Raw genomic sequence first — 66,963 nt, forward strand, 5'->3', positions numbered from 1 at the left:
TCTGCCAGAATTGATCACACGAGAAACCTCACCCAATTCAAATATTGACTATTTTTTAGACAATCTTAAATATTAAACAGTAGGCCTATCTATTATTAAACAACAATACTGGTGGAAGTGTGGCAATTCAACTACTTCTCACGCCATTCGCCCCAACTGCTTTATTAAACCTACATAGTTCCAGACAAAAGTCTTGTTTGATGTAAAACATCACTTTAGCGGAGGCTGTCACTTCATTAAATGGTTCGCCATTTCCTCACATAGCAGTTTATTTAGCCCATCGAAGGCTGTCCTTCATTGACACCCATGCAAAACCCTCCCCTGTGTACTGCAACGTTACGCTTTTCTAGCTACGATTGGAGGCTTGCCTTAAAGCGGCTTTGGCTTGAACGACTTTTTCTAAGTGGAGGCTGGCCTGGCCACAGTAAATGGACGCACATAAAGTTGCGCAGACCTTTTGTTTCTCGACACACTTTGAAACGCATCTTTTCCAAAACTTTGCACTTAACAATAGAGGGATCACTAGGATATTTAACGCTTTTTTTAGCAATGCACCAGTTACATCTTACAGTGTTTGGAGCGCCAACTAAACCCAGTTCTCCGCAGGAGCTGGAGAAGCTGTGTCTGGTTGTATAACTTCTGCACGACCTCTTCTCTCTTCTTCCTCTGACTGTTTTTCAGTCTTTGGTGTCCGAAAGGCAGAGGATAAACGGGACGTTACGATTTAAGCGAATACGCAAATTCCACACTTCCCGTTGACGTCTGCAGCCGGAGGATTTCGGGCTTTGGAGATACAAAGTATCAGTGTGAATTTGGAAAGGAATGCTGAGCAGAAGAACCGCATGGAGAGATGATGATGCTTCTATCATGGCACTGAAAGGCACTTTAGCAGTTTGTGTGGTTCTGTTTTTTTGCTTTTGTTCCGCTTTTACTCACGAACTCAATCCAAAGGGCAGGAATGTGTGCAAATCTCCAGGGTAAGTTGGATAAAAAAAGTGTTTTTTTTCGCAAGGTTGTGGGTTCGATCCCAGGGGATCGCACATACCTATGTATAAATGTATAGGATAATGCAATGTAAGTCGATCCGAGACTGAGCGCACTGACAATTTATCTTTATTGTTTAGAATCAAATGAAATCATACCAAAGGTGTTTAGGCATAAAATACAACATGGCATTGTATTGCCAAATAAATAAAATGCACGTTTTTAAGCTTTAACGTTACAGGGAAGGTAACATAGATAACTCGCACACATTTCAAGTTCTTTAATTTATTGTTAATGATGTCAATGCAATGAATGAATGAATTAAACTCTATATGAAATAGCAAAGATTTGTTTTATTGTATGCTGTAACCTGTTGCTGTAACACATACGCACACGCACACACACATTGAGTGATAGGGGGCGACACCAGTTACTCTGGGACTGAAGTCGTGGCACAGTTTAAATGATTTAGTGGAACAACAACAATTAACAAAGTTTGGAAAATCAAATCTTATATATTTACATTAGCAAATGCATTAGCCATCAATGAACAATATTTTTATTGCATTTATTTATGTTTGTTAATGTCAGTTGTTTTGTGCATTGTTTGCTCATTGCACTTTAACTAAAGTTAACATAATTTGCTTTTGACTATGTATTAGTAAATATTAAAATGAACATAAATGCAGAAGTACTAACATGTTGTAGAGTATTGTTTGTGTGAACTAGTGAACTAATGTTAACAAACTAAAGTTAACTAATGTTAACAAATGGAACCTTGTTTTAAAGTGTTAAATATATGAAGAATCCTCTTAAAAGCACCTTCTTTGACCATTCAACTTTGTATATGTAAGAGCAGAAGGATCAAACATAAAGCATTATCTTTGTAATTCCACATTTGTTGCAGATTGTTAACTATTCCCTGACGTAAACACAGAAGTAATTTATCAGGGGTGCGACATCTAACCATAACACAATAGTCTTCTCCGTCCATTCCACATGGAATAAAATGCAGGTCACATTTTATTCCTAGAATGAATTCAGAAAGCAAGTCGAGGTTGATGTAGATGACTGATATCACGGGCATGTGCAAACCAGTATTGTACAGCTTTCACATGGGTCTCAGGCTATAGATTTTGGATCTGATTATTTTTTGCAGATCATCCCAAAAATTATTAAATATAAAGTTTCAGCCTGGCTGATATATTGGACTTTTACTAGTCATATAGATTATATATGGTATAGCTTATATGTCATTAAAAAGTGACTTAATGATGTGTGTTATTCACTTCAAAGCTGGTTTTTATGTTCTGTTATACAACATAGTTGTATTTCAGCTTGGAGGACATTTTAGGGGAATTCTAGCCGTGTTAAGTGCTGAATAGTTTACCCGGTTGTTTTAAAATATGTTTACTTTGAGATTAGTGGCTCCAGATGGATATCGCTGAATTCAGGATCAAAATGGAAACCACCAGATAAAATCTAGAGCGTTTTCTCCCAAGCGGTGCTTCTCACAAGCTACAGACGTTGACAGGAAGTTCACGTTCATTTCACAAAGTTGCACAGATTTCCCTCACTGGATTTTATTGTTGTTGAACCACGTTACCCCCTCCAGCTGTTGAGCGATGCTCAATTTCCAATTTTCCATTTGTTTAAGCTCTATTCCCTGTATGTGAACGTGGGTCTACCTTCTTATTTTGGATGTGGTGTTTGTGTGTTGAGTTTGACATTGAGCAGGGAAGTCAGGGCTGCGGTGTAGATCATGTCTGTGGAAGACACAGGCCAAACAAACCCTGAGTGAAGGCAGAGAGCGACCCCCACGCTCAAGAGGAAGCGAAAGTGTGGACGAGGCCTCATGGAGGTCACATGTGGTGGAATATGAGGGGCGGCATATGTCTTACATCCGAGCAGCACTTACAAGGGTATTCGCTTTAAGGAGAAACCACTTGAACTGGAGATAGGAGTCCTCATTTGATAGATTTAAAGGATAACCATAAAAGCTTGTTTTTTGCGTTATATCCGTGTGTGTGTGAGCGCGAACGCAATGTTGGAGATAACTGAAGTGAAGCTAGAGCTAGGCATTCAATTCAAAATATATCTTCATGCATGCATAAGCTGTTTTGATGCGCGTCTAGAAGTATTATAGGGTGTATCTTATAGAAAGTCCAGATCACATTTCATCCAAATAATAAAAAGTACGGTACGATATTTTGAAAGAACATTGGTAACCAGACAACATTAGACCCCATTGACTTCCATTGTATGGACACAAAACCTTTCTCAAAATATATTTTGTATTCTACAGAAGAGTCACTGACACGCTTTGAACGACATAAGAGTGAATTTTATATTTTTGGGTGATCTTTCCCTTTAAATCCAATATTATGATTCCAAGACCAGTGACAAGACAGACTTGAACTCTGGCCTGATTTAGGACCTTTGCATTACTATTCACATCAGGCTGTGGCCTTACATTGCATCCAGTCATTGTTTCTCCATGTCTGGTGACCCAACAAAGTTATCACTTCAAACGCATGTCTGGTTTCCATGTCGCCTTCTGACAGCAAGCGGGTGGAGATGGAAATGAATGCTTACGCTTGTGTTTGTGCGAGTCTATGTATGTTCGCTATCTGAAACATCTGCTCTTGTGAAACTCAGGCAGATGGCACCCAGACATCCGCAGTGTTCCCTGTGAACCACATGAATGAGTTGTGCTTGGATCTCTCCTGGACAGTTGAAATTTGGGTCAGAGCATTTGCAAAACAGGCTGATGCAAATTTTCAGATGTTTTCAAAAAACTGAGAGAATACTGGGGAATGTCATTGGAATATATATACTGTATATTCTCTAAATAAGAGTTTTTGAATAACAGATTGAACACATTTGACTCGTATGTTGTGTGTTCCAATGTACTAACTGGTAACATGATTTGTCATCTTTTTAACAGGTCATCAGGGTATGTGTGCTGCAGCGGATGGTCAGAACAAGGCGAAGAGTGTTTAACACGTAAGTTCATTTCCTGTATGTTGAATCTCTTACTGAGTACTTCATATGATTTGCATGTTTATTGTGTTTGTTTGTCTTCAGCTCTCTGTGAGGGTAACTTCACTTGTAATGAAAATGAGGTGTGTGTACGACCAAACGAGTGCCGCTGTCGTCATGGGTATTTTGGGGCAAGCTGTGACACAAGTAAGTTGTCAATTTATCATGAGTTTTTCTCCAACTTTAACACCGTATAAACTTTGGAACAAAATACACCCAAAATGGTTAAACGAGTATCTTTAAGATTGAATGAAAACGGAAGAACATCTGGACCACTGTTTACATCTGGCGAGGTGGTCTTCAGCCTACATATTTAAAATCTTTCTCTTTCTGGTAAATGTTCATAAAACCTTGACTCATCTTGTTGTATAATAATAATTTTAAACTTTATTTTTCTATTGCCCCTTTAAAGTTCATCTCAAAGCGCTTTACAAGTTAAATTCAGTACAAAACAATCCACAATTGTAAAATTTAACAATAAACCATACAAATTTAAAATATAAAAATCAAGTAAAAGCTTCCATAAAAAAAATGTGTTAAAAGACAAGATTTAAAAGTGCTAAGAGATTTATACTGACTTATCTCATACGGTAAAGCATTCCATAACTTTGGAGCTAAAGAAAAGAAAGCCCTATAACCCACCGATCTCATGTATAACAAAACTGTCAAACTAGGCGCTTTCTAAAAGTGGAATGTCACCTTTCCATAAAAACACTTGAAGGCGAAAAATCATTTGGACATAAGGCTATTGGTTATTTAAAAGTTTGTCTGCTAAAAATAGGACTGCAAGATATATTAAAATAAAATACAATTAAATATCATATTCATATAGCAATATTTCGCAATAACTAAATTATTTTGGCTGCATGTAAATGTATTTTGATGTGATTATTGGTCAATGCAGATCGCAAAAGGGACAGTGATGGAGTGACGCTTTCGTTTTCCCAAAAAATGAAATATGATTATATAATTGCAGTTTTTAAACATTATAATAGATGTAATAGCGTATATCACATTTTCTTTTAATATTGCCCTAGCTAAAAGTGAATTTTAATCATGTTTAGCATGGTAGGATGTTGGACAAAAATGTAAAAAAGGGTAAAAATGACCTTAATAAGTAGAAATCATCGGCAAATTAAGCTGTAAAATATGACACATTACACGACTCGACCACCTCCAGTGCAACACTGTCAATATATCCAGCTATTGTCTTATGACTCTCTTTAAACCTCCTCCAGAGTGCCCGGCTCAGTTCTGGGGTCCCGACTGCAAGGGCCTGTGCACATGTCACCCCAACGGTAAATGCGACGACGTGACCGGGAAATGCACCTGTTACCCCAACCGCTGGGGCGAAAACTGTGAGAAACCCTGCCATTGTCAGAAAGGGAAGTGTGACCAGGAGACTGGGAAATGCACCTGCCATGCGGGTTACTGGGGAGCACAGTGCAACAACAACTGTTACTGCAGCATCAACTCTGTGTGCGAGCAGACCTCGGGACGATGCATCTGCAACCCGGGCTGGTTCGGCCGTAACTGCGGGGCGCAGTGCAATTGCAACAACTCACCCTGCGAGCAGTTCACAGGTCGGTGTCAGTGCAGGGAGAGACTCTGGGGTCAGCGCTGTGAGCGCTACTGCCAGTGCGTCCATGGGAAGTGTAACCCGGCCGATGGTTCGTGTACCTGTAAACCCGGATACAGAGGAAAGCTGTGCCGCGAACCGTGTCCAGCTGGGTTCTATGGACAGAACTGCAGAAACAGGTTTGGAAATGTTAACATTACTTGGTTGTAGTTGTCGTAAATTTTTATGAAAGTGAATCAATATCTGTGTCTTGTCTTTTGTATCCAAGCATTCTTCAAACAAATTGAAATTATTTGAAACGCAACCCTTTCAAAAACAATCTTTCCACGTGTTTGTTCTTTGAAGGTGCGGTCACTGTAAAGGCCAGCAGCCCTGTAAGGTAACGGAGGGTCGATGTGTGACCTGCGAGAGCGGATGGAATGGAACTAAATGCGATCAGATGTGCGCGCCGGGTTTCTTCGGAGAGAACTGTATGAATGAATGTCCACCGTGCAAAGACGGTCACTACTGCAACCGCATCGATGGAAAGTGCTCGCACTGCAATCCCGGCTGGATCGGAGATCGGTATGATCTTTATATTATGGAAAACGCCATTGTAACAAACAAAGCAAAATGCTTACTGTATAAGTTAAAATTGAATATTATTGATTATTATACTGTGTACAGGTTCTTATCAGTACACTTGTGCGATCTAGTATATTTTACAATGACCGTACAGCATCACTATTGCAAAACTCTGTTCTCCATAGTTATCACTTGATGAAATACGGTTGAGTGTGTGTTGTCAACACATTGCAATCTATAAGTTTATTTACATTAACAAAGGATTTTATTTGTACTTCAGCTGTGAAGTGCGCTGTCCCAACGGCACCTACGGAGAAAACTGTGAGAAAGATTGCAGCCATTGTTTCAATGGAGACTGTCACTTTGCCACAGGAGAGTGTCTGTGTGACCCTGGATTTTACGGGACATAGTAAGTCACATCTCTGACTCACGCACATATTTTCAATGTTAACCACAGCTTAGGTCATGTTGATATGTAGCCCTGTTTCCGTACGAGTATGAATCACAATAAAACTATTGAACGTGTCATACATAATGGTTTAAAGATGAATAACCCTTTAAACCAGGATGCTAAATAGGATACTCTAAAACATAATGTCTGATTGATTATTTTTGCTAAATATTCCTACATGGAACAGTGCATCGTAGACGTCAGGGGAAGCAAATTCAAAACAGTTTACATTCGTGCACAAATATTTTAAAAGCAATTTATGGTGTATTTAAGCTCTAAATGTTTGTAGGAATTGAACCATTAAAGTCCCAGTGAAATAAAAAAATTACAATTCTCATTTTATCATGAAACATGGCAGCATTTATTGTAATAAATAGCTTACCAATGTGTGTCATTCTCTTTTTAAAATTCATGTGCCCTCATAATCTTCATTTAAAATCTGTAAATGCACTTCCGCCTTCTAGTGACTATCCATCACAAATGTCGTGACTTAGGCGGCTTGGGTGGAGCATCTGTTAACTCCTTCACTTCAACTGTCAGTCTGCTCACAGTTCCAACGTCTGTTTTTATTATAGATCAAATCAATTCGTAGTAAAAATAAGCCGCTCCCACAATTTTTTTTTCATTCTAAATTCTAATTCACTAAGAAATGCGTCAGAAAACGGAAGATAAAGTAATCGCAACTTCCGGTTCACGGTTACTACCCTGACAACATTTCAGCTACAGGATGATGTTGATATTGTATGATATTCCTCAAACATTTTTTTATATAAACATAGCCAGAAAGTCTAATAAAGTGCCCATTGACTTTTAATGTTGGAATGTTCTCCGTTTCCATTGAAATGACTGTGATGACATCATGGTAATAATTGTGTAATTGCCCAAATTGCCTGATGCCGTTTGTACAGGAAGCTCCTGTTGCTATGTACACAATTCTTTTACACAGTCTCCCCTCAACAGTCTGTTGTGCTCTTTTTGGTTCTCTTTCCTGCTTTTAGCTGCAACCTGACATGCGAATTTGGTCAGTTTGGAGTGAACTGCGCCGAGACCTGTCCTTGCCACGACAAGAACTGCAACGCGGTCTCAGGGGCCTGCAATCTATGTAAGAGAAACTCAATTTTGTGAATATCTAGAGCTTTGTGTCATTTGCCAGAGACACAGATCTCCCGAAACATTGAGACATATTTGTGGGGTCCAACATCCGTCATATTTTCCATTACGTAAAAGGAGGGCCAGATGACACAGGGGTCCGATCAAGATTTGACCCTTTGTACAAATTCGCCAGTGTGTCACTTACTAAAGGTGGAACATTATGGATGGGTTTCACAGACGAGACTTAAAGAGACAGTGTACCCAAAAATAAAAAATTCTATCACATACTCACCTTCGAGACAAAGAAATTTAAAAAGTAAGTTTCCCTACTATGGTAGTCAATTGTGGCGAAGAACTGTTTGGTTACTGACATTCTTCCAAATATCTTTCTCTGTGTTCATCAGAGCAAAGAAATGATGACAGATTAAGAACAACCATTGTGCCAGAATTAATATGAATGTTATTTATTTGATGTTTATTAACGTGCTTTTTAGCAAGTCACATCAATATAAAACTTTAAAAAGTCACTTTTGTAAAATCCATTACTTTTTGGATATTTCCAGCATATTACACTGATCGTGACAATGTTGTTCACTATAACCGTGATGTGAAATTTGGATACCGTTAGATTTCTAATGGTGAGTGGTATTTGCGACACAGAATAAAACCCCTGTCTTAGTACAATGTACAATTAACTTTCATCCGGCTTTTTCTTTAATATCATGGCATTAAATAAGCATTTCAATATAAAGTTTTGTCATTTCCCTTTAAAAACAAACACAGCAACAGTTGCTGTCTGTACGCATGCACGTAGTCCTCACTATGTAGGTCACTGCAGCAGTTTAACATGGCCATCCTGATGGGCTTTCCAGAGCAGTGTCTCAGTTTTACGGCTGGGTTTTTGGCCCTTTCCTGCCTGTGAGCGAGCCTGTGTTGTTTCACACAGCTGAGAGAAATACTCCAGGAAGAGAGTGAGAGAAACGGCCAGGAGGAAAGGTGTGGGTTAGCACAGGGACTTGAGTGAAAGCAGTCATGATGTCATGGCGGCAGACCTCAATGAGGCTTTCCTCTAGACAGCTGAGCATTCAGGACATGTGGATGTCCCACACCCCAACGCTTTACCCAGAGCGAGAGCGTCTCTTTTCTCTCATAAATCACACAGAAAAATGAAGGTCGTCTGCTGTAATGCTTTATCTCTTGTTTGTTCATTGTTTATATTTTTCTCTTGAATTACATTTTGACAGAAGCACAAAACAATCTGAGTTTAAATGTTTCGCACAAACTTCGGGATGGATCATTTTAAAATATATCGTACAGCCGTGAAAAACGTTAAGAGTCTTTGCAGCATCTTTTCCGTTATTTTCACCTGTTTCTGCAAATAAACGTAAATAAAATCTATATTTTTATTTAAGATTTAGGGAAAATATTGTCAGTAGTTCTCCGAATGAAACAAAATGAATACTTTTACCCAAACACATAGATATAAATGATACACTTGAAATGGTCTCTTTATTATTAAAATGTTTGTGTCTCCAGTGTTCCTTTGGCTGCTTTATACACCAAAATTGCATTTTGGTTCCCCGTTCGGCAGTATTACAACCTCCATCCATCCTGGAAAGCGTTTGAATTGTGGGATTTGTTCATGTTTGTGATCTTTCTCTTTTTCTCAGATCCTAACCAGCGGATGGGAGTTATAGCTGCAGGAACATTAGTGACGTTCCTGTTAATTGTCCTTCTCTCCCTGCTGTGCTGCTGTTTTCTCTGTAGCAACAAGAACAATCGCAAGTGAGTTCGAAACCACACCAGCCTTTAAATTCTTGTTTTAAATGATATTAAGGGTTAAAGATTTGTCTAAGAAAAAACTTAAAACGCGTGAAAGGTCATCTTTTGACTAAGCCAGTCTGTATTCATCTGGATTCATCTCTCGACGCAGACACAAAGCCAAAGTTGTCAAAACGGTCTAACGTCATCATTTCTCTTTCAGCGCTGACCAGGAAAACTCCACCAACAGCAAGAAGGCCAAAATAATCCTCTGTGGTGGGTTCAGTCGAATCAGCACCAAACTTCCCAGAATCCCTCTCAAGAGACAAAAACTACCTAAAGTTGTTGGTATGTCTGTTTTTCCATTATCTTGTAACAAGTATGATTTGGGTCACACTCTTAAAAATAAAGGTGCTTAAAATTGTATTCACAGCGATGCTATAGAAGAACCATTTTTGGTTCCATAAAGAAACCTTCAGTCCAAGGTTCTCCACAGAAGCATCTCTTTCTTACCTTTTTACAATCCGTAGAACCTTTTTTCGCCACCATGAACCTTTTGTGAAACAGAAAGGTGGTTCGGATGTTAAAGGCTCTTTATTGAACCATCTAGACAAAAAAGTTTCTTCTATGGCATCGTGAAGCACCTTTATTTTTAAATAGAGCAGGCTGTTGAATTAAACCAAATAAGCGACACATGAACTTGTATGTGTACTTTTGCATCAGCTTTCAGGATGTTTAGTCTTAGTGTCTTGATTCTTATTGGCTGTGCTTCGTGAGCGACATTTCTTGTTTGTGGTGTTTTTTTATATATTTACATCTAGCCTACAGGCTTTTATGTTGCGAACTGGCACTTTTCACATTCATGGTTTAAGGGTAAACTGTAATTTGTTGAGGTTTTGATTATTTATTATTATTTTAATGTTATTATATTTAATGGATTGCAATGAAGTCCGTCTCAAGATTAGTTTTAAGTCTTTTAGGGACTGTGTCTTAACAACTAGTCTCACTGATTTGCAATTATTTAGGACCATGCGTCTTACATTTATTAGATAAGACCAATCTACCTTTTTATGTAACTGACTTTATGACCAGTCTTGAAACAGGAACACTAACTTGTCAACATAAACTAAATAGTTTATGCAACTGGTCCCTGGACAGGGCATAAACCTAGTCCCAAACTAATTTAAATGTTAGTGTCTTTGTCGAAAACAACTTGCACTGGCATTTCTTAAAATATATACGTGTGACTGTTTGGCCTCAAGATGTAATGTTTTGTCGTAAAGTATGTTTTAGAAAACAATTTGTATATCCAGATTTAACTAAGGCCTAGTCCTGGTTTGAAATAATCTCTGTCTGGGAAACCGCCCCTGAAAGATTTCAATTAAATCTTGAGACTGACTTCATTGCGCTCTTTTTCTAACCAAAATGACGCTCTTTACTTTTAAATTATGGATAAAAGTCAAGGGACAAAAGTGCCTAATGGGATGTTGATGGTTTGAAAAGAATCCACAGGGACTTTATTTATTTTGGCTCTTAGCAAGTGTTTGAGTCTTTAGCTTTTCTTTTAATTTCCACATTTCCTTTAGCATCTATAAATCTATATCTATAAATGTGCATTGGGTAAAGTTAAATACAATTTAAATAAAATTGCATCTAAACAGATAACTAAGATCCCTTATAATAAACCTCTATAAGAAATTAGGTCTTGTAGTTGAGGAACTGGATTGGCAGAAGTTTACTTGAATGACTTAATTTATATGCCCATGCAAATATAGTATACTTTTTTATTAGGGATTTGTTTACAATATTCATATTAAAAGAGAAATAAAGGTACATAAATAAGATGAGCAAGTTGGGTTCAGCTGTCGAGTACAATTTATGGGAATATCAGTTTGCCATCATTTGACTTCAACCCATGCACATAAAAGGAAATAATGTAACCTACAATGTTTCAAACATCGAGGACAATAGAGAAGTGAAAGTTATGGACTGACGCTTTAAAGAAAATAAACTTAAAAAAAAATCATGTATGTGGTACAATAATGCACATTTCCCAAATTTGGTTTATTCAATTTCATATGCTTTTCTTAAAGACTGTAAAAAACAGCTGGTTGGTCAAAATTAATATGGACGTCACAACTATTTAACACAATATATAACACAATGCTCTAGTGTGTGGACAGTTGGCCACGGATGAGAGAGAACAACAAAGCCAATGAGAGAAAGCTCCAAGCCATGCTGCCATCTTAAAGACATGTGCTTCCTCACCTAATTTAACACATTACAGAAGTCATTGCCGTCGGGCTTGGGTAACAATATCCTCTTTAAACAATAATGGCCCTGTTGGTTAGGGTCAAGCATGGCCTGCAGCTTGTTTCAATAAACCTTCAGGCCGTGAAACCCAGGAGAGACCAATCACGTGGTGAAATGCAATAAAAAGATGGCACTTTGTTACCCTGAAGATATTTGAGAACCTATGACAGAATTTGAGAGGGAAAATAAAAAAGCAAATGCAGATCTACCAGGTCCTTTTCTGGTCTTCCCCACCCCCTCATACTTCTCACTTTATGGGTGGAGCTGGATGAAAATATCACTCGTGCTTCCTTCTCTTCCTTTTGCGAACCGGCGGTTCTGCTGTCCTCATTGACCACAGGCGAAAGGGATGTCTGCTTTTTTTCTTTTCTTCCCTACTTTTTTGTAACTCTACCCTATATGGAGAGCAGTGGGCTGTGGGGGTTCTTCAGACAGGAAGTGACCAAATATACCTCTGGGTATTTCAGAGCTGTTTTTAACCATGTTACAGCTGGTAATGATGGATTTAGATTAGGAATAGGGCGAAAAAGCAAATGTTTACAACCTTTTTCTCCTGAGAGTTTAACATTGTGTTTCTGTACATTGTTTAAATAAAGATGTTTAGGAAAAAGCATCACTATAACAGGCATTTTGCTTTAAAATCGCCACTGTAGACATTTGAAAAAATGTGACCTGGGGTCTCATTTTTAAACCTGTGCGTAGGATCCTTACTAAATGTGTTAGGTGCCCGAAAGCTCAATATAGACGTGCCATTGTCAGCTGGATCCAACGTCATTGCTGCCGCCATATTGGTAAGGGCAAAAGCTGACTATAAACACATACAATTGAATGGTGGAGCTGCGGTTTTCTGCATATAAACACATTAACGTGTCAATTTCTAATCTAATTCCAATAGTTTATTATTTATACTTGGAGTACATAAACGTTATGGCTACAGCTGCTTTTGAACAATGCAAATTGTGAAAAGCGCTATACAAATTAAATTGAATAAAATTGAATTGAACAGTTAAAGATGGCTAGACTTAATAAAATATTAATTGTCATATAGAACTGTTAAAACCCAAGCTTGTCAAGCATTCATTTAGGCGTAATAATTGTTATCACTAATGTGATGTAATTTAAGGTAGATAAAATGCACATTAGAACACAGCTCGTTCACTATAAAATCTTGGGAAAAAACGGGTTATATTCAACCATATTTGATGGTACTTAATATAATGCACTACAGTGTTACTTGTTTTACTATATCACATAAATTTTTTATCGGATTTATAAAAGAACATCTTTTATTTTTTTAAATTGTATAAAATGATGACAGAAAAAGCCATTTCACCTGTTTTCTTAAGATATGTAAATGAAATAATTTAACCTTGTGTTTTGTTCGTTGTTTCTGAGTTTTAATTGAATCAATCTCAACATGATGTCTATTTTGCATTCAGTGCAACCAATACAAAACAATGCAAACAAACATGTTTTAGTGATTAAAATGTTAAATTCTTTTGATGTTACGCCTTAAATTGTATTAAAGTTAGTTTTATTGAAGTTATATTGTAACAATTTTTTATTCAGTTCAACTGAAATGAATTTCTATAGGACAAAATTTAGCATTGTTGCAAAGCATCATATCGTCCTTGTCCTTCTAAAACCTTGTAAGTCCGAAGAGGGAGGGCGCGTGTCGGGCCTCTCCCTGGTCCCGTCGTGTAAAGCTCTCCGCCGGGACAATTTTGCTATTGCGATAACACGATATAGATAATATTTTTACATACAGAGTTGGGAAAGTTACTCTCAAAAAGTAATGATTTACTAGTTACTTATTACATATTCAATAGTGTAATTAGATGACTATGTAAATGTCTCCAAAGAGTATTTACTTACTTATTACTAATTTAATATCTTACTTTCTATATTCTATAGTAACCATGATTTGTTAAGTGGTTTAAGGATAGACATGAAATGGCTCTTTCCTTCAAATAAATAAAATAGACTTCATAAAGTACTATTATTAACTGCCCAAAGTATTACAAATGTGAGAATTAAAGCACGGATTTTAAAGTTAGACTTTGTAAAGTAAATTCAATCCAAATTCAAAGTATTTAGTTGAATTACATTTGAAGTAACTGTAATTAAATTACAGAACATTTTAGTAATCCCTTACTTTACTTTAGCCTACATTACTTTAGTGAAAAGTAATTCAATGTAACTAGTTACACCCAACACTGATCTCTTTACTGTCATAAACCTACTTTATTGTCATAAACGTAACAGTAATATGAATTTTTTGGTGGTCATTGTTTTACACTTAACACAACAAGAATGTTGCGTAAAATGATAGAGTGCATGCATAAATACATACAAAAACGGATGGTCCTAAAACTGTTAATTTTTTTAACATTTCTTTCACTTTACTAAAAACCTTTAACTTTTTTGAGGTCATTTGACTTGGCTTGATTTATTTTATTTTTGTCCATTTATAAACATGTTTCTAGACAGGCGTCAGAGAGACAGGCCACCTGCTCCCTACAGCAACAGCAGAGCAATTTTCGCAGCTGTGGATGAGCCACTAATGCACATTTGTTCAATGTCTGTATAGCAATGGGGTGGGCTGCCGGACCGAGTCTCTCTGTCTCAGTCGAAGACAGCAGTTGTCCGATGTCAGTAACTCTTATAACACCATTGCATCTGTTTGTATGAATCCCCGACACGCATGTTGTGCGTTTCATGGTGTGGTGGTCCCACAATGACCCTGTGAATCCCTATGATCAGCAGAAAACACAAAGATAAGATTTTCCTTTGACATGAAGTTCTCGCCAGCTGTTCGGAAAACGAATAAAGAGTGGAATGTAAATTGTTACGTTATAGGCGATTCACCAAACATGCATTTTATTTCTCTGTGGTTTACAGAAATGTTAAGAAGTTTTGCAAATGTTACAGTTTTACCGTCCTTGGAGAAATGAGCTCTGAGAAATGAGTAAGATGAGCCCTTAGCAAAAAGCAAAGAAAAGCAAGAAGCATCTACTGTACGTTTGCTCAAATTGCGTATGGTTAAACTAAACAGTAAAGTTCAATTCTTGGAGTGTTTTTCGCTGTGAGCGTGTAGAAACCAAAGTAAACAGCCCGTGGTTCCTCAAGCGTCTGATATGAATCTTTCACTGTGTACGTCTCAGCCGCTAGGCCAAAGTAACATTTGTTTCTGTAGTTTAAACCAAAATTACCAAAACCCTTTTACTTTTTTGGAATGATGCACAATTAATGAATGTTGCGCAATATCTTGTATGCAGAATGTAAATATGGTTTCTTTTGATTCATGTTGACTGGGTCTTCAAGTTAGACCTTTTAAGTATGATGAAGGTGGTTTCAAGGGTTGCACGGCTAAATAATAAATATTAAAAAGACCAAATCGGGACAGGCTAGCTTGTGTGGTTGGCGTATACTTCGTTGCCTCATGGCGGAAAGGAGACCACAGGAATCTCTAGCTAACCATGTTTTCTAGGTCAGCATGAAGGCATCATCACATTTAAACTGTCCAGACGGAAATGCTCTTTGTACACTTTTTTGTTATTTATGGCAGTTTTCTGAAAAGCTTGTTGAAATAAAGCAACACAACTACAAAAGGAACGAAAATGATGTAAACAATAATTTTTATGTTTATGGGGCAACTTTAAGATAAAATAAAAAGCACAAATGATGTCCATATCGTATATTAAGTATAATAAACTTGATTCTCCACAGTAAATTCTTTCCTCTTTTGAGAACGTGTGTGCTTGAAAGTCCAGAATCAGCCATCAACGCTGGCTTTCAAACCAATTCTGCCCTCATTCTGTAGACTTGGCATTGTCTTTCACCAGTGCACGGCGGAGAGCCTCCACACACATATGCTTTCAAAGAGCTTTTGTTCAGTGTGGAACCTAGAGAGCGGTCTGCTGACCTAACCTTTCTGTTTGTTTTCCTCTTGTCCAAACTCTTAGTCACCCACCATGATCCAGAAAACACCTTCAACAGTATTATCGAGCCGCCCTCCGTGGTGGACCAACCTTCTCCATCGTGGTCGTCCCAGGAGTCCTTTTCTTCCTGCGAGACGAGCGAAGACGACCATCATTACTCCCTCCCACCCGAAGGTGAGACAGCCATCTGTTTGTCCAAATAGAGATTTTTCTGTGGTAAAGGTCCTTTGGTATGTCATGTGTAGAGAGATAATACAACAGCAAACGCTATAAATAGTCTTTCAGGATGTGACTAAGGCCTCTTCTTGCATAAATTATGGTATTGGAGGGGAAATGTTTCGGGTTTGCTGGCAAAATTTATTTTGATAAAGAAAACACAAATGTGTGTTCTAATTGTTAATGCATATGCATTGATGATATATATATATATATATAAAAGCTTTTTTCTTCAGATCATAACGTTGCTGTTCGGTTTTTTACTTTCTTCAAAATACCTCCTTTTGTGATCTACAGAAGAAAGAAAGTCAAACAGGTTTAAAATGACAAGAGGGTGAATAAAACACCACGGAATTTTCATTTTTGGGTGAACTATCTCTTTAAGTGAAATTGTATGAAATAAATAATTTGTTTTAAATAAATAAGTACATTTACAAAAGGTTAATAAATATATATTACATTTTATAATGAGATGTCTTTAACAATTGATTTCTAATGTAGGGCTGTAACAATATTGGTTATTATATCCCAACGAGTTCATGATAACAAGATTATTGTGATATCTACTGTATAAAAAATAACCAATATTAGTCAAATTCATCTTTAGTTTAATTTGAATGAATTTAGTTTTTCTGGAGAATGAATCACACTCAAAGTAAGTGTAGGACAGCAGAGAGAGTGTGCAAAACTGCCACCTATTATGTTGGCTGTTAACCAGATACTGCTACTGAATTTTTTATGATATCATATAGAAATATATTAACACAATATCAATCATCACAGTTATTAAAGTCACTATTATTATTAATAGCACCCAGTCATGGATGTAGCAGTTCGTCATAGAATCTTGTCACGCATTGCTTTTCTCTAACATATTTTGTTTTCTCTCTTGCCCTCTTAGAGTCCATGAATGACAGTTGTGAGAAAGGAAGTGTTGCTCAAGAAATTTCATCAACACCCAATGAAGATGAAGGAGAGTACACATCCCTCAAAGACACAACAAAGCCGTCTGTTAATGACGGTTCCGAGCAGCCACTCCTGAAGTTCTCAGACAGCGAGGGTTCCACCAGCGGTTCAGAGTCCACCATGGGCGCCGTTTACGCTCATATCGCCCGTCTTTCAAAACACTCCAAAGAGGAGGAAGAAAGTTCGGCACCGGAGGTCAAAGGTAACTGCAAAGCACCATCTCCAGAGAAGACAAAACCTCGTCCTCCTGACCCTTCAACCAAACCGAAGGTATCTTGGATCCACGGAACAGCTGGAAGCAACCAATTAGAGCAAGGCCAGACTCCGACAGCGCAAAACGAGAAGAAGAGCTCTGGAAAAGTTGATGAGAAACAGAGGTCAAAAGAGAAGTTGAGCAAGAACGGTGAGAAGCATCAAGACGTCAAGAAGGCCAATGGAAACGAATCCCCAAGCAAAAGCAAAACCTCTGATACCATAGATCACCTCAATGGAACGTTCCAAAATGCCTGGAAGAAGATCGGCAACTTCCACTCGGACAAGAAAACCAATGACACCAGCAAAGATCCACCCAAGAGTCCAAAAATCATGCATCCGCACATGAACTCCGAGGCTGCCACCCTACTGGCTGCTCAGCTGAAAGAGAAGACCCAGAGCTTAAATCGAAATGAGGGTCTCATGGTGGGGGTCAAATCCAATGGCATCTCGACCCCTCAAGTCAACAAAGAGAAACCGACCCCACCTCAAAAGACCAAGCGTTCTGTAACAGGGAACAACAAACCCCTCCTGCCCACCTCCAGTAACCTGCAGAAGATGGTGTCCCCCATTTCAGACTCGACCCCTGAGCCTACAAGTCCAGAGAAACAGGGGATAAATGGGACCAAGGTAGAAGTGGAAGGCGATGTCACACCAAAGAAAACGCCCATCAAGAAACCACCGAGGAAAAAAGGAAAGGAGGGAACACTGGAAACGGAAAGCAAAACCACTCCAAAGACGGCCATTATGCCACCTCAGACAGTCAAATAGTGAGGAGCTCTGCTTTAAAACTGAACCTCTCTTACTTCTACGCCATCTTGGATTATTTTTTGTTTACCAAACTCATCTCAGTGCATTCTGGGATTGATCCTGGGTGAGGAAAACGTGATGCTGCCTTTGAATTAGATATTTTTCTGGAAAAGACTTTGCATCAGCATGCATACGACGCCCTAATACTAGATGTGTTCATAATTATTTTTATCCAAATTTTTTGAGAACTTGTGATTCCCTATCTTTAGGAATTGGATGGACGATGAATGAGCTGCTTAAAGGATTTATTATTTTGAAGGATTTTGGTTCTGAAATCGGAAACAACACTTCACTGCTATGACTGTACAGGTAAAAAAGGAAGATTTCGTGTAATAAGCTTATTCCATACATTTTATCTACACAATGAACAAAACAATTTAACAAGACGTAATTTTTTTAAAGGTTGGTTTTGGTATAAAAAACAAACCCATGGTACTGAAGCGGTACAGGATTGATGCAAAAATATGTTTTACTCTTATTTTCTCTCAGGCTTACAGTATTTGTATGTTCAACACAATAAAAAGCATCATAAAATATCATGTTTTTATTGTAAGATAATGGTCTGCTTTCATACATTGTATATAAAAATAGAGGCAGTTTAGCCAAAGACCAGCGTTCCCCCATCCAATGACAGTTGAACCACATGAAAGTTCATAGTAATACACTTGTATCCTTCAAAACATAACCAAATCATTATTTGAACAATTTAATGCATAAAAATACATTTTGTGAAAATACCAACCAGCCATATATCATTTTTTTAACAACATAGTTTGAGTTGAAATATCTGTTAAGAGATTGTAATTGTCATTTCATATAATGCTGTTTATTATCTCTTTATGTTGCAGTATTGTTGTATATTAGCATTATTATGATAGGACACGTGTTATAGAAGTGTATGTTTGGCTTTCAAATTTGTTTACTACAGAGATAGACAGCCATGCTGCATTGTCATCGGTTTTAGGATAGAAACAAAATGCCAGTATTAAGCAACTAAGTCAGTGTTTCTCAAACAGGGGGCCCCAAGATAAATCCAGGAGGGCCACAGATTTTGTGGCATTTTATGAAATATAGCAATATTTTATGCAATCAAACATCAGAAAAAAAGACCCCCAACCAAAAGAATTTATTTTCCAGCATTGTATAACTGAATATATTTTGGGATTAATTAAAATTAAGATTGCAAGTCTTTATTTGGGGGGCACCCTACACAAAGGGGGGCCTCACAACAAAACAGTTTGAGAACCACTGAACTAAGCAGTACCTCCCAGGTACAACTTTATTGAGCACAAACTTGAGATTAAGACTTCAGCTAAGGGTGTTGACTTGGTTTTGTCTGAATGCTTTACTTTTTCTATACAGTTTCAGCAAAGCTCCAAAAATGATACGATGACCAAAGGCCTTTTCATTTTTCATCTGTCTCTTTGTTTATTGTCCCTAACACCCCACAGCGCTTGAAAATAATTTTGGAGCTGATTCCAAAAAGAAAGATGAAGGAAAAAAACTAGATAGTAAAGTTTTTATGAAACATCTAGAATTCAACATGGACCTTTAGGTCTTTTTAGATTGTAAACAGGTTTATGAAGACCGGATTTTTGATTGTGGTGTACAGTAACTGCTATTCCCTCATATGGTACGTTATATTTTTCTACATGCTAAGATATTTTGTGATAATATTGTTACCTACATTTGTAAGCTGTGCTTATACGACGTATATCTTGCTTTTTTGTGTCAAATGAACTGGTTTTCAAATTTGATGACATTTATTTTGCTTATTTTATGCGCCAACATCAGGTACATTGTGTTTGTATGTTTAAATATCTCACTGTTTACCTTTTGAGGTTTTTCACATTTCTCTGTTGACGTTATTGTTTTTCTTGTTCTAGAAACGATAAACTGTATGATGCAGAGGTCAATGAGAGATGACCGTTATCTATGCATGTAACCTCATGTTCCGTTTTTATCCACGCGGGATGATCGACAAAAAACGACTTTTCATGTTTTTGAACGCAGTCCAGAACATAACCCACTGCAGTATATGATTTTTACAGGAGTATGGCGTGAGTTTGAAAGTGAAGCCTAGCCTTAAAACATGGAACCTTATCATTAACAATCGTGGGGTTTTTTTTTTGTCTGATTTGTCATTTTATGCTAATGTTTGGTTGTTCAGTGACCGTAATTGAAATAAAAAAACTGTAACTTGTAAACATACAATTCACTGACGTCTTCTTACAATGTTCTCTAGTCCTCAGACGGTTATCTCAACATGGCAACCACCACGACTGTCACCTTATGCTTCAAGCCGTGATGATGGTAGAGAATCGAAAGTTATGTATTGCACTTTTTACGAAAAGGTCACATGAAAATATTGTAGCCTCAAAATCTTTCTCTCTCTTTCGCCTGTATCCATCTACGCTAAATACTTTCCAGTTTCCTCTGACTCCTAGCCGGCATTGCGGGGGATCCTGGGGAGGTTTTTTCATAGCGCAAACTGCTGTTTCAGCGGCGGTCATATGCTCATGAAAGTCTGAAGGGCCCACAGGAGCTTCTCTACTGGCACAACAGCCTCTTTCACACAGAAACAGTTGGAAGTCTGTGCGAGGGGCCCTGCAGTTAAAGCATCATGCGCAACGTATTTGCTCTCGCTCTCTTTTTTTCCTCTATTCAGGGAGAGATGAGGACTTGAAGAAAGCAGCCAAGGTTTCATGAGCAGCAGGCAATGAAGATCATGTGATCGCTAATTGAAACCAGAGAAGCCGGGCGCTATACTCGCACGTTTAAGTATCCACGCACACACGTATGTATTCAAGGCCGTCGTGCAACGTCTGACATTGAGCCTCACGTGGCAATAACGTTATGTCTGCATGTGTTTTACAACCACGGAATATAAAGGCTCTGACAGGTTACATTCATCTGCTGCTGGCTCTAGATCATATTGAATATATACATGTTACACACAGACCTATATCTATACAAAAAGAGTCTAGAGTATATACATATATGAAGAGTTTGGTTCCAAAAAGACATAACTGTTTTTGTTGTTTTATTGTGTTAGTCAGCTGTAATTTTTTGTTATTATGGCTAATATTAAAACAGCCAACTGCCGTTTGATTGATATTAATTGAAATGCACAGTAAAAAAAACATGATTTTTGAACACTTAACCAAACTCCCCATATATATTTATATATATTTATATATATATATATATATATATATATATATATATATATATATATACGTTGATTTCCCAGCATTGTATAATCGACTATATTTTTAGATTAATTAAAATTCTAAGTTTAAGATGAGTCTTTTTTGGGGGGTCCCTAAAGCGATGCACCCTACACAAGGGGGGGCCTCACAACAAAACGTTTGACAACCACTGAACTACCCAATACCTCCCATTTAGGTGCACTAAGAGCACAAACTTGAGATGAAGACTTCTGCTAAGGGTGTAGCCTTGTAAATGAATTCTTAGTTTTGTCTGAATGCTTCACCTTTTTCTATACAGTTGCAGCAAAGCTCCAAACAGGTTAAGATGACCAAAGGCCTTTACATGTTTAATCTTGTTTATTGTCCCTTACACCCCACAGCGCTTGCAAATCATTTTTCAGCTGATTCCAAAAAGAAAATGAAGGAAAAGAAAACTAGATAGTAAAACGTATAAGTATGTGTATGTATGCAAATAACAGAAATTCACATTTTCGCTTGTAAGATAATCATTTTTTTTTCATTAATGTAATCATAAAAATGACTTATTTATATTGTAGCATTTTAAATGATTAAAATAAGTGCATATAAAGAAATATTGTATTAGGGTACAATGAGAATTGGTTTATGAACATTAACATTGTTTATTTATTACACATGAATATGAAGAACAGTCAAAAAATTACTCAAAATGTAGGCTACATGTGGATATCTGTGCAACTCAAAAAGAGGAATTTCAGAATACGTTACGCAGCTCCTGTGATACAGTTCATAGAGATCGGTTTTTATTACCAAACGGACCAATAATTTATTTTAAATTGAAAGTAAAAAGCAGTGTTACAAAATTGTTCTCACATTTCTTGGGACATTGACATGTTTTTGAAAGGTTTCAATGTCACTTTCCAAAAAACGATTCTTATTTTTTCCACACTGTTCTTCAAACATTCCACTGACATCTTATCCTTTTTTCTGCAGATATCAAATCCAGTCGAGGTTACCTCCATCACACAGCACTCCAGCGCTCTCCGACTCATTCACCCGTGTTCCGTCAACAAGGTTTATTTCTAAAGGTATGACTGCATCCACAAAGCAAGGACTTCAGAAGCAAACACGAGGCCTTCTCACAATAAATCTTAAGCTATGGTTTATGGCAGTCATCTGCGAGTGAAAAGACATTTCGGAGGATATTATATAACAAATTGAACGCCAGTCTAAACATATCTCTCAAAGGCTTGGATGTTACTCAGGTGGCAGATCCTCCGAAACAACAGGACCGTCCTGTGCGCAGCCACTGAACGTCAGCCAGTTGACACACAACTACAAGGCTTTGCAGAACAAGCCTGCGTCGTTATGGCAACAGGAACAGATTGCACGCACATCTGGTTGTGATTTAAGCCCATGTGAAAGAAAAAAATGAAAAAGAAATTTATGAGTTAAGGCAAAAAAAGACAAACATTTTCTGCAATGCAAGGCACAAAAGAGCCAAGGGTCATGTTACGCTTGAAAGGAGCTGAAAAATGTTTTTGTTTATTTGTTTTTTGTCCAAACAGAGTGGAAGCAATGTTTTCTTGTCATATAAGTTATGAGAATTTTATAAAACTGTGGAAGTCGTTGCCGGTATAAGCAGGTTTCCATTGGAAAAGCCTTTAAAGTGGGCGTCTGACATACAGTAACTTGTACATATCTTTCTCTAGATTCCTTAATGTTTTTTTTAACAAAAACACTTTTTTAAATATTGTCACACGGTTTTCAAACTTTAGGGACCCCCAAATAAATGACGGATCCCCTTTCTAAACTTTATATCCATATTTTGATATGTAAAAAATCTTTGAAACTGCAAATGTTATATTATAAAGACATATTGTTTTCAAACCTAAATAGCTGGCTACATTGGTTGAATGTACTGTTCAAATGTATACATACGGTAGCATCGCTCACAATGTTCACTCGCACATAAAATGTATGAAAAACGCTACTAAACTACTTACTAGACTAATGCAAACATAAACTATTGTGGAAACGCTGTGTAGCCTATAGAAACGCTGAGAAACACGTAGAAATGAAACAATAAAGTAGACTTCAGTAGAGTCAGACTTGTGTCTGTGCCGTGTGTATAGCATTCTCAGAGTTCAGTGATTCACAGCATACGTGTCTGTGCGTCTGCCATGTGTGGCTTATTACTGGAAGGACGCTTGGCGCGTGTCGCTGCTTCTAACCGCTGGATGCTGAGCTCAGCGCTTCACTGGAGTGCTGAGATCATGTGTGTGCATAAAATATTATTACAGGCTAAATCTACCGTACTCACACTGCGATATGAGTCTGACCCATCCGAGGTGATAACACCCTTTATATGATGCTGGGTTCAAATGAACTATTATATATACAGCAGGTAGCAGTATACTCATTGTTCAATGGTTTGCAAGAGGGAGAAAACTAGAATTGATGTACGATAAAGGACGTTTGACTAATAATGTGCACAGTCAGAAAAAGGTTTAAACGTCATTTTCTTTGGAGCTGATAGCCTAGTGGTTAGCGCCCTGACTTACATGTAGTGCAACTGCATCTCCGGCAACCCATGTTGATCTCACTCCGTACTCTCCACCCCACACTTTTCTGTCAATCTCCATTATGTCTAAAAGCATGGAAAATGCTAACAAAACTGTACCTATTCTGTCAACAGGGAGCTACACATAAAATATTGTACCTTTTTTGGGTACATTATTGCACCCTCGGACCTGTTGCGTAACAGTTAAATATTATGGGTACAGAACATTAACGTGACAGTTCACCCAAAACATTAAACGATGTCATCATTTCTCATCAATTTCACATTCATTGTTGTGTTGTTGTGATCATCCAAAATGCAAAACTGCATCCATATATATTAAATAAACTGTTAAAGACGTGTTTATTTAATAAAAATAAATAAAGACGTGCATCGGCACCATATGTTACATTTGGCATACGCAAAAGCGACTGACATCGCATTTTTCCTATACATTTTGTATATACAAGTTTATGCATTCCCCTGAGATCAAACCCACCTGTTAGGCCAACAGCTTTACTCTTAAACACAATGTCTAAAACACAACCGTGGTTTCTACATCTACATTTGCGCATTTGGCTGACGCTTTTATCCAAAATGAGTTCAGTGCATTCAGTACTTTTTTCATTATGATTTGCAAACTTCTCACTGCTCGCACAATGCCCCACTAAATAAGCTACAGGAATAGTTGCCCACCAAACCTACTGTATATTTGAAACAAATCTATAACCCGTGAGTATCAGCTATAGTAAAAGCTATATCTGTATTGAAGACAAGAGTCTCTTTATATACATAAAATCTCCAGCGATGTTGATAATCAAAGATTTGTATTCGATTTGCAATTGAAGCGTGTACTGCAGAATCGTCCGACCCATTTTATACAAGCAAAGCCGTTTTGAATAGATTAAACCATCCTCATACTGTGAGAGATGCACACGGTCAGCAAACAGCTGTCCGCACTCCTCCCTTTTTCCTCTTTTATCAGCATATTTCTGCCTTCAGTTTATTCAAGAGGATCTGTGTCTAACGGAAAACTTTCCCGTCTCCCCATTTCTCCCTCCACACATCCCTCCCCCTTAGCCCCATCTCTCTCTCTCTCTCTCTCTCTCTCTCTCTCTCTCTCTCTCTCTCTCTCTCTCTCTCTCTCTCTCTCTCTCTCTCTCTCTCTCTGAGTGAGTGAGAGGAGGAAGTAGTATGGTTTATTCATGTCTCAGGTTTCAGATTCTCAGAGCAGAGATTTTCGGATTTCAGGAAGAGACAGAGAGGGAGAGAGCTTCTGTCACCATCGCACCAATGAAAAGTGCAGAAGATTAAGGAAAGCAGCTTTCTTTGACCATTATACAGAAAGATAAACCTTCACATGTATTCATTTATTTTAAATCACGTACGTGGATGTGCTGTTAAATCATGTATTATATAAAAACATGCATATATTATTAGTTTAGTGGTCTAATGTCTGTTGAAATTTGGCAGTATGACAAGCAACAGTCGAAAATTTTAATTGTCATTAAAGAAGTTGTTTTAGTATTGTTTTTTTTCAGTTTCACTGTTGTGAATTATTTGACTTATTTTGTTTAAATTAAAATTTTAGAACTTTTTTCAGTTTATTATTCTTATGTCAAGTTTTCATTATTCTTTTCCAATTTTTCACAAACAATATTTAAGCTTTTGATTTCAATTTACAGAATAGTTTTTTTATTTAACAACTCTATTTTGATCAAATTCATATCATACATACTGTATAGCCTTATCTTCAAAAAGAGAAAAACAATGAAAATCCGGCGTTCTTCAAGATTCCAGTTTTAAATAAAAAATCCCTCTCCAAGTGTCTGAATCTCCCATGTGATGCCAGTATCTAGAGAGACCCACAGTCTGAATTCATTAAAAAGGTGTCAGGACCCTTTAAAGCTGTGTCTACATCCTGTTGCTTTATCTTTCACACTACCTCTCTCTCTCCTCTCCTTCTACTGTCTGTCTCTCGCTCTTTCTTTCTCTCTCTCTCTCTCTCTCTGACAGCATGTGGTTTTCATTAGGAGACTTGGATTAGAGCACACGGGTAGATCAGCAATGGTGGGGATCCACATTTGTCTCCTTTTCTGCTTTTCCTCCATTATCTCACATGCGATCAGCTTTGGTCTTTGACTTTGCGTGTGTGTGTATCGAGCTCAATCCAGCCTAATGATGTCACCACCGCTCAAACCTAAATATATAACCCTGACCTGAAAATTCCCATAATTCTCTTTTAATTAGACGTGAACATAAAGCAACCTAAAATCATGGGTTAACCAATTCCGTACAGCCAAAAATAAACAATCACCGTTACGTTTGGTGATGAAACTCGAACTCAAAACTTGTGTGTGTGAGCGAGTGTTTGTCTATGCCCTGAGGATCCAGACGTCCGGGATCAAACGGTGCTTGTTTTGGAAACAGGGGGAAGAAGTACCTAAATGCTGAGTGTGGAGAAACACAACAGGGACAGGGGGAAAGCCAAGGGAGAGGAAAAAAAGACGAATGAGAGCCCGAGGTTCTGGTGGAGGAAATGGCTTCTGCTCATTATGTGTGCTGCTGGAGAACGGCATGCTGGGAAGGGATGGTGGTAATGCGTGTGTGCAGTTTAAACCGGAGATGGTATGTGTTTGTTTACGTGTGCACAGGGTTGGTGGCAATCTCACATGGAAGGAAAGGAGCGGAAGAGCTTGTAAACATGTTTTTGATGTTTAGTTAAAGGCCTGACTTGTCTTTAAACACACGGTTCATGTGCTCTACGATTAAATTCAGAACAATTGAGGGCAAATTGACTTTTGTATAAGAGCCTTACAAAAAAGAAGTGTATTCAAGTGTACTTCTTTTAAACTAACATCAAATTTACTTTCAGCCTACAGTGTCAAAGATTTTTGCTTCCTTAAGTCATTGAAATTTACTATTTTTTCAATGTTATTTTAACTTATCAAAATAAAACCATTATTTTTATGAATTACACCGTTAAAATATGAAGTTAAAATAACTTTTGAGTGTACTTAAACACATTTGTGTACTTTTTATGTACTTCTCAGACATATAGTAATAGACAGAAAAGTCTAAGTACATTTCTAAAGGTATACTTCATGTATTACTTAATATTATAAGTTATAATAATCACAACCTTCAGAAAACTACTTAAAACCCATCTCTTCTGTGAAAACCAGACAAATGAAAGGAAAGAAAAGTTTACACTAACCCTCTCTCTTTTTCTCTCAACAGGTATTGTTCTAGCTTTTGTTGAAACTAGTAACTTTGTATTAGCACCTATTGTATTATTGCTCCTGTATGACATATCGCTTATTGCTCCCTGAACTCTTTGTAAGTCGCTTTGGATAAAATCTAAATTTAAATGTAATATCTAGAAACATAGCAGTGTACTTAAAGTGCAAACATAATATAAAAACATTAAACGATAAGTATGATGTTAAAGTAAGTTCACTTAAAGAAAACTTTCTTGCAGTTTACTAGTTTGCTACTTTAGGATACTTCAAAGTGTACTTTGAACTAAAGTACTAGTACTGAACTAGTAAACTATTAGTATACTGTACCTGTTCACTTCATAATGTCACTACTGTAGTATAGTTGCAGTACAAACAAAAAATGTGGTTGCAAACTAGATCTGTACACTAACACTTTAAGTATACTTTAAAAACCGGCAAATAGTTATTATTAAAACAGTACACTTGCATACTAGTAAAAGTTAATTTCTTGATATTTTCTCCTAGACAGCCAGCAAAGGTTCGCTGGTCAAACTGGTCAGCTGTTTGTTTTATCCTGGTGATACTGGTTGACCAGGGAAGGTATTGCTGGTTCAGTTATTCAAAACAAAACTTGCTCCTGCTGCCCAGATTTTTCTCCTGAGAAAAAAACCCCGTAAATCTCACCCGTCTCAACTAGACTTTTAGAAGTGATCCCAGAATGCCCGACACTGTGCTCCGGTTTCATACCCACATGAAATGTATATTAAATAGCTATGAAAGAGCAATAAATTGTTCTTGTCGTGCTTGAGCTTACCCAGTTTCAACAGGCTTGAGCTACATCATTACAGAAGGAGCATACATTGGGCTTGGTGTCTGGCCTGCAGATATTATCATTATCAGGTCCAATGGGGAAATCTGGGTCTTTTTAGGGATAGACATTATGTCATTTGACACATCAGCGTTTGGCCACAGTAGAGACAAACAGACAGGCGGACAGACAGAAATTGGGCCCCAGCTTTACTTGCGGATGACAGAGGATGATGGTTTTGCTCTAGCATTCCTATGGAGAATGGTTTATTTTCACTGGAAACATAACTGTCTGTGGCAAGAGTTTTGGAGCAGTTTTACTCAAAACAATCCCAAACGTCTATCCTGAAACATTGGCGCCCTCTGTAGGTGACCGATAGTCAATGCACCAGGAAACCTGACGCATGTCTAATGCAGCAACACACATCTATAGACAAATCATTTTGGGAGTTAAAAATATTTCAAAGAAAACTATTCACTATATATATATTCACTTTTGAGCAATACAACAGTTATATTTAACATTTATTTATTGTTAAAGGCCAAACATATATCTTTATGTGACAACCTCGACAGTTCTTATGTGTCTTGACAATCTTTCACATTGCTGTCAGAAGACTTTGCTTTAAAAAATTTTTTTTACAATTTTGTTACAAATTCAACGGACACTGGACTGGAATGGCCACAGTGCAAAGTAAAACAAATAGGCTAAAAAACGTAGTACTATCACATTGATGGATAAGCAAAATGGATCATAAACATCAAATTTGGTCAATTAAAAAAACAAAACACTGTTCAATCTTTACAGTCAATGATTTATTAATAAATATATTTATCACGCAAGTATTTTTAAGTTTGTCTAGACTACTTTAATGTATGTGATCTTACCTTATACTATACATCATGAGATGTTAATCTTTTCTTTTAAAAAAAGGCATTGAAAGTACTCATTTGTTTTTGTCATCTTTATTTGGTTAGACTTTTTATATTGTTAGTTTATATTTCACATTCTTGTGGTGTCTGTACTACGCAAACCTTAGTTTTTCTTATAAACGTTGTTCTTTAAAAGTTTTAAAGAAATATATTTGAGAAAAAAAAGCCTTTAAATGTCTGCTACTTGTGCTATTTACATGCACTTAAACAAGTTAAATAACTCGATGACAAACTCTTAGTCAAAACTAGATCAGAAGAAGACTAAATTCAATGACAAACTCGACAACACACAAACAAAAACTGAAGACTAAACAACTAACTCAACGGGTGATTAAATGACTAACTTAAAGACTAACTTTTATTCTTCTGGATCAGAGAGGTGTTTAACAGCAGCAGCTGTTGAGTTGTGTTGTGTACTGTTAGTTATTCATCGGTGGATTTGTGGGAGAATGTGACACAAGTGCAGCTGCCCGACAGTCTGCTCGGTGACACAACGTAACTTTAAAGAATCCTCTGAAAACTACAACAAACAACCTTCACTTTCTTCATTCATTTGTCTATTAAATCTTACTTTAATCAATTCACTTCCTCTGGTTTATTGTTTAAAGTCAATGTCACTTCAATAAATCAGCCAATCAGACTTCGCCACATGCCGTCGGAACGCTATCAGCTACCCATAACTCCTGCGTCGACCCTCATTTCATCAAGAAAGCTCAGTGTTTTTGGATAGGTGCAGGTGTGCGTCCTGTAAGCGCAGGATGTGGCTCACACTGGTGGCTCTTGTGATTCTGTGTGCCACAGGCAAAACGGCTGAAAATGTTTCAGAAAGCGGTGCTGAGGAGAAGGAGCTCATCATAGCCAGAGGAAAACTGCTGGTGAGTGCTCGGTACAGTTTATTTTAATACTTTATCAGTGTGTTTGTGAGAATTGTATATTTTACTGTACAACAAAATTCCTTTTATACACTTTCTGTGTTATTTTTGCTTTTTACTGACAGGCTCCCAGCGTTGTTGGATGATCCATAAAGAAGATGCCAGAGCTCTATAAATTCATCATGGAGCAATGGGCTTTGTAGTATCCTAACATTTCCTCCGATTGCATGTTTCCTTTTTGTTAACCATTGTATTTTTGAAAGAATATGAAATGAATAATGAATATAATCGGCTGGTGAAAGGCTGGTTATTGTATCTTTCTTTAAAATCAAGTATAAATGACATAATATATCAAAGAAATTCAATCCGTTGTGTGATAAATCATCCTATTTCTATAAAGTTTCTTTGATAAAACTGAATTTCACCAGCACGTTAATGAAAAGTTTACAGGCCCAGAGGGCTGTACTGTATGTGTGCTGCCATATGTTTCAACATTTGAAAGCCAGAGTCAAAGGTCTTTTCCGGTTTTCGCCGTTAACCTTAACCTCATGCTTAAAGTCACAACCTGGAATACGAGTCAGGAGAGGATAAAAAACCACGGCTGATCTTCTATAATGACAAAGACGAGGAGGTCAAGGTAAGCCAGACTTTATCATGCATCATCTCACTGGACTTACTATATGAACTTGCTTTCTTGTCATGTAAGTGTCTGTCCTAAAATAAAATTACATACGCAATAAAGATGGACTACTAAACAAACTTTTATTTTAGAGTTACTCAATGGCACAAATGAACTTGTTTTATATATAGGCCTGCGTTGTTATTGCGTATACATTCATATACTGCAATCAATTTATTCATAAAGCGAATGCATATATTTACATATTATAATTTATATTTACAAAAGAGGAAGAATTGGCTTTTTATGAAATTAAGCTGTAAGAGGTTGTTTCGGTCATGTCTCTTCAAGACTGTTTGCGTTCCTAAGGTTGTGCCTGTGAAAAAGATGAAGGCAGATGAGATCAGCAGCTTGCTGGATTCTCTTGGTTTCTATAAGAGGTCACAGAAAGGTGAGGAGGTCCCAGAGGACTTCAAACATTCTCCTTTAAAAGCGCCACGGGATGAACTGTGACACCTGCTGGTTAAAGATGGTACTGCAGCCTGCTACACATGACGTCCAGGATCTCAAGACTTCACACAGTCAGACTCTGGACTGACACACAGATGGCAGCTTGTTTTACTACTTGTCTTATTCTCACAGTATGTTAATTTGACAATAAACTTTGATATAAAATAGTTTACTGTTGTTATGTTCATTTACAAAAAACAACCACACATTACACAATTACACAAAATGCAATTCAAGTAAGAATAAATTAGGTGAAAACTGTGGTTTGGTAACCGTAGTAACCACGGTACATTTCTGTAAGAGTGACGTCTAACATCCTTCTGTCAGACTCCATCTGTTTCCTCGGATTTAATCTTGTAGGATCTTGGACGGCTCTAATCTCACAACACACAATCCAAATGGGAGATGTATGCGTGACTGGATGGTGTTAATCATGCCTGTGTTTTACACACCTATACCTCAGAATCTGAGAGTGGGTTTGGCTAATGTCAGCGGCTCAGTGTTTTTAAATAACAGGACGAGAGATAGTGAAGACCTCAAGGACTTTTATCAAGATCATGAAGGTGAGACGTGCAGTCTTTGTTAAAGGTTTTACAGCCTGCCTAGATGTTGTAGGTCACAAATGTGTTGCTTTTTCATCAATTAGAAGTGGATATAAAAAGATGATGTAAATAAAGCACAAAGTGAGCTGCTGTTATATGCATTTTACATGAATTGAATATAACATATGCTTTCACAGTCTTGACATGTTTTTAAAGCCAATGAAAATGTTAGCAGTAATCTAACAGCTCCATAAGAAAATGTATCACAATTAAACAAACTTAAAACTTTCAGTTGAATCAAAATTTGGCCTTTCCGGGCAAGATAGATTTACTATATTTATCCGACTTCTATTTGACTAATGACTTGAAAACCCCTATAAAAGATTCTTGATTTAACTTCAAACTTTAAGTCGGCTTTTAAACTAAAGTTTTTCGTTTTTTCAGTGATGGAATTTCTGATGGAGCTATTATACAACATCTTAATAAAAATTGTAAAGTGATCACAAACTTTAACAGATCAAATACAGACAGACGTCAATTCCCAATGTTTATCTTGAACTGTGCTCAGACGTGTAGTACAAGCTAGATTTCGATGCAAGCTTCTAAAAATATGTTTCAATATTTCTCATCCAAATCTTCCCAGACGTAATGATCTGAGCTGTGATATTCGAATGATAAAAAACGTTTCTTTTAAATGAAAGACAATCTTACTAAAGCATCTGGGACTATAAACACATAATAAAATTGTTCTTTGATGTTTGCCTCTGTTGCTTTACAGCAGCGTTTCTCAAACTGTGGTGCGCGCCCCCCTGGTGGGGAATAGAGACGTGACAGGTGGGGCGCGCCAAACGGGAGGAAATGTTCCTTTTTTATGCGTTATATGGAAACGTGAGATCAAATCTTCCGGAATTTTGTATTCATGGTTACAAATGAAATTGTAGTGAGGTAGGCGGGACGAGAGCCGGGATTCGAGGCCGGTGCGTGAATGATAACGAGCGTCAGCTGTACGCGCACCGGTCTGGTATCATGGAGGAGATTGTAAAGCATAAGTGGACGAGCGACCGGAACAGGTGTAATGCCGAGAAATGCACCCCTGCCAGATTATGCACCCTCCCTCCCCACAATGGTTAGGGTAAGGATTAGGTGTTACGGGTGTGGTTAGGATTAGGTGTGGGGAGGGGTTTGAACCAGCCAATCGGACAGCCGAGTTATTGTAGGGGTGCATAAACTGGCAGGGGTGCATGCCCGGAAATTGTGTTTTGTCTTTTACGTCCTTGTTTATTTGATTTGATTAAAGATGTTAAATGTTTGCCGGTTCCCACCTCCTTCCTTCCCTTCATGGAACTTTGTTACACTGGTGCCGAAACCCAATAGTACGGTGCGCATACAGCCAGGGCCGCTGCTAGCCATTTTGGTGCCCTAAGCATAATTCCATTATGCAAAACAAAAAACTATCAATGTTTAACAGTAAAATCGCAATTCAGATTGCAAGCTGCACCGAAATTAAAGTTACTCGCCCCGCACGGGCTTCGAACCGAATGGCGGACGAGCGCTTTAACGAGGAGGCTAAAGCGTCTTGGTTGGTTGGGTAGTGAGGTTTACAAGTTGTGCATTACGATCAGTAGCAGCACATCATGCACATTTCCCGAATTTAATTTGATTAAACATGGACTTACCTGCAAGTGATGCACGGGCATCATCTCGCAGTTTCTTTTTCTTTTTTTTCTCTGATCCTGACTCCTGCTGTCTTTTCGGGGCCATTTCCAAATAAATTGCCTAGGCTACCGTCTGTCAAACTGCACTGCCGCGCGGATGGGGTTATATGGGATATGGTGGCGTGGATGGGGTGATATGGGATTGTTCGGCCGTTTTTTTTTTCATATACATGGCTAAAATATGTCTGCCTAATTATTTTTCTATAGCCTAATGAAATAATATTAGATTAAAAATATTTTTTTCATCAGGCTATTTTTGGTGCCCCCTCAGCACTTGGTGCCCTACGCACAGTGCGTGATTCGCGTGGTGGGAGCGGTGGCGCTGCGTACAGCTGACGCTCGTTATCATTCACGCACCTGCCTCGAATCCCGGCTCTCGTCCCGCCTACCTTTGCGCTGAGCCAGAGACGGACGAGCTCAGCGCTGTCATATATCACAACTATGCAGTGTTTTCAACCTAATAATGTTTATTTTAGGTTTCAGCCATTTAAATACACATAAGCACTAGTAGAACAATACATTTGGAGTTTGTAAGATACACACTCGTGTCTGTGGAAGCAGCAATAACAATCTATTCAAATAAAATTTTACGACGTGTGTTATTCACATCAGACAAACATAGTGGAAGTAACTTTAAAGTTTACAAGAGTTAAAGTTCTCGGAGTTCACCGGCCACTTTCTTGCATGTATTTCGGGAGAAACTGATGACAGACAAAACTCTCTGAACTGCGTCTCAAAGAAACATGGTGGCACCCGTCTCACGTATAGATCAAGATTATTTATAAATGACCAAACACACTCACTTACACATTTTTGAGAATCGGAATATCAGATAGTTGATGACGTGGTAAGCAAGTTTGTGAATATTTTGAAATAAAAAAGGAAATTAAGGCGATCTGTCACGTGACAAATATGACGCGTCGCCATGGAAACATTAAGGGGTAATTATTACTAGTCTACATGGAGTCTATATTAAAAGAACATTAGATATGAGACTCCGAGAAAAACATAACCTGGAACCGAAGTGCCAAAATAACGTGACATCGGCATATTAATTGTAACGTAACAATCTTCCGCGGCCATATTTAAATGTTTTTTTTTACAGATTTCACAATGGCACTTTTATATCTTTTCTATTTTTGAAATTAGTAGTGCACAGCTGCACTTTTATTTTCTTTATTTTAGAACTTTCTGTTATTTGATGTATATAGTTCCTATTTTAGATACAACTTGTTACTCTGATACTACTTTTTAGTTCAATAAATTGGAACATATCAGCTTGTTGCGCATTTCATTAGCATTGTGTTGGAGCGATGGGGGCAGGTGGGGCTTGAAAATTCCCCCTTGTCTAAAGTGGGGAATGACCAAAAAAGTTTGAGAACCACTGCTTTACAGTAATGAGGAAGGTTAAAATATCCTCATAAGACCCCCTGATAATGAAGATGATGTTATTGGGTTTACCCCAGGTGTTGAAAGACATCTATAATGGACAATTTAAAAAGCAATTACATTTGATTAAACATCATTACTGAATGAAAGTGTTGTTAAGTGATCTTATCCAACCTGTCGATCTTCCATGTATGACTCACCTGATGTTTCTGTGTTCTTCAGCGTGTACCGAGGTCTCCTCTCATCTTCCACTGCAGATGCTGCTCTATTTTAACAGCTTCTTCTTTCCTTTCTGGTGGATTTCTGAGGTTGTTATGCTACACGTAAAGGTGAGTTAGGTCCACTGAGTTAGGTTAGGTGTCAGCTGTGGCCTGGTGGTTAGAGAGTTGGGCTTGTGATCAGAAGGTTGCCAGTTCTAATCTCAGGGCCAGCAGGTCATGACTGAAGTGCCCTTGAGCAAGGCACCTTACCCCTGATTGCTCTGCAGTAATGTGTCACTGTAAAAAAAAAAAACTACTTGTAAGTCAAGCGTCTGCCAAATGAATAAATGTAATGTAAATGTGTCACGTCATGCTTTACATTACAATTTAACACTAACACTTTGTAACATTAGAACGTTGTCACAAATCAGAAAATCCAAGTGGTCTTAAAAGTAGGTTTAATTATCCTTTAAATTGGGAGGGTGAGATTCAATTTGATCATTTTCACGAAAACACGTCACACGCCAACTGATGTTAATGGCAAATGAGAAGCTTTGAACTACCTGAAAATGCTTTCAAATAAGGTCATTTATAATTGTATCCCTCCGTGTTTTGGAAATTGTCAGGTGCGGTGACTTTGCTGTAAATGATTATTACAATGAATGTATGAACATCAAATCCATTATTGCAGCAGCTGGCAGGCCATTAGCAGTGCCTTTAGCCTCTAAGTGGCGAAACACTCAGCAAAATGACTGGGTACAATATCAGAAAACGTCCTGGAACACTTGATTCCTTTTAAAGTCGCCGGGAAGTCACAAGGATCACCGTCGAGTCCAGTTGCTAATAATGTGTTTTAGTCCCGGTTTCTTTGTTTCCCCTGTTCTCCACAGCCATTTTTGGGGGTGTTTTGCCACCCAGGGGAGTGCGTCCAAGTGCGTGTCCCAGGCACGTTCACGTGGGAAAGTGACCTCAATGCATACCCACTATTATTTCATATATCACATTTGTATATTGTTTATATTTATGTGAGAAACTGCTAATGGATGGGTAGCAAAGCACCTTGAGGGGCAACCTCGATGACACAAGATTTACCTGTGAGAGAGCAAAGTTGTTGGAATCAGTTATTGGAGTATAAGATATGCTACCACTATCATTTCTAATTTCAAGAAAAAAGACTTCACGCTATCTTTCCCCGAACGCCTCTTTCAATTATATTAAGATACAATATGTTCAAGGTCATACTAACTTTCTTCTTACCTCCTCTTTAGTTTTCTTTACTGCCCGTGTATTACCAGTGTTTGCTGGTGACAGGACTGGTCCTGATTAGCATATTTGAAGTGTTGCGGGTGTATCTGGGTTACGTCGGGAACCTCAAAGAGAAGGTAAATACTAAAGAAAATGCATAAATCATTCATTAGAACAGCCGGTATTGGTCTCTATTGCACGTGTGAGAGGAAATTATACAGAAAAAAATGTATAGTTCATTTATATTTATAGGGTCATGAAGGTTTAAATCAAATATACAGACATCAAAAGTCTTCTCTAAAAGACTATATAGCCTTTATGGCTTATAATGTTGGTATTTTATGTACAACATTTTCCTCTCTCTTTCTCTCTCTTGAGGTTCCAGAGTTAGCTGGATTCTGGCTGCTGTCCTTCCTCTTCCAGCTGCCAATTCTCCTCTTCTTCATGACGGATCCAGACATCATCATCCTGCCTCTGGAGCGAGCCGTTCACTCTCTCTACATGGCCTTCCTGCTGGCCGAGATCCTGGCCTCGTTTCTCGCCCTGCGTGTCATGACTCGCAAACTCGCCCTGCAGTTTCACATGACGCAGTTTGGTCACGTACAGAGTCTTCATACAGTAGAAGCCCTGCCTGTGCTTGGACTATCATATGGGACCAGGAGTGTGTTGCCTGTGATGGACATCCTTCAGCCCCAGTGAGATCTTGCATATAATGGAGATTGGTCTATCCCGGTGGTTAAGAATCAAGGCGTGTGACCAAACAGCTGTTGGTTCCTTTGTGACTTTAAAGTACAAGGTATGAGAGATCGGCGCAATTGGGAATGTTGTTCTTCATGTTCTTTGCTGGTCCTTTGGATTAACCAATCTGATTGTAGGATTTGTTTCGGGTCAACGTAAGGTTTAAGACTGGGTCAGGAGTTTCTGATTTTATGGTTGGAATTTAGGTTTTGAAAACTGACAGCGCACAAATGATATTGATTTTACGTGTCCAAAATATCTTGACCGTGTCCTTACATGGCAAACTGACATTTTGCAGAAAAGCTATCAAATATGTCAGGCATGTCTGCAGTGTGACAACATGCCCCGGTCTCATTCAACGAAACAATAAATATGATATTATTTCTTAGAAAATAGTATGTTGTATTATATTCTGTATAGAAAAAAATAAGGATTGCATGAAAAAATGGTGCCAAAGAATTATTATGTGGCATATATCACGGTATCACTAAAAATATTGGAAATATGTATGGACTGTTTATTATTTTAAAAAAATAACCAAACACCAATAAACATCTTGATTTATAATTATTTGGTTCACTGTAATGCTCACTTTGTTTTATTTCAAGTCATCTAGAGCCCCTGCATTCTGAGAAGCAAAGCATGTAAAACAGTGTAATTCGTTTTCTAACCACACGGTGTCGCTCTGAGACAGTGCAAATCTCACAGTGCAAAACGAGCACACAGTCGGAGTGAGTCATCAGGAGGCTGAACGGGCCCCATGCGGAGGATCCACACATTATGCCACGAGCATATCTCTCCTGTGAAAAAGGACTGAATTACATCCAAACTCCAATTATTTGTATTGCCATCTTTTGTGAGAGGCCTACATTTTTTCCAGCTAACCTATAACATACACAAAGCATGAATAATATATTCTTAATGGCGATGAATGGTTATATCTTTCCATAACGAAGCTCCTGATGCATTTTAATACTTCAGCCGGTTATGAATGCATTAACGTGTTACCAAAATTCATGATCCATTCGTACAGAACGTTTTGTGCCACACATGAACATCTGTTCCCATGTTAAATAGCTCCGGAGATCTGAGGGCTTCGTTTGAGCGAGAAGATAAAAGTGAGCCGTGCACCATCTTGACTCGAGCTTTATATCTGAGCAGTAATCTGGCAGTTTTTAGAGAGATGGAGGGAAAGAGAGAAGGAAATATTTCCTCTCTTCTCAGTCAAGACTCTATCCGTCACTGTAATAGTGTGCAGTGACAGATTATATGCATCAATTAATGCAGAACATTATTCATTATACAAGATAAACCTTGGCACGAATCAAGTATGATCTTGTTGCCTATACAAAGTATGAAAATTATGAAATCAGAATCATGAAACACTTTGCTGACCTCAGATTAGGTGTAGAAAGGGAATTAACAAGGGTGTGACACGAGGCATCATGAGAACGATATTTTGGCACTTAATAAATCCTTAATGATGATATGTATCACAAAACTGACTTTTATTTAATTGAAAATCATTATATTGAAAATCTTATAAGAGGTATAAATGTTGGTCGCTCGCTTTATTGCTCCCTGAACTCTCCCTTAGTTGCTTTGGATGAAAACGTCTACTAAATGTAAATGTAAAAGCTTACGTTATATTATCACCTAAATAACCTTACGGAATGAATAGGGAAGAATAAATAAAATGGGAGAAGTGTGAAAAACACTTACATTTGCATCTTTTTTTCTGGCATATCAACCAGTTGTTCACAATCACTGGAGCATCATAATGTTCAGTGCTCGCATTTTTAAGCAGTCCAGAACCCAAGGGTTGCGCCGTGAAGAATCGCAATGCATTTAAGTTGGTTTGCTGGTATGCAGGATTACAAAGCCTTGTAAACCTGAAGGGTAACTTGAAGGTTTCGTGCATTTTCTATAAATGTCCCATCGTTTTAGAAATATACATTTAAATGAAACTCCACATACAGTATACATTTCAGAGTTAGCAAAACAACATGCTTTAAACGTTTCTGAATAACACTGTGACATCGGGACAAAACTCATTCTGCTTTGGTTATGTTCAAGGACTTTAATGCAATTACAATTGACAATTACCTAATAAATAAAAAAGTAAACAGCAAAATGTCTCTCTCATTGGGGAAAGTTTACTTTAAAATGAAAACTCGGTCCTTATTGACTCACCCTCTTGTCATTTAAAACCTGTGTGACCTGTTTTGTGTTCATACAATAGAAGATAATGGGGACATACGGTAATCACACGATTAAAATGACAACAGGGTCAGTAAATGATGACTGACTTTTCTTTACGCAGGTGAACTATTTCTCTAAGACCCTTTTCAGATAAATACTGGGGCTGGTTCACCAACTGGATGTACAACATTCACTTGAAAGACTAGTCTGGGTGTAAAAATGCACATTTTGTGTTGCTTGAATTGTATACCTGTTACCGCCTTTAGGTGTAGCGCACGTAATTTCCAACACGGGACACACCCAGACAATCACATCACATTGGGACAAATAACTTCTTTTTCTGACATGACTTCTTAAGCACGTTGTGATATTTCAAGAACCAATCGTGTATCATCAGGTTTTAGCATCACGTTGATAAATTCATTCAGGGCAAATAAAGGAAAGAAAAATGTTTATCTCATTTTTTATGATGACAGGCCCTGGATGAATTTTCTCTTTGTTATAGTGACAGGCTGTCATTTGCCATACATCCAATATATAAACACCAACATCCTGAAAAGCCCACCGCAGAATTCTGTCCAACTGAAGAGAATACCAGTCACTGCCAAACAAATCCTATTCCAGAGACACAGAGAGACAATATACGATATATACATTTACAAACACGTAAATGTTTTTGTATGTACTTTATATTATTTCACTCTCACTGTACCTTATTGCCAGTGTTGACCGTTTTGATGATCACAGTAGTTTCTGGTGCTCGCTGTAGTAAATCTACAACAGCTTTGCGGATCCCCAACACTCTGCGGGTGAAGACATCTAGAGGGTATGTGGTGAAGTGTGGTCCCAGATTAAAGGCAATAACAGTGTGAGGTCCTCCAGCCAGATCGTCAATCTCATTACTGATGTAGTGCAGATTGGCAACTTCAGTTTTCCTACTGCGCAGAGGAAGACCGTGAGATCTCCAGTGTAAGTCTATGTTGTTCTCCACATCCACTGCTAGAAGAGGTCCTGCTTGATACTGAACATGCAGATTCATCTGCTTCAAACCTGCAGTGAAAAAAACAACATCTTCCCATGATTTTTACATCTGGGATTTGAAGAATTGGCATTGATATTATGGGGTTTGATCTCACTTGGTACAGCATTCAGAAAGAACTCGAACCACTGTCTCATGGTAGAATCTCCCATCATGTATATGTGTTTGTCTTTTAGGCATCGTGTTGTTTCTTGGTGAGTAAATTGGCGAGTTTTACACACGAAGGACGTCCACACATCATTCAGGTAAAAGCCAGCGGGAACTGGCGAGTGGACGCCAGGACGACATTTCTCTCTTACATCTGCAGGATGTAATAAAACAATAACCGTAAGTTAAAATTGTAACTTCAATGTGTACATTTTATTAAATGGATTTGGTAGATTAAGTTTTATACATCAAATAGGATATCAAAGACCAACATACCAACACTTTCATTAGAGGGAAGAATGTTGATGATGCTTTTTTGCCCATTGATACCTTTGTTGGCTGGATTCCTGGCAAAGAGAACATTTCAATCACACTTACTCCCATTGTTTTATTAATGTACACAAGAAACCAGGTAATGACTAGGTTATGTAAAAAAAGATCTGTTTTTCTCACACAAACGTTGCTTCTTGTGCAGTCAGACGTTTAATATACCCCCCCAAGGAGTGATACAAGCGGGCATTGCATGGCAGAGTTTGGGGTTTCTGGCAGCGCCATTGTTCTCCGTTGCGAGAATCTTTGTATTCACAACAGCAATCATTTTTTCCCATCCTCTCCAGTCCATTCTTGTCCCACTTCACATTACACTTCACGGTTTCGTTCAGTCTAGAACCATTCAATCCTGGTCCTTCGAAATATCCATAGAAGAAAACTCGGTCAGAATCAGTGTCTCTGTGATTCATGAGGACCTGCACAGCTTCACTGGAGTGGATCAGACGCACAGCCACCTGTGCCTGTCCCACCCACGGCAGAAGAAAACGCACGGAGTAGGAGCCGTTGAGCAAGTCCACCACCTCCCCAAACACACTGGCCTGTGACACAAGAACATTCTTAAATCTCAAACAACCGTCGCAGGTAGACAAGAGAAGACGCTACGAAACAGTAGACATGTGAGAGAGACCTTTTTGGATGAAAACAGCTTGGCTTGAAAGAAGTCTCCTCCATAAGGTTTGCCTTTATTTTTAAAATCTTTCGCATGTATAGTAACATTAAGCTCTTCTCCTATTTGGTAGCTGTCTTTCAGGTTCTGAATGATGAATGTGGAGTGAACTGGACTTGTACTCATGTACACATTTGTAATTGATCTGTCTGGTCCAGCCCAGTAGAGAGCCCGCTGTAAGCTGGAGTAACGTTCCGAACTGATTCCAAATTCAGAATAAAATGGTGACCCTGTCGAACTGGTTTCTGAGATATCAGCAGCAGGGGAGCTGGAGTTATGAGGTATTGCGAAGTGCTGAAGCAAAAGGCTGTGTGGAGATGGTTTCTTCACTCCATTACCCAATTGAAGCTGTATAACATACAAACGTATAGTACAAAATATATAGAATAGTCTAATTTCAGTGTTATGAAACCATAAGCCTTTTCTTAAATATTGATAATTCATATAAAAATGACCCCGTCTCGGAAAAGCAGGCTAAAGTCTAATTTTTAAATAATGAATGTGAAAGTTTGATTATAACCTTTAATTTCGACATCATTCCAATCTTTGACATGCAAGCACTCAGTTAACACATCAAGGCAATTCTCACTGAATGTTTTTACTGTGTAGGATGATTTCATGCACAAAACAGCAGATCACCAAAGTGACTTTAGCTGGGTTTTCACAGGCAGGGTCATAAATATGTAAACAGCTTAAATGCACAATGATGTTGTTGTTCCCCATCCCCGGGGCAACACGTACAGAATTGGATAATGAAACAACAATGGACAGAAATGATTGTAAGTCATTGATACTTACAAGAAAGCATATCATTCCAACCGTCGTCCCGATAAATAACAACTTCAAACACTTTCTTTCCCTGTGAACTGTGAGATCGATTTCATTAACCAGTAAAATGGGTTACAATAGTTGTGTTATGGAAAAAACGAAGGTTTTGAGAATAAAATGTAAACATGAAAAATAGGCTCAAGGGACGTAGTAGAGTTGAAATAAAGTCGTAATGTCAAACAAATGGATGTTGAAAAGTGACGGAATAGACGTTAATAAAGCTAATTCATTCTTTTTCATTTTCTTGACGAATTCATGTGCGTTTTATACATAGTTATTTTTTACCACAAACACATTTTTCTCTAACATTACAAGTTTAAAAACTATTAAAAACATTTCAAGCAAAGACGGCAAAGACTTAGCAAATACGTTCATGAAGAAAAATAAGAGCAGAATTTTTATAACTTACTATATTGTCCAGTTTTGCGCTCCATTTTTGTCTGAAGGCACTTGTAACCTGAATTGTTAAAGCACTATTCTCAACGACCGTATGCAAAATCCCCTCACCTCATGTCATTGGGCTAAGGGTTGTATAACCTGCACTGCAGGAAATACACACAATTCAGCTCTTACGTTACACATAAACTTTATAAACTGTGGAAAAGTGTAGGTACCATATTTTATTTTGTGTATTGATAATTATTAGCAAAACCATAGTTTTTCACTAACATTTAGTTTAACAATGATTTTAATTTTGGTAAGGGAAGTCTTTCAAGTAATATATTTTTCCTTTCTAATTTCAATTTTCTGATAAATTGTCATTTTAAAAAGTTTCCATTACTGATAATATTTAAAATAATATACTTCAATTAAATAATATACCAATTGCAATAATACCAGTTTATTTTATACCATATAGGCAGGGCCGCTGCTAGCCATTTTGGTGCCCTAAGCCTTATTCCATTATTAGGGTTTCGAGCACGAAGTGCTGAAAACCTATTGTTTTTGTAAGGATTTTTCTTCTTCTTCTTCTTCTTCTTCTTCTTCTTCTTCTTATAGGGTTTCGAGCCCGAAGGGAACCAAGGGTTTCGAGCCCGATCGGAACCAAACCAACGCTGATGAGTTCTGTGGAGTGTGAATGTAAATATTCATTGAAAAAAAGTTGAAATTTCGATTCAGGGTCGCTAGGGAGCATCAAAACGTCCGAACCGGAAGTAGAAAATTTTAATAAAATGGCCATAACTGATGAACCGTTTGAGCTATCTTCACGGGGCTTAGACCGTAAATGTAGACCCTCAGTCCGGGGTCATGATAAAAAAGACTTGGTGTTTGGACACTAGGTGGCGCTATTATGGAAAAGAACTCGAAAAGGGCTATAACTACGTAACCGTTTGCCCGATCGACTTATTATTTGGTATGGTGTGTCTTTGTGTCATGCACCATGACTGTATAAAAGGACTTTGGCGTTTCTCAAAAAACGTGGCCGCTATCGGCCAATGAATTTTGAGCACTCATTACACAGGGTTAACGGGGGCTGATCGAAACGACATTCGCTGGGCTTGTTCGACTCGTGGTCCTGAAGGTCTGTAAGAAATATGAACTCATTCGGCCACCGGGGGGCGAAGTAACGTTTTTAGAGTGAAAAATCGGATACTCATTAACGAATTGTCCAAATGATTTGACAGTCAGAAAAATAACATTCTTGTAGTATACGTGCATGTTTCTGTAAGCATGCATAGTTTCCATGAGTTCATACCTGTCATTTTTCTGTGCATGTGTGTGTGTTGGACTTTGATCCTTCATGCGTGTGTTGAGGTGTGACCCCCTAACCTGTTCATGAATACACGACAGCTTTTGACTGCCTTTAACCTCGAAACCCGATAATTGCTGCTTGCAGCTATAATTTTTTCTTGATGTTGTGAAGATATTGTTTCAGAAGAAATATTTTGTAGGACTGGTTCTACCTGAGCTACCTGAAACTAAAATGCAAATCGTTTCTTGTGGGCAAGTAGCTAATCCACCCAAAATGTTTCAACTACATACCCTTTTTAAAACCTGTTTCGAACATTCCAATGTCCCTTTTCCATTATTGCAATCACAGATGGGATGACCTGTCAATGCTGTAACAGCATTGGCAGAGAGGAACATATTGAAACAAAAATACGCTGTCAAGATGATGCATTCGCCTATGATTATTCTCCAAACGATATCTGTCAGCACATCCGCAGTAATGGGCGATTGTTGTACTGATCTCTATTCTAAAAATACGTCTTTTTCCTGTAGTCAGAGACAGTCTGGTGTGCCGTCACTTCAGGTGTTGTTTCTCATTTGCATTAAACAGCATCTGAATGTGCAATGTGGTCAATTAGGAAGATGGAGGCGCGCAGACGAGCTCACAGTGTTTTCTAAAAATGGCCTTTGCAGCAGTGCTCGAATTGAAGGGGGGCTGGCATTAGGGACCCCCCATAAGAAGTAAAAAATAGACTTAGGGGGTCCCCCACATATTTTTATTTGAGTAAAAATTATAATGACAAATGTGATTAAATTCATGCAATGCATTTGGTAAATTTCGTGAATTAATTATTTTTTTCAATGGAAGCAATTGGAACAACACAAGGACAACAAAAAGCATGAGTACAATAAAACGGGTCTCCTATAGCCTACCACAGTATACAGGGATACGTTTTTTTTTGAAAGAGTAGAAAAGACATAGAAGTCAGAACTGATCGGTCAGGTGCTGACGGAAGAGATGCGTTTTAGCAGATCTTAAAGATGGCTACAGAATTTGCAGATCTTGTAGCAGCGGGCAGATCCTTCCACAAATGTGGAACCGATCCAGATACGTTAAAGCAATTTTTTTCATTTGTGGGATGGCACCTCAAGACATCGTTGGTTTGCACAGTGTAGGGATCTGGTGGGTACATAGGTCTGCATTAGCGAATGAAGATATATGAGGTGCCGAACCAGTGGTGGTCTTGTAGGCCATCAACTGAAAAAATCCTTCCCAAATGGGTAAAACTGATATAAATACTGAATTAAAAGACAATTTACTGTAAGCCACGTGTTTTATTTAACAAACATATGGATGTAAAATGGATGTAAATTGGTGTCCAATTTAGTCCATGTTTGGTACAAAAGCTTTTTCTTTTGCGTCTTCTTAAAACCGATTAAAAGGGAACTATACAGAATAAAAGATGGGAACCCTGGAATATTTGAATCTACATTGTTTTATGTAGCCATGTATCTATTTACACACTGTTTATACTTTAACCTGTGTAACAAATCCTACATGATCCGATTTAAATATTTACATTTTTTAAATAAATATCAATGGCGAAGTTTGCGACTACATTCTTGATTTTACAAACGCATTAATATTTAATGAACAAGCATGCATGGGGTAATTTGTTTACGGGAGTATGGTTGCTTAAAAAACTTGCTGTTACATCACTGCATCATTTCACACTGCCGACCTTTGACACCACACAGAATCTCATAGAACAGATAACCCGGAGTTAAAAACAGTGCTATTATAACCCATTACTAGCCTACCCTAGAACGTGGAACAGGCCAAAAAAGGTTCTCTAGCATGCTGAAATACGGGGACATGTACATGAAGACATAAAGAAAACATATTTTTATGTTTTTATTTTTAACATATTTTATATTTTAAATGGTGCTTAATGCCTGTCATGTCGAAGCATGTGACCGTAGAACAGTTTAGGACCCGCGCGGGGCTGACTGGATGGCAGGAGATGTTCATCCCTGGAAAGACAGAGAAGAAAATGGAGATGTTAGCCTGAAAAGAGAAATTGACAACTGTTTGTTATGCATTGAATTTCTTTATAAACAGGATTAATCACGTTGGTTTAAATTGCTCAATCAGCCAGTTGCCTTGTCAGCACTTCTGGCTGCATTGTACGGATACAGATTTTTTTGTCTGTAATTGAAGACAACACGCAGTAACTTTGTATTAAAGGCTTAAAATAAGCGATCCGAAAATGCAAAACGAACGAAAAAGGAATATTACAAGCAATACGATTCATACAATCCAACAGCTGCAATATCTATAACAATATAGAAAAAAAGGACTGCTTGAAGCTTGAAGACATTTTCCCTGTGGCCGTATGGGATATATCACACATGTTTTAAAACCATTAATTTCTTAATAAATTATTATACACGCAAATGACCTTTGACCGTCCATACATGACCACTGCGTACAAGGACCAAAGACATTTGAAGTTATCGATGTGCTAGTGCCGCCATAATTTACTTTAACACGCTGATTTGTTCTTTGTGTTCAGCTGAAGAAAGAAAGTTATATACATCTAGGATGGCGTGAGGGTGCATATATTATGAGAGATTTTTCATATGTGTGGTCTGTTCCTTTAAAATTGTGGTGGAAATATGTATGCCTGAAAAGTGAACTTTCAGCTTATATACCTCATTAGCAAGCTGTCATATTGCCACAACAGGGCTTTTAAGAGGTAATTTAGTATGAGGCACAGTCAGTAGTGTGGTATTTATAGCATAGAGCTTTAGCTCGGTTTCCCATGAGCCTTGTGTGTTACTTTGCAGTAACTTACCATTGAGGTTTTTAAGGCTGGCTAGATACGTCGCTGCACAAGCTGCATAGTTCCTGCATCACGCTGTTGAGAAAGTCTTATTGTTTTTATGTCTAGAGATTCTAGAGATAGTCTGGGAAAGATTTTTTCTTTTTAAAACAAGCTTAATATTGTTTATAAATAAATATAAATAAAATTTTCGCGGCAGTACATATTAGCATTGCAGTATTACATTCAATTGCAGTATGAAATCCAATGAATGAGAAATTTGGACTACAGGGAATTCCATTTTTTTCCATTGACATGCTCTTTATGGAACGCTGCACATTCTCCCATCCACAGCTATGCGACATGTGTAAAATAAGAGCAATAATAGGAATGTGATGGATGTCATGGGTGGATGCTTTCATTACATGTTGACGCCAGAATATTCTATGAACTGCGTATGTTCTGTTCTGTGCAAGATTGATAGGTTTTACGAAAAGTTGTGGAAATATCTATCTTACGGGGATCTATTTTAAGGACCGCATGTGACATGAAATATGAACCAGATTGTAAGTGTACAAAATAATGTTGTTAAAATAGAGTTTACCCATTTTTCAATGAGAAATGTATGGCGTGGGTTTAAAGCAATGTAAAGTATATCAAATAATACGAATTGTATTATTTTAGTGTATGTATGATCCTCATACCTGTAGATGCTTCAAATTCTTTCCAAAACATTTTTGAATAAAAACATAAACCATTCAACATATAGTGCCAGGGCACGAGAGAAGAACATATGAAAAATAACTGTGAACATCATTTTTAACATGTATTTTCTTACTGACATTTATCAAGATTTAAGGTTTAAAATACAAGATCCTCTTCACAGGATGTCAAAGTTCAACGCCTTTTATTTTATTGGACATTTTTACACAAAATTGATCATGAAATGTGTCATGTCTCTCCTACCACACTGCCACTTCATTCCGTTTAACACCATCATAGCTCAAAATCAATAATTCATGTCTATTTATTTATTTGGTATACCGCCACGTAATGATTGAGATAATGTCCTGTCAGCCGGTTAATGGCGCAAAATAAACCATTTCAGCCTGATACAAGACAGCACAGCTTCTCCTCGAAGTCTATTTTATGATAATGACCATGATTGTACATTATCCGGCCGAGATAATGACTGGGCACCAATCACATAATAAAAGATGCAGCAAAGTCAGGTCATGTGACATAATAAATACAACGCACATAGTTCAAGCCATTCCAAGCACATTTACAGATCCATATAGTACAACAAAATCTGACTGAATTTAAACAAGCCATTGTCACAGCGAAGTAAAGCACTCACATTCCCTTCTGAAGCGAAGAGAGCTCATCTCTGGCATCAGAATTGAGACTCATTTAGCTATAGCTGCATCCCCAGCCTCCCTGCCCAGACACCAATTGAGAAAATCACATTTTCAATTTGTGTGGTCATTTGTGTCACAGGCAATTGTGAAAGAAACGAGCCCTACAGGTGGTATAAGCGGCTGCTTTGGACGTCGATGAATTTGGCTTACCGCGGGTTTGTGTTTAATCTGGAGATTTTGTGACAGCCATGAGCGCTGGGCCTGTTAGTGAATTTGCTCCACGGTTAATGACTTCAGCCTCACCATTGACAAGCAGCTGAATAAAAGACTGCGTCTGACGCTCACTACAAGATGAGAAATGTTCAGGAAGTGTTCAGATGTCAATAAGAAACTTATTAGACTGAAAACAAGCGACACAAAATGTAAAAGCATGATATTAATTGTGGCCATATCATCTGTCTCTCTGTCTGCCTGTCTATCTGCCAATATCTTTGTCTGTCTGTACACTGTAAAACATTTCTGTAGAAATTCCAGTAATTTACTGTAGATTTACATTTATGAAATTTACCTGCAACCGTTTGTTCAAAGATAAATGATCATTAAATATTAACAAGAATTAATCATAACAGAAACAAATTATAAAATAACAGCCTCCTGCAAAGCATTCTGGGAACCGAAAAAACAGAAAAAGGTTTATTTGGATTTCTGGTTCTCAGAATGCTTTGCATGAGGCTGGTATTTTTTTCTATAAAGATAAAGACTTAAACTAATGTTTAATATTCATTTCTGTAAACGAACTGTTGCCAATAAATGAGATAAATATAAATCTACTGTAAGTTACTGGCAACTAGCTGCATAAATACAGCAAAATCGTTTACAGTAATGCATGTCTATCTATCTGTCTACCAATCTCTGCCTGCCTGTCTGTTGTCTATTATTATATCTGTATCTCTCTCTTTCTGTCTGTCTGTCTGTATGATATGTATGTATCTTTCTATCTGTCTGTCGATCTAATAATCTCTGCCTGCCTGTCTGTTGTCTATTAATATATCTGTATCTCTCTCTTTCTGTCTGACTGTCTGTATGATATGTATGTATCTTTCTATCTGTCTGTCGATCTAACAATCTCTGCCTGCCTGTCTGTTGTCTATTAATATATCTGTATCTCTCTCTTTCTGTCTGCATGTCTATGTATGTATCTTTGTATTTATCTGTCTATCTACCAATCTCTGCCTGACTGTCTGTTGTCTGTTGTCTATTAATATATCTGTATCTCTCTCTTTCTGTCTGCATGTCTATGTATGTATCTTTGTATTTATCTGTCTATCTACCAATCTCTGCCTGCCTGTCTGTTGTCTGTTGTCTATTAATATATCTGTATCTTTCTATCTTTCTGTCTGACTGTCTGTCTATGTATGTATCTTTCTTTCATTCTTTCTGTCTGTCTATCTAACTATCTAATCTCTTTGTATGAATGCCTGTATGTTTGTCTATTTGTATATCTGTCTTTCTCTCTCTGTCTGTCTAATGATGTATCTTTCTATTTGTCTGTCTGTCTATCTAACAATCTCTTTTTCTGAATGCCTGTATGTTTGTCTATTTGTATATCTGTCTGTCTGTCTATCTCTCTGTCTGTCTTCAAATATCTTTGTCTGCCTGCCTGGCTCTCTGTTTATGTATATGTCTGTCTATCTATCAGTAAATATCTTTGTCTGTCTGTCTACACTTCCATCCAACCAACCATCCATCCATCTCAAAATATATTTGTCTCCTGTTACAAATGTTCTTTTTACATTATTTACATATTTTTTAAATTTGCACTTATTCATACACACATTTTCAAGAAAGTAGGTCATATGCTAATATCTGTTTTTGGACATGTTAATGCAGGTCTTGGTTGACTAAAGCAGTCCGAGACACACAACCGCAGGCCATTACTCACAGTTAACGCTTTATAACAAATGTTAAACAATACCCACATTTCTTAATAAGTACACATGCATTGCCAACAGGACATTATTTTACAGTAATGCCTTATACTCCATTAACCAAAACTGCATAATACTTCTTTTAGCTTACACAGACACACTGCCAAGACAAGACACACAATATGTGATGCACACTAATGAGCGGGTCTCTTCCCGGCGGTAGGGTTAGACTGATGATGTTCAGTTCTAAGTATGCATCATATCAGTGCTGCTGTTTTAAGCTAAGATGGCCTACATACTACAAATGAAAAACATAATCTTGAATGCTGGGGATGAAAACCTTTACGCCCATACAGAAGAAACTGTTTCGTTCACAAAACCAATCCCCAACATGTCATGATCCTGCCTCTCCTTGTCTTGGTTTTCGAGTCTTGTGGCAGGATCATGTCAGTCCCATGTGTTTTGTGTGGAGAAAGAGCATTGTTTTGGTTTGAGAAGCCATGCTCTCTCTCCGGTGTCACGTCCTTTAGTCCCGCCCCCTTGTTTCCCCGGTTAGCGGTCCATTAGTGTTAGTCTTGTCTCCAGCCCTGGTCCATCTTTCCCTTAGTGTTTCAGTCCCCTCACCTGCTTCGTGCAATCCTCCTGTTAGCTTTCCCTTAGTGTTTCATCCATGTCACCTGCCGCCACTCTCCCTGTGTCATCAGTCCTTGTTAGTGTTTCCCTTTATCAAGCCCCAGTTTCCCTCTGTCCCTTGTCGGTTCATTTTGCACACTTTGCACATTTACCCTTCGTTTGTCTGGATTACCCGTGTTCCTATTCCCTGGACTCAAGTTTGTGGACTTAGTTTGTTATTCTTAAGACCTTGTTTGTTTTGTCCCCCTTGTGGGAAGTTTTAGTTTTCAGTCTTGTTTGTGTTCATGTTTTCCCCATCGAGGGTCTTTGTTTTGAAATAAAGTCTTGTTGTTCGACACATGTCTGCCTGCGCTTGGGTTCTGTCCACAACCATAACACAACAAGTTTAATAATAAGGTCTTAGAAACATTCACATAGTCCTACAAAAAAGCAAATGCAAACATCTAGTACACAAAGAACTAATTCACATTATGTATGTGTTGTTTAAAAAAATTCAAATAACACAATTTGATATTACGTATTCGAATTGTGACACAATTTCAAGAACTAAAATAACTAATACTGCAGTTTGTGAAAACAAGAATAAAAATAATTTATGTTACGTAATAATAATGATGTAAATGTATTAATTAAATGAATTAAAGTTATTTAAATTAAATTACAATTTATAGTAAGTAATTGATTTTATTAAATAAATTGCTGCAATATGACTTCTGCCTCTCTATTGCCATCTCTGTTTGAAACATGAAATTGCAAGTTAGGGTTACAAATGATGTCAAACATTTTCTGTAAATAGTACCTGACAGCTCAACTTAATTATTATTATAAACTTTTTGTTGCAAATCAGGGGGACCCAGAATAATGATACTTTTACATATATTGACTAGATTTAGAAGAAAGTGTTTCCCCGGATTAACCAAATACTCAGTGATGTCAAACCTGTCCCAACAAGCAGCACAATCTGTTCACGTCACCAGCAAGCTTGTGTGATTTTGACACATAAAGGAAGTGATGTTATAGAGGCCAGAGGTGCTTTAATGCCACTGTGGCATCAGATGTAATTAAACCTTTCTAGTTCCCTACAGCACCTGTCAACTCCTGACCTTCAGGCCAGACAGAATCTAATTCGACACCCTTTTCTAGATACACAGAGGAGTTTGTTTTCTAAGTAGCTCTCAGAGAACTGTGACAAAAGTTCAGAGGTCAGCCGAACAGGGAAATAAAGTAGGAAATCGTTAAAAAGTTATTCTTAACATGTTTCTTATCAGATTGCCTCTCCCTTACACGCGTTGTTCTTTAACCCCGGCTCGCTCACTCGCGACTAATTGCATTTAGTAAAGAATTGAAGTTTTCATTGTGTTTAAATAGAAAAATACATAAATAAGTAGAGCCATAAAAAGAAACTACGTTATAGGTTCAATTTTGTTTGCATGTTAACTTTAATTGCTTTAAGTGGTATAGGCCAATGCTAAACATTAGAACATAAGTCACTCTGAATGTCGCCATTCCCCAAGCGTGTTTATATTAAACTATAATCGCATGGACTTGTTTTTCTCCTTCCGTAATAACTCAAATAAGTCACATCATGGATACGCCGATTTTAATTATATAAGCCGGGTTGCCTGGCCCAGCAGAAGGCTCTCGAAAACGAATCGAGTCATGGTAAAAACTGGAGAGGTCCTGTATGAATAATTAATGATGGCCAGAGTCTGATTTCTTGCCATACGGTTGGCTTATTATCAATTCAGATGTGAGGCACATCTTTTTACATCGAAAGTGAGAAAGGATGTACTCTTAAAGTCAGTATGCACAACCTGAAGTCATCGAGTATGAATGTGTCCATTAACATCTGACCCTTAATTAAAATGAATCCCTGAGCAGCTTACTTAGTCTCTCTCTCTCTCTCTCTCTCTCTATATATATATATATATATTTAAAATAACGCAGCTGAACGCAGCCCAGATGTCATCGGGTACAGCTAATCATTGTCAACCAATAGTAAAACAACAAATACTAGACTGTGTCCTATTTAAGTTGCCTTCTTTTAGCTCTTCTACAGCGTTTTAATCATGCCACTCTCCAAAATAAACCACCGCGCCATCCCCATCTCCTCGTCATCTGACTGCATCTATCTTGTAACCCTTAAAGGGGAAGTTCACCCAAAAATCTACATCCGAGAGATTTCCAGACCTCCTCATAGATATCATGGAGCCAGTTTTTGCCAAGGTCCAGAAAAGTGCTAAAGACATCGTTCAATTGGTCCATCCGCGCATAGTGGCTCAGTTGAATTTATTTGAAGCTTGAATCGATATATTCTCCTCTGTCTTGTCAGTGTATGGTGCTCGTTGACGAGACCACTTCTTCTTCGTCGTCTTCTTGGATCAGAGCACTTTGCCGTCATGTGAGTCAAAGTGCCAGTGACGGGCAAGCCCCATGCGGCGATCGTTGCATAAACCTAAAACGAATGCTTCAAAGTGGTCTTGTCCAAGAAGAAGACTAAGAAGAAGTGTACTCGTGAACTCACTGACAAGTCAGAGGAGAATATGTCTATTAAAGTCGGTATTTCGGTTTGTTTTTCGCACATGAAGCATTATAAATCATTGACGGTACTGGTCCTGATAGAAATATATACAGTATAAATACACACACGGGCCTATATATGTATACTATATGAATACGCTAATTTGTTAGAATTTATACAGTCTTGTTCATGATAAAAATATTTAAATAACAGCCTAGCAAACACATAGCAACACATTTAACACTTGGAGAGGGTTTACATGAATGTATGCTTGTTTGAGCGCGATCATTGATTTTTGTTTACGGTGGATAAATCATCAGTCCCACCTTTTGTGGAGTCCAGATGGTGGTATCGGCTTATTTCATTGTGGCCAGGTGAGCCTTTGAGGGACTTGGGGATTTAAAACGTAATCTAGATGTAATTTGGAGTTTGAGAAATGAAATTGTTCAATGCTCCCGGGGCCTTTCGGTGCCAGTTGGACTTGACAGGTTCGCACGCACACGCACACGTAGCCCTGTTTAAAATGGGAAACATCTCCTCTACATAGCAAAAAGCATCCAGAAACCTGAAAGAGAGAGAGAGTTTAAAATGACAATGCTCCATAATTGCACATCAATTATTATCAAATATTAATCTAATCTTGGCATCTCCTTCCCGAATGCTATCTACATTCAAATCAGATGAACTTACTTGAGAAACGTTGTGCAGATGGATAATCTCTTCGTCATTTGCCGCACGTTTGTGACAGGCCGCTGATTGCTGCTTTCCTTGACAATGTCACAACGTCCCCTGTCTCATTCACGTGATTAAAAACTTTTGAAGAGGGGAAGAAGGAAGGTTAGAGTTTGAGAAATGGACACAAATTGGTGAGCAGTCAGAATCCAACTTCAACTGTAAAGATCAGATTCAAACGCATGAAACTATGCGAAGACGTTTAAACAAGCTGATTCAATATTATCATTGCAAACTGTCACGAGTGAATTCACTGACATAATGACCGGAAAGATATTGACAAAACATTGTTATAATTTTACAGTTTAATTAAAGTATTTACTGAAGTATAATTATAGAGATGTCAAACAAAATAACTGTCAATGTTTATAATGAACAGAGTTTGCATGAAGTACCAGGGTCCTATGACAACATGACCTTCCAAAGCATTGTTTTAAACAACATTTGAAGACTTTTTGTTTTTAGGGTTTTGAAAAGGATGACGATATGATATGATCATAACTTTTTTTATTAAAGAGTTGAATCTTCTATCTGTAACTAGTGTACACTCTAAAGAATAAAGATGCTAAAAAAAGATGTTTCAAAGCAATGCCATGAAAGAATCATCTTTGGTCAAAATAAAATCTTTCCGTTTCTCAGTTCCCCGTTTCTCACTTTGAGAGAAACAATAACATTTTAGACAATAACAACAGAGCCGAAGTTAAACTTTTACATGAATAGATTTATGTGTAAAATTATTTCAACTTGACGCAGCGTATTAAAACCATAGCGCTTATGTGAGAGACGCTGCAAACGGCGCGAGACGCAGGCATAATTAAACACGTCCGTCTAGAGCGTGTTTACATAGAAAAAATATATAAAAGTAGTTCAGCAGAATAGAAAACGCCGTCTTTGTAAAAAACACAAATCGGTTTATTTATATTTCGCAGTTTTCGACACCTAAAAAATCTTCTGATCTCTTCAACTCATATAACTTGGGAATAGGTTTATTTCTTGCAAAATGTACCTTTCTGCATTAAGAAGACGAGCATTTAACAGTCCATGCATTACAATCAAAGCAATATCAACAACCAAAGCTTTTAACGTTATTTTAGTAAAAAAGTCTCTTTAAACTTAGCTGAGAGGTATCTTTCATGATCTCACAAGACTGCATTCAATGGCCATTAACAACTGTGAACTGAGATGTCTTTGACACATTTCTGTGGTTTTAAACTCATTTTGTTATTTTGCCTTCTGACTTCTACATGTGACTTCTGCATGCTTATATTACACAGTGTTTTTTTACTCGCCTCTAGATGTCGCCTCTGTAGAAATTAAGTATAGGTGCATCTCCTACTTTTAACTTTTTCAATGCCTTTAAGGAGAAACAGTGACTGAGCTCTCTAAAAAATTCTCAATTCATCGAGCAACCCAGCACTGTGAAAAACGTTATTTTACAGAATTTTACTGTTATTATGTATTTTTGAAGTACGGTCAAAAAACTTAAAATTACAGAAAAAGGCGAAACAGAAAATCATGTATGTAAAAAACAATATTTCACAGTTTGTTTCTGGCTCCCCATTTGCCAGATAAAATTTTCTACTATTTGTTTTTTTAAATATGGCCAAAAATTGTTTAATTACAGCAAATTTACAAGACAAAAACCGGGAAAACAATTTATATAATATATTCCTATATCCTGTAATTTTACGGGGAAACATATTATTTTACAATATATTTCTGTCAATCCAGCTGACAGAAAATGTTCAGACTTTTTTTTACAGTGAGCGTTAAGTTAAGCGTAAAATGAAATATTATTTGTTTACCTGCCTCAGTAAATGTACATCTCAGATGTGTAGATACCCCTCACGCATACATTACATTAGAAAATACTCTTTCTCTGCCACAGAGAGCATGAGAGATCAGGTGTTAACCCCAGATGGATTTCTCCCTCCATGTTAGCAAGAGCAAATAACCATTTGCAGAGACACAAGTCGTGTCCTTGCGTGCGAATTACTCTACCGGTACAGAACAACTCTTCTTCCGAGCATTAGGAACTGCATGGCTGAGTATCCTGAAGATGCTAAATTTATCTTTGAAGGGGCAATATGGCCCTCCATGTGAGGGGGGATGCATGAGTAGGATCAAGACTATAAAATATCCCAACATGTCAAGGATTCTGATGACATATTTGTCTGTTACTCTTTCCATTGAACTTTATATAAACAGCATTCACTGTTCTGTATATGTATTTACTGACATTTTCCCTAACAATTCCCAATGAGGATTATAAATTCCTGTGATCATGTGCCATTCATTTGTTCTATGCTGCTTTGTATCCAATTTTGATTTCTAAATCCAGTTTAACTGCAAAATACCTCTGGGTCACACTGGGTTGCCGGGTTTTTGTAACAAAACCCATCCAATGGTCAGTCAAAACTAGCCCATAAAGTAGCCAAAACACTACAACTCAAAATATGCCAATTTCATACAAAAAATATATATTTTACAGACACTTATATGCATTAGACACTTAAATTAAATAATTGTACAGTAGTAATCAATCAAATACCATATTTACATAAATAAAATCGTCATTTGAGATTTACACCTGATGAACAAAACCCTTTAGGAAAGGTCATTGGTTATTCATATTTCTATAAATATATGAATGAACGATTTTAAGAATTATTGACCGATACAGTTTTATTGTTTTTAGAATATACATTTGGTGAGGTAAATCAGTTCAATAGATGCAACTACAATTTCCGAATGTCAAATTTGAACCTAAAATAAAACAAAGGATTTTGAAGGTTATTCACAGCCATGCCATAGAATAACTATTTTTCGTTCCACAAAGAACCATTTCTTACTAACGTTTTAATATTCTGAAGAGCCATTGTTCCACATAGAAGCTTTTTTGAAACTGAAAGGTTCTTCGGATGTTAAAGGTACTTTATGGAATAATTTAGATAAAAAGGGTTCGTCTTTGGCATCGTGAAGCACCTTTATTTTTAAGTTCTTAAGTTTGAACATTGCTTCTAAAATAAAATGTTATAGGTTCGGTGATTTCAGTTTAATGCAAGGAATAAGTCTTCTTTGCCATTAAAGTGAAATAACTTTTATTATAAACATTAAAGCCAGATAAGAAAATCTCATACGGCATAGAGGCTCTTGCATCTAAAGTCTATACTTACATTTTTTTGTATACTTGCATATACGTTATCTGCTATTATTTTATTCATTCAAACCCTTGTATTGTATATAGTTAATATTTATCCTTCATGTTTTGTGATAAATAATCATCATTAAAAAAATGAAGCTACATGTTGACATAATGTGCAATGGCACCTTGGGTACTCAAAGTTCCAGTCCTGGCTTGTGGTCCTTTTTATCATAAAGGTATCAACTTGTATCGTATTTTTTTATAAGTTGCCACAAACTATTTTAACAAATTCATAGATTTTAATGGAGCCATCTCCATGCATAGGCAGTAAACTACAAAAGAGAGAGTTCCAGACACTGCACACATACTGTCAATGATGTACTGCAATGGTTTGTTGATTGCGCCCATAAATTTTAATTTACCCCAAGTTTGAAGTCTGATGATGGATGACATGCCTACATGTCCTCAAGAATTCTTAAATCACAGAGAAAGACATATCCTACAATGTTAAATAGTCAATATCCAGTGTTGCAATAGAAGAAAGTGGTACACAGTGCCTTGCAAGGGTATTCATCCCCCTTCATTTTACTTGCATTTTGTTATGTTGCAACTTTGCCAATAAGTACATTGCATAACTATTCATAGCTTTTTCTGGGACACTTGAAATTTTGCTCAGACGCATTAGTTTTATTGTTGATGTTTCTACACTTCAAATGGAGTTAACCTGTGGCAAATTCAATTGAATAAGTATGATTTGGAGCGGCACATACTTCTCAATACAAGGTGCAGCAACATATCAATGTAAGAACCAAGACATGAGGTCAAAATAACTGCCAGTAGAGCTCTGAGACAGGATTGTATCAAGACACGGATCTGGGGAAGACTTCTGAAAAAGAAACTGCTGAAATGAAGGTCCACAGAAGCATGTAGCCTCCATTAATCCTTAATGAATGAGGTTTGGACCAGATCTCTTACGTGAGCTGACCTCCTGTCCAAACTGAGCCATCGATGGAGAAGAGTCTTCTTTACCAAGAAGCTGATGATCACTCTGGTTGAGATCCATGATCGTATATGGAGATGGGAGAAACTTACAGAAGAACAAACATTGCATTGATACTAAGCACACAACTAAAACAATGCAGGATTGGTTTATGGACAACTCTGTCTTTGTCCTTCAGTGGCCCAGCTATAGCTTTGGCTTGAACCCAACTGAACATCTCTGTAGAAACCTGAAAATGTCTGTCTACTGATGATCTCCATCCAACCTGACAGAGTTTGACAAAAAGTTGCCAAATGCAGACGTATAAATTGACTGGTGCCTGTAATGGTGCTTTAACCAATTACTGAGTCAAGGGTATGAATACCTATGTGCTTCTTATTCTTTTTTTATAAATTTGCAAAGTTCTAAGTCACAAATTTCTTTTTGTTTTGACATTTTTGTGCATGGAATGTAGACTAATGTAAAAAATGTCATTTAAAATAGTTTAAAGCAGCCCTGCAATGGTGTGTCATACATCCGACTAATTTACAATGTTAAACGTGCTGTCTTCTCATGCTTGACATGGTCAACTTGTCAAAAAACGAGTTGGACTTATGACGTAGTATTTCTGTGCTCGATACACTCCCCAAGCATTTGAACAGGTTCCGGAAAGTTCTTTTCAAACATAAAAATCGTTACGTAACAACTTTTCTCAGTCCCTTATTAGACAATTCTCCCGGAAAAGCACGCGGCACGCCCACGCATCAACCATGGAGAGCGGGAGAAGGATCATGCGCATAAGTCACTTTCACTTCTGTGCAGGACAGAGAGAGAGAACTACGTTCGCGAAGTTCAACTGTTTTTGTCTGTTTACTGCATTTGGGTGATGAATGTTGTATGAACGGTGGTTATACAGTAACGCTGCATTAGGAGATCGTTTGAAACTGATAGATGGAGTGACGTTCCAAGCCCTGACATGAACCGGACATGAACACTACCATGTTGGATGTGAAAATCATTATGTGGAATTAACATGTAAAGTACCTCAGTATGCCATAAAATATGCAAGATATAGTCGGATGGTCTGGAATGTATGGATAATTCATTCAAACAATACTTTTCTTAATTAAGTATGTATTTGAATTCACAGATCACAATTTTAAAATTTTAGATATAAGGAGAAATACTGAGTCAAAATGTAATTTCTTGTCAGTTCTTGTCTTCCGCTATTTTCTGATTATTTACCCTCCTGAATCCATCCAACCATTACATGCTACCATTTCCCATTTCTCCGTCTTTCTTCCTTATCTGTTCCTCTTGAGAATGTGGATCAGCTGCTTGTTTTCTCTCCCCAGAGAAAACATGGGTCCTACCAAATGGATTTTGAAGTCTTCCCACTTATCTGTTCCTGACATTGAGTTTGTTTACCGCTCCATGTTCGAGTAGAGGGAACATTTCTGATGTCACTCTTGAATATCAAGAATGGAAAAATGATCTGTGTGAATATGTCACTATGACCTGGCCGCTAGTCCACCTTGCAGCGGATGCGATTGATCGGCCCAAGGATCCCTTCTCTAACAAAATAAATAAGTATCCAACTAATTTCCAATGCATACAAACTAGGGTTGGTAACTGAACCAAATCAATCGCACATTTCAGTGTCTCATTTGGGTTCCATTAAAATGCTGACTTAGCCGTCGATTGGTAAATTTGCCCCATTCACATGAACGAAAGTCGAAAAGCTCGGATAATTCAAATCCTTACATCTTATACAATGGATAAACGGATTTCTGGCCATTTTGTTCTCAGGATTTGAGAAAATGTACAGACTTGAATGGGGGCCTGAAAATAAATGTATTTTATTGTCTTCTCTTTAGGTCCACTTTTAATGCTAGTCGAGCTTTCTTTCAGACGTTTTTTCAAATATCTTTCCGAATCCTACAGGTTAATTCGTTATGAAACAAAAGATAAATATTTTATTAATTCTGAAGTTATGTCGTTCAAAAACGAAATGGATTTCTTTCTTCAGTGAAACACAAAATAAGATACGTATTTTAAGAAATGTCTCAGTGGTTTTGTGTCCAATGGAAGTCGCTGGGGCCAATATTTGTTGTTTAGCAATGTTCTTCAGAATATCTCTTTTGTGTTGTAAAGAAATCAGGTTCCTCCTAAAACGTGCAAAGTATCAGAAACAAAAATCCCACATTCAAATACAATTTCCAGACTTGCACTGACAAAAAAAAAAATCATTCTCGGAAAAGGAAACATGCAGAAAGATCAGCATGGCATCGCCAGAGGGACGGTGTAGCACAACACCAGAATGTCAATTGGTACTATACTGTCTAGTATTGCAAGTACTATACACGCCTTGGCAATGTTGTGAATGACTGCATTGAAGGGTTTTATCTGCAAACACTCATAAAATGGGAATAAAATGTGCAGAGTCTAAACTGTGCCCGAAATACACAAAGGGATTAAAAGTCTCTTGGCTTCTAACTTTTAAATTGATAAAATCCATATACCACGAAAACAAAATCTACAACTGAATGGGATAAGATAAACAGCTTTGTCTTCCAGATTCGCCCTGAGCTGCATGATTTGATTCCTCATGATGCATTTGTTTCCGATATGCCGCAGAAATAATCTGGCAGCTCAGGTGCTTTGTTGGAAGAGCAGCTGGCACTGAAAACAAAAAAGCATATTTTTCAAGACCGCAACTAAACAGAGACAATGTAATCAAACGTTCGCTAATACAGTTTGAGTTGCATTCACCTGCTGTTTTTCTCATACCGCAGGGTCTCTAGTGTATACCTGTCCATTTTTACAGAGGCATTTGGAGAAATATTTCGGGGAACATCCTCTGTTGTTTCAAGAAAAATCTGATTTTTGCATTGGCACATACCTTAACGTCCAATGATATCGGAATTGCCGTAGCCTGAAATAATGAAAATAATTAAAGCAATGAAGCACCAAGAACAAAACCCGACGTATATTAAAATATTTAAAATGGCTCACGAAAAAAACAGATGAGATCATTTTAATATCTCGATAAGATCTCTTAGATGACAACGGAGAGCAAAGTGAAACTTTTGCTTAAGTCTCATCTGTGTCTCAAATATTTCTCCTGAGAAAATTGAACCAGGAATCTCATAAATGTCTCCATTAGAGTTTCAGAAGACATCTCAACAATGCAACAAACTGAGCTTAGATTTGCCAAGTCTGCAATGGACCTTGTTAACGTTTTCCGGGTTTCTCAGCAGCGTAAATCATCATAGTTGGGTAAACTTCTATAGCGGTGAATGAGAGACTACCACAAATATTGTTTGCATTCTCATTTGCTCAAATAGCAATAGAAAAACTCAGCAGTAGTGTTTTCACTACTTTCAACAAACTGACAAAAATAAAGGGAGTCTGATTATGGCAGTCAAAAGACAGAATGATGTCAAATTTACAGTGACTTCCATAGATGCTGCATTAGAAACACCCTTCGCGTTAGAATTGTTTGTAATATGATGCAATGGTAATATAATACTAAGTATAGTGTTATAAACGTATAGATATAAAAGACTTTGGAGGATTTATGATGCTGATGATCGTTGATAGTGTCATCACAGGCTTGCGAAAAGGTCCTTTTCAATGACAAATTTACATTCAATCATAAATTCACTAATGATTCAATTATTTCCAGTTTAAGAAGGTTCTGTGCTAAAAAGTATTTCCCCAAAACTTCTCAATCATAATGCTGAATTAAAAAACTATTATCAATTACATTAATTAAAAAATGATAATTAATTAAAAAAGCATAAAATATGATATTTGACGTTTTGAAGTGTAAACTGGAATGGTTACGCATTGTGTACGAGAAGATGGATGAACAGCATCATGGGGCCTTTTGATTACTATTTAGCCCCCAAACCATTCAAGATAACATTGATTTATGTTACAGAGGAGGAGATATGTATTTTCTATAGCCTGCAGGAGAGAAATGAGACAAGAATGGGGACCCCATGGAGGATTAATATCATTTCTACACCAGTCTGCCCCAGTCTCTAACCTGAAATACAACTGTGGGTGAAAAAAACACCAAACATGAATGGATTCTTACTAGCCTACAGTAATAAAAGCTGATGACCGTGATATCCCGTCAGGGTTATTTATTTACAGTAGTGTACAGATTCAATAGCTCATGGTTGAGGTTCTGATGGTTTGGTCTCGGTATACGCTGGAATGAATGATGTTCTAGTTAGCACCTGCAAGGAAAACGAATGCGGTCATTTTTACCCAGCTTGCAACAGGGCCGTTCCGGTTCACAGAGCACAATACATTTCCAAGATCCTTTCATCTAACAGAGAAATATCACTAGCATCGTCATGATTTTATCATCAGAAACGTCTGCCAATGGCTTCCACGTGGACGGAGGTGAGCGTCTCCACAGGTATTGATTTTTCCAAACCTTCATAGTTGTAATCCCAAGCTATATCATCAGAGGCAGATATGGGAGCAATATTAACATTCTGGCTGCAGCAGTTTTTGGGGTCAGAACACACCGATCCATAGCCATTCCACTGGAGATCTGTGGAAGTTTCTAATGAAGCTCTCTGTTATTGTTTTATTGTATTCTTCAGCAGTGTTTGATACATTACAGGATGTCTTGAGCATTTGTGCGATACACAGTAAAATACGTCTATTGAACATTGACAAAAAACACAACAAACTTTTTTAAGTTAACGAACACCAAGCAGTTTGCTTGCGCGAGCATCCATCACGCTAAATATGTAAAGATAAATTTTGAATGTCTGATTCTTGCATTAAGCCATTTAGAAAGTTGCCACCTTGAAAATTACAGCGAGGAAACAAGAAAGAAAAGATAAAGACTGCTTTCCTTCCTTGAACTGCGTGTGATATTGATGCTTCTATTCATCAACAATGGACTTTACAGCAGGATTGACTCAGGAGCTTCACTAAAGCTCTACAAACGGACCCAAGCATCTTCATTTTTGGACGGATCACAGCTAGCTATTAGAAACTCATTTGTTCCGGATTAAAGTTTATTGCAGCCTCAATTTGTCGGTCCTTTTATCTTTTTGTTGGACAGCCAATAAGATGCCTAATGCTACATATTCTATTGTAATCCTCCTTTATTACTAGTACAAACAAACAAGGTTCAGTTTATTGCTGTTAATTCAGCATTTGGTACTTCTGTATGTTTAAACCTTTTATAATTTGGTAAACCAATGGAGAGGAATAACATATTTTGTATATATATATATATATAGAGAGAGAGAGAGAGAGAGAGAGAGAGTGAAATAAGATGCCAAAGCCCGAGTGCTGTCTGACATTTTTCTTCTAAAATGATTATTTTTAACAGGCTCTGATGTTTACATTAAAAGTTATTTCATTTTAATAGCAAGAAGAACGTATTCACTACCATTAAAGTGAAATCCCTGAATTATTATAAATATAAATTATGATCATCTATATATAACTAATTATACAGTATATTTCTGATATATACAAAGACATAGAGAGAGAAATATGAAATACAAATTATAAATTCATATTTAAAAGATGATAAATAATAGTACTGGTTTTTTATTGTCTACCTAAAATGCTGCTTTAGTCGATTCAGATTTATATCAGCTCTGACAGCACAGTTTTACTTGAGTGGATGGCAAATAAATCCAATACGATTGTGATACCTCAGACGGACACTTTCAACATATCACACATAACCTGATGTCTGTTCTGAATTCTGGAGTTCTGATTCATTCCAGTCCAGAACTTCACTTCTAGAACATCCAAACCTACTTTTAATGACATCCACTTATAGGTTAAACTGATCGATCATACAGAAGGGGCGAGTCACAGAGAAAAGAGCGTGAGAAGGTGAGGTACAGACATCGAAAGCACAAAGGGAAGGAAGATACTGTGGGGTCTGACTCCTGGTTTGTAGTACGCTTGGAAACTAGAATTAAGGAAGTAATAGCTCTCTCCATCTTTCTTCTCTCTCTCAAAATTTACAGTAAACATTATGTCAAACTGTTTGTGAGAAAATGTGTTGTTTGGTATTGTCTTTATTCATCTGAAACACTGTACAATGTCACAGAAGGATACATACATTTTGTGCACTCAGTAAATCACAGTTCACAATGTAAAATGAATGTGTGACGTCGCATTAATAAACATACGGCACGTTGATTATTCACATTCAGAAATAATTTATCCTGAACAGAAGTTTATATTCAGACCTGATTGCAATATCTTAGAAATGTCAGCACTGTAAACAATATTTCATGATCTTTAAAAAAACAGTAAGTCAAAGTAAGAAATGTCACAAAAACACATGCGCGCGATCGCAAACAGACCAAATACTCAGTTACGCACATGCAGACGTTATGTGCATGTCTTAGAAATGCACAAAAACGCAGCTCACATCTAGAATATGTCATATATTGCTATCTCTTTAACAAAAATAATAATGCTCTACATGTATCGATTCTGTCGTACAAACGTAAACATCTTAATAATTCATGTCGTTCACAAAAGTCCGGCTCTGATAGAAAATGACTCGAATGTGAAATTAGGAAAAATCTATTTTAAAGTGCTCTACGCATATTAAACTACCGTCTCTATGATAAATGAGAATAAATAACTCTTTGCACTTCACGATCTGGTACAAACCAGCGCTCTCATTCAAATCCACAGTTATATATATACACAGATTTTCTAGTCGCTTTCGTGTATTGCTTTAATGTATACGCAACATATCTCCGTAAGTAAGATGATGCAAGATGCAAACAACACATCTCATAAAAAATTATGTTTTTTTAGAAACCCCTTTTCATGTAGCAATGTTAAAGACTATATATATATATACACACATATATATATATATATATATATATATATATATACACACACACACACACATATATATATATATATATATATATATATATATATATATGTGTGTGTGTGTGTGTGTGTGTGTGTGTGTGTTTTAAAACATTTACAATGTATATGAATATGATGAAAAATGTCTGACAAAAAAAGTTGGTTTTAAACTAAATATACATGCTCTGGAGAAAGCATGCAAAGCTACATCGGGAAGGCATCTGTTTGCATTCATTGTCTTGGTTCAGTTGCCAGCTTCTCAAAAAATAAACAATGATTAATTTGCAGTAGTTATCCAGAAAGTTTAAGTGCATACACTTGGCTAAACGTTTATGCAAAGAAAAAACGTATTGATAAACCTAAAACTTTAGCAATGCTCAGTTTCAGATGTGTTTCTTTAAACATAATACAGGATGATTCATTTGACTTATAAAACTCTATGGTTGTTGTGCTACTTTTTTCATGTTTGTTTTTTAACTCGGTGACCTTCCTGTAGTTCAAGAGCATATGATTAACTTTCCCTTTTATATTAATAAGAACGTATGCCTGTGTAATGGGGAAACCTATACACCGTTGTCCTGTGACTCCTCTTGGGCTGATCAATCGATTTTAGTGGGTGTTTTTTTGTCCATTGAATATTTCACATATTTCACCCGGACATTCAAAAAGAAGTTGTCATGATGTCGTACCTAACATGTCATCTACTATAAATCAATTCAGGCCGTGGGCTGAGTTTAAAAATGAATATTACCCTTTAAAATGTCATTACGCCTGTTAAATATTCAAACCCCAACATTCATTTTTCATTTTTGCAAGAATTATTCACAGTTATGTGTGCAATCATCATGTTAAATCGTTGACTAATTACTATGTATTATGAAAATTCGGGGGACACATACAACCGCAGAAAAATATCAAGAGACCACTCCAAAAGTGTTTCGTTCTTTTCTGAGTTTAAAGGGATGGTTCAATCAAAAATGAAAATTGAAAGAAATTACAATAATTTTCCTGGTAGTCAATGATGATTCTAACATTCTTTCAAATATCTTTCTTTGTGTTCAACAGAACAAAGCAATTTATAAAAGTTATGAAAAACTTGAGGGTGAGTAAATTAATCTTTTATTTTTATTTTATGCTAATTTTTGCTCGATTATGTGAACTAGTGACAATTTTTCTTCCAAATTCCGAATGACAATGATTCTTTATTTGCATAACATTATAATGGGACGAACTGGTAAAAATAACAAAAAGATGCAATGTTTGCAGATCTTGAAAACTGCATGTTCAAACAACACAATTCTAACGGTTTTACATGTATTTTAGGATTATATATATATATATATATATAAAACATGTAATGCTGTATATGATGGAATATTCCAGATTTTCTTTGTACATGGATTAATCTTCATATGCTCTCATTCGTATACATTGCTGTTGGGTGAAATTGAAATGTGTTTTTCTTCCAATTCGACAGACACTGGACTTGCCACTATAAGTGCAGAAATGCAGATGAAAGGCAAAACTGGAGTGGTCTCTTAATTTATTTTCGTAAATATTCAGCAGTCCATGCCAAAACGCAGGTAAATCAGTACTAGACATAGTAAACTACAGTTTATCATTTGCAGCACCGTTCAGTTCACCATGTAGGTTTCTGTGTGTTATTCATGTTGGCCATTTATAATTGAAACATTTAAAAGTCAGGCTACATTTATTTCACACAGTGTTTGAGAAAAGGATGTTCTATAAGTGTCCCCCTCAGTTCCAAAGGTTGCTACGCCTCTGTATTCTTCCCAGTAACATCACAAAATCACATTATCACAAATGCAACATTTGTTATGAAAGAACGACACAGTTTTAAGTTATGTAGCCACAGTGTTTGCTTTACGGTAAAATTAGTATGCATACTTCTAACACTGCAAACAAATGAAAACATCATTATCATTCATTTATGTTTGGCGATAAGCGTAAACAAACATTGATTTGGTCTGAAAGTAACCGTTAAAGCTGAAGTGTGTAATTTTGTGCTTAAATCATAATTTCTTCTATCCGGGCTAAAAACGCAGAAAGAGATGCAAAGTATTTATAGGTTGACATTCAAGAAAAGTACAACAGTGCATTTCAACACAATGGCACCCAATGAGTTTGGACTGGGACTGTTGGTTTGGGCTGCTTCAGTTTCCAGTTGGTGACAGCAGTGGTGCAGAATTTACACACTTGAGCTTTAATTGATGTCCTGATATGTCAAAGAATCACATCTTCCTTTTCTGACATGATCATTTGGTATCACTTTAGCCATGTCATTTAATTTCAAAAGCTCCTACGTCAAATCAATATGATAGTTACATTGCAAATGTTTGCGAAAGCACAACACTTACGTTTGCACCGGCAAGTGTCGATCATTCAAGAGTCAACCTGAAAATGCATAGTGTATTTCAGGTGAAATAAACTATTTTAATTCGCATAAAAACTTTAGTATTTCACTAGTGGTCGAACATCACTTTTGGATGGCTTCACGCCCTTTGGATATCATGAAGTACAACAA

General features: G+C 37.3%; 4 protein-coding genes across 4 annotated transcripts; 3 read left to right on the top strand and 1 right to left on the bottom strand.

Annotated features, from left to right (window-relative positions):
* The first annotated feature begins 401 nt into the window (after positions 1-401).
* On the top strand, positions 402-20,175 carry scarf2 (scavenger receptor class F, member 2). The gene is made up of 11 exons (XM_079451290.1): positions 402-977; positions 3,932-3,990; positions 4,072-4,173; positions 5,265-5,784; positions 5,951-6,169; positions 6,450-6,578; positions 7,619-7,722; positions 9,383-9,497; positions 9,697-9,821; positions 15,752-15,901; positions 16,845-20,175. The coding sequence occupies exons 1-11, from the start codon at positions 823-825 to the stop codon at positions 17,930-17,932; spliced, it is 2,766 nt and encodes a 921-aa protein (XP_079307416.1). The 5' UTR covers positions 402-822; the 3' UTR covers positions 17,933-20,175.
* Positions 20,176-29,420: 9,245 nt separating this feature from the next.
* selenoe (selenoprotein e) lies at positions 29,421-30,848 on the top strand. The gene is made up of 4 exons (XM_079473885.1): positions 29,421-29,561; positions 29,684-29,760; positions 30,117-30,195; positions 30,547-30,848. Exons 1-4 carry the CDS (start codon positions 29,445-29,447, stop codon positions 30,688-30,690), a joined length of 417 nt encoding a protein of 138 aa, XP_079330011.1. The 5' UTR covers positions 29,421-29,444; the 3' UTR covers positions 30,691-30,848.
* A 203-nt stretch (positions 30,849-31,051) lies between these two features.
* LOC306905684 (transmembrane protein 17A) lies at positions 31,052-37,085 on the top strand. The gene is made up of 4 exons (XM_079476503.1): positions 31,052-31,250; positions 34,556-34,662; positions 35,802-35,915; positions 36,157-37,085. The coding sequence occupies exons 1-4, from the start codon at positions 31,097-31,099 to the stop codon at positions 36,475-36,477; spliced, it is 696 nt and encodes a 231-aa protein (XP_079332629.1). The 5' UTR covers positions 31,052-31,096; the 3' UTR covers positions 36,478-37,085.
* Positions 37,086-39,138: 2,053 nt separating this feature from the next.
* LOC306902902 (NXPE family member 3-like) lies at positions 39,139-57,608 on the bottom strand (the record flags this gene model as incomplete). Its single annotated transcript, XM_079471802.1, has 7 exons — positions 39,139-39,333; positions 39,431-39,768; positions 39,855-40,058; positions 40,181-40,251; positions 40,364-40,773; positions 40,863-41,249; positions 57,531-57,608. 7 exons carry the CDS (start codon positions 57,606-57,608, stop codon positions 39,139-39,141), a joined length of 1,683 nt encoding a protein of 560 aa, XP_079327928.1.
* Between the last annotated feature and the right edge of the window lie 9,355 nt (positions 57,609-66,963).

Source organism: Barbatula barbatula (genome assembly GCF_947034865.1).
Source record: "Barbatula barbatula genome assembly, chromosome: 2".
In the NCBI taxonomy this organism is placed as follows: Eukaryota; Metazoa; Chordata; class Actinopteri; order Cypriniformes; family Nemacheilidae; genus Barbatula; species Barbatula barbatula.

Coding starts and splice junctions, on each gene's coding strand:
- scarf2 (XM_079451290.1), top strand. CDS start 823: ATGCTGAGCAGAAGAACCGCATGGAGAGATGATGATGCTTCTATCATG. Junction 978..3,931: donor AATGTGTGCAAATCTCCAGG/GTAAGTTGGATA, acceptor TCTTTTTAACAG/GTCATCAGGGTATGTGTGCT. Junction 3,991..4,071: donor AGGCGAAGAGTGTTTAACAC/GTAAGTTCATTT, acceptor GTTTGTCTTCAG/CTCTCTGTGAGGGTAACTTC.
- LOC306905684 (XM_079476503.1), top strand. CDS start 31,097: ATGCGTGACTGGATGGTGTTAATCATGCCTGTGTTTTACACACCTATA. Junction 31,251..34,555: donor CTTTTATCAAGATCATGAAG/GTGAGACGTGCA, acceptor TGTGTTCTTCAG/CGTGTACCGAGGTCTCCTCT. Junction 35,916..36,156: donor TCGGGAACCTCAAAGAGAAG/GTAAATACTAAA, acceptor CTCTCTCTTGAG/GTTCCAGAGTTAGCTGGATT.